Raw genomic sequence first — 71,421 nt, 5'->3', positions numbered from 1 at the left:
GTGTGTAAATGTCTTGAAAAGGGAGTGCTAGAAGGGGTCAGGGGCCAGCCCAGGTGCTGGTTCAGGCCTGCGGTGACCCAGATGCGGTCTATGTTAGAACTTGGTAATGGAAAGGCAGGTGGTTGTAGAGCTCCTACAAAGCAACATGGCAACTGGATACAGGAAACACAGACAATAAGGAAGCTAGTTGCTATCTCAGATTTGAGCTAGGTTTTCCAGGGGTCTGGAAAATGGGTGCATCTGACGGTACCGTGGGAGATTTATTAAAAACCGGATTCCCAGAGCCAACCTCAGATTCTGATTCAATGGGCCTAGAGTGGGGCCAGATGTGGCTGGCTCCCTGTGTGACCCCGGAGGGCAGCTGGAGCAGAGGATGACTCTCCTGAATGCTTGCTGCTCAAGGGTGGTCCACCACAGCGCTGGCGGCAGCTGGAAATGCAGGTTCTCGGGCCCCCAACCCCCTTCAGGCCAGCTGAATCCAAAGTTGCAACCTAAGTGATTCTTTCACCTGAGGATCTTGTCAAATGTAGTTTCTGGTTCTGTTTTAGATCTTCCTGAGTGCTAAATCTAAGATCTGCTTCTGAGCCCAGTAGGTTGTCAGTTGTCAGCTGGATGATAACTGACTTTTCTACAATGACTCAGAATTCATCGGGCACTTTCAGCGACTCTTAAAAAAATGTTAGATATTTGCCTAACTTTCATCCTCACTCTGCCCTGCGACGCAGGCCGTCTAGATACCACTGATGCCACTTTAGTGGTTCTGTTTTACAAACGGGAGGTTGAGGCTCAGAGCTGCAAAGCCCCCTCTTGCTCAAGACCCTACAGCTAGTAAGCAGTTATGTTGGGACTTGCAACTCTGAGTCTTTTAGCATCAGATACCAGACTACATTGATTAGGGTCACGAGCCTCCTATAACTCGTTGCTGGTTGAATGACAGCTTACCTCACTCTGTGATAAGGGAGATGATGATTAGCATGTGACCTGTGAGAGGAGAAAAGGGATCAGAGATTAGTGATTCTCAGCCTTGGCTGCACAATGGAATCTGCTAAGGGACCTTTAAAAATACCCAAGCCTGTGTCCTAGCCCTAGTGATTCTGATGAACTGATCTGGACGTGGCCTGTGCTTTGAGACGTTTTTAAAGCCACCCCAGTGATTCTAATGTGTAGATGAGATTGGGAACTTCTTTCTGTCTTCCCCACCATATTGGTTCAGAGTCCTGTACTCTGAACAATGACAGCCTTCTGATTGCTCAGATCCCTCCTCTCAGGCCCTGGAATCCGTCCATTGTCCCCGGGTAGCCTAGCAGCACGGGGTGCTTGCTGGGGAGCAGTGCTCTTTCAGAATTCCAACCTGCAGCCTCATTCACGGTTGCCAGATTCAGCAAATGAAAATACAGGTTGCCCAGTTAAATGTGAATTTCAGATAAATGACAAGTCATTTTTCTGTAGCGTACGTTTGTCCCATGCAATATGTGGTGCATACTTACGATACACATTTATTTGCTGTTTATGTGAAATTTCAGATTTCACTAGGTGCCCTGTATTTTATCTGGCAATCTGATTCTTATTCCTGGCAACCAGGCCTTCTAAAATGAGGATATCTAAGGCGAAGCTGTCTGGGCCAGTTTTGTCACATGAGGCCGCTATGAGGGATGGTTTTCAGGTTCCTTTATTAAAACTACCCCCAGATGGACAGACACAACACTCTCCTTGTCCTCTTGGCTGCTGAGTCGGCTTTCCATGAATATGTCTCACGTGAAACCGGTTTCTTCTCTCGCTGGCACCAGGCAGTGTATGCCAATGACACACCCCCACAAGGAGCTGGGAGCCCAGATTTGAACATGGAAAGATTTTTTTTTTTCCCCTGGAAGCAAGTTACTTGAGCCAAAGAGCTAAATATAAAATTTGGTAGAAATGTCGTAGATAGCACATTCTAAGAAAGTTGGCTGTAGGTGATCTTGACTTACAGATGCAGCTGGCACACACTGTAGGCTCGCGTGCAACTAATGCTGTCTAACAAGAATAATTGTGAGTGAAGTCAGGGTGATGGAAATTTAAACTGCAAGGGTACAAGTTAGTGTAAGCTGTCCGCTCATTCATTAATTTATTTTTAGAAATATTTCTTGTCCACCTACTATGCGCCAGGCATTGGTTGTGCAAAGATGCACCCCTGCATTCAAATTGCTCCCATTCTGTTGGAGAAGACAGAGGAATGAAGGCAATCACAATGCAATGAGATGAATGCTTTGATGAGGGTGAGGACAGGTGCTCTGAAGTCCCCTGGAGGGAACTTACTCAGAGTGGGAAGCAGGGAAGGGTCTTGGGGGAAAGATCTGAAACATAGATGTGAATTAGGGAGATAAAGGAGGACAGAGAGTCTTCCAGGCAGAGGAAGCAGCAAAGCTAGGAGAAGGGGGAAAACATGGCATCCCCAGGGAACAGCAAATTGTGGGATATGGCTGGAGGATATGAGACTGGGGAGCTGAGCAGGGCCCAGAGAGGGTGTTAGTAAGCCTGGATTTTGGAGTAAAGGCAAGTCATGGAAGTGTGTTTAAGCAGGAGAAGAAAATGACCAAATTTGTCCTGGCTATAGTATGGAGGTTGGATTAGAAGGGGGAAACCTGGGGTCAAGGAGACCAAGTTGAAGGGTGGAATTAGGCATTCGTGTGAGAGACCCCGCTTAGGGTGGAGGCAAAGGGGTAGAGAGAAGTGGGTATGCTACAGAAGCCTTCAGAGGCAGGGCCTACAGGACTCGGAGATGCCATAACGTATGAAGGGTGAGGGACCGTTGTGTCTGGTTTGGCTCCTGGGACAGGAGATGCATCTGGCTTTGTAGTTGTTCAGGTAGGAGCAACCTGGCACCTGAGCTCCAAGCTCAAAGACTCACTGACTTCTCAACCATTCGTGTGGATGACTAACAGGCTTTTCCAACTGGATGTGGCTAAGGGAGGAGAATCTTGTTCCTCTACCCTCTCAGGTTCAGTACCTGAGGTTCTGCAAATTTAACTGGCAAAGGATGGATTAGCAGGTGAAAAGGCATACAAATTTTATTTATTTTAATATTTTAATTTTGACCTGTTGACAGGGTTCTCACAGAAAAGGAATGCAATTAGGCCCGAGAACTTAAATGTCATTTTAACAAAGAGTGAAAAATTTGTGGAGAAATGATAAGACAAAGGAAAAGGGTGGCAAATTGTGGGAAGGTAAACCCGGGGGAAACTAATGGAAGATAAAGATCCTTCCATAAGGTTTGTTTATGCAGATTCAGGTCTATGCAGTCTCTAGCAATGAATCATCTCTTCTTTCTAGTATGGGAGAGGGGAGTGGGGACACCTTCACAAAGGGAAATTTGTGCCCTGCTTTTAGACAGAAAAGGAGAGGGTAAAGAGCTTTTCCTGCACCTGCTGTTTCTCAACTGCCTTCAGCTCAAAATAATCCTTACGCCAAAGGGGCATATTTTGGGGTGATATAATCTAATCCCCTTCGGGGCCAGTATAGAAGTCTTGATCTCCTCCTCCTCCCCCTACCCACTCTGGATCTCCCTCTCCTGGCCCTCTTTATTTCCTTCTTTCCTCTCCTTTAATCTCAGCTCTGCACCTGTCTGTTTGACCTTGAGTGGGTCACACAACCCCTCTGGACCTGAGTTGCAGTACAATGAAAGCACCAGTTCATTCTCTCTAGCTCGTCTCTGAGGGCTCTTCCTGTCTTAAAAGGTGAAGGTTGGGCCTTGGAGGAAGCAGAGTGCAGAGATTATGAAGGTGGACCTTCAAGTCCAACCAAGGGTTTATACTCTGGCTTTCTCATCACTAGATCTTTAATTTAGAGCAAGTCACATCAACTCTCTGAGACTCAGTTCCCCATATAAACAGAGGAGAACAATAATAATATCTACCTCTTATGGTTTTTATAAGGAGATCATCCAACTAGCATAGTGCCTGCCACATAGTAAACTCCCAATATATGTTAACTATGAAAACATAATAGATAATTGTAATATATTAATGATAGCCATTATTATTATCTATGCACTAGCAAGTGTGGTGAGCAGGAAAGTGATCATAACAGTAGGGGACATTTATCAAGCACCTACAATATGCCAGGAATGTTTCTACATTTCACACAATTTATTCTGTATAATGCCTTGAGATAGTCATTATAATTATGTCCATCTTATGTTGAAGAAGCTGAAGTACAGAGAAGCTGAGTGACTTGGCCAAGGTCACACTACTAGGAAGTAGCAGAAGTTGGGCTTTGAACCAGGAAGTGACTTTGAGGACCACTTTTAGTCCCAGTGTGGTGCACGGTCTAATCATACTTGGCATCTTTCTCTCTCTGCTGAGTCTTTTGTAATACTCTAAGAAGTTCCTCAGGAAAAATGTCAGGAAAAAATGTTGACATTTAATTACCTTAGATTATTTTCATCACCAAGAACTCCAAGACCTGTGTGACTCAAACTGTGTTCCATGGTTCACTATATCTGTAGCAATAACATGTTAATAGCAATTATGCTCTCAAAGGGTTCCAAGGCCAAGTGAGTTTGGGAAATGCTAGACTAAGCAAAATTTACCTGCTTAGTCAACTGCAGGCCTTCTCAGGGACTTTAAAATGCTATTGTACACAGTGAATCTCTGTGTGGGAAATATAAAAGCAGCGTTTCTCAAACACATTTAACCATGGAACCCTTCCCTTTTCTTTTCACAGAGCATCTCGCCGGACTCATGTTCCATGGAACGCACTTTGGGAAATACAAATCTTGGTGCACATGGTGAAGTAGAGTAATAGGGAGCTGGAGAAGAGACTCAAAAGGAATAGCAGTTAAAATTTGTAGTTTGGCAGTAAAACCCAGAAGTTTGAGCACCAGTTTAGAAAGAACAGGAATGTTACCTAACTCAGAGGTCACAGACAGAGCAAACCAAAACATAGATTTTGTTTGTCCCTCACTATTAAAAAAAAAAAAAAAAAAGAGCGGGAGGAATTTTACATAAATATCCATTTGGTATTTGTGCTTGATATCACTGGGCTCACATTCCAATGTGACAATAATTGGCTGCCCTGTTGCAATTAGGCGAAAGATCTCCAATTTGCCACAGTCCTTACCACTCCTTATTATATTATAATCAGCCCACTTCCATCGTTTATATTATCTGGAGGTGTTCCCACTTTGTGACCCCTGGGCTAACTGCATCTTGTAAACCTCACAGAAGCTGGAATAGGGGTTTATACTCTATTACTTCCACTCGGGTGCTTAGTTTTACAACTAGTTCTTTTTCTCATTGTAAAAATTACTCATGCCGATTGTAGAAAACTTAGAAATACAGAAAAGTATAAAAATAAAACAACGGCATGCATAATAATCACAATCAGAAATACATGTTAATCTTCTGATATAGTTCTTCTCAAATTTTACCTGCATCTACATATCTAAGTTTTTATCATATTTTGGATCACACCGTATATGTGGTTCTGTATCCTCTCATATTCAGAGGACATTCTATTAGCTATTAAATATGATTTAGTTTATTCTGCTATAGTGTAATAGTTGAGTTTCTAAGAAAACCATTTTGTTAAAAAATCATTTGCAATGGGACTAGAGAGATGAGGAGCTAGAGAGTTTCAGACTCTCTCACAGACGCAAAAAGTCTTTTTCCTGTCAGAATGACTATCTTAGAGTGTTTTATATAATCAGAAGGGCATAGCTCTAAAAATTAAATACTACTGAACGAGCCACCATTATATCATTCAAAAGTGACTCTAATAAAAAACTAATATCAGTATATGTAAAAGGCTTGAATATTATTTCACTAAATATGAGAATGAAAAAAGCAACTTTTTAAAACTCACGCATGACAATTTTATATAATGAATAAATGTAAAGATTTATGTAGCTGATATAATAAATTAAAGGTATAAACAGACCTTTGACTAGTTCATCTACACGCCTAAAAATTTCTATCTTCAAATTGCTCAAAACCCTTTTTCATTGGAAAATTGAAGATATTCTTCTGTGACATGGGGGCTTAAATAGTAATTGTATTCTACACTTTATTTAGAATCCTAGCATTTTATAAGTGAGAGGGCTTTGCCGGTCATCCATGTTACTGTCTCCTCGAAGCAGGAGTCCCCTCCACAAGTCACAATCAGCGAATGGGAATGAAAGAGTGATCCAGAGCTTGTTACTGAATAATTCTTTCTCACACTGAAGCAGAGCGTCTTCCACTGACTTCCGCCAAATCACCCACGTCTGCTCGCCAAGATGAAGTCTCAATCTTTTAGACTTAGACGGCCTTTTAAATTTTCAAGGAAGTTATTATTTTGCCAAGGAATTTTTTCTAAGCTAAGCATCTTTAATTTTTTCAAGTTTCTAATATATCATAGTTTCCAGATGTTTCTAGAAACTCAGGATATTAGAATTACATAAAATGAAAAACAAAGTTAAATGCAGATCGCTTTGGATCAGAACAGGGGCAAGCTAGGAAAAGGGAACCTAGCCCTTAGTAGATATCTGTCATGTCATCTCAATTCTCTTAGCTACCCAATGAAAGAGAGCGTTAGTCAAGACTCACAATTGACAAAAAACAAATTAAAAGAGAGTGTTAGTCAAGACTTACAATTGACAAAAAAACAAATGAAAAGAGAGTGTTAGTCAAGACTCACAATTGACAAAAAACAAACTCCAGCTCTAACTGGCTTAGGCAAAACAAACAGATTAATGAGAATCCAAAATTCCCAAGAGTCAATCTTGACATTCAGTATAACTTGGTCCAGGAATTCAAATAATGCCCCTAGGACTTGGTTTCTATATAACATTCAGCAATGCACAATAGTCAGCAGAAACAGTCTCTTTATTCTTGGCTGGAAATGTGGTGATTCCTTGCAACGCCAGATTTACATCCTCCCAAGTTTAAGTTTAGCAGGAAAGAGCCCCTGAAGTTCCAATAAAAGCCTCGTTGTGTGTCATTGGCTCCGATTGCGTCATGTACCTGCCTGTGAACCAATGGTTGGGCCGGGAACATGGGTGATCTTGTTACCCAGGCCTGAGACCTCCCCCTTCCTCTGAAACTAAAGGTGGAGGCACCATCTCAACTCTACAATCGTGGAGGAGTAGTTCCCCAGAAAGAAATTTGGATGCTGTTACCTGTCAGGGCGAGGAGAGAATTCTCCCCTACACTTTTTTTAGTTCTTTTGGCTGGACTAATAGTAAACTAATAAAATTGACACAAGACTAGAAAAAACAATTTAATATGTACACACGAGAGAGTCATAATATGATGCCCAGATCATAAAACGAGGCTCAAAGAAATGATGGAACCAGGCACCTTTTGAACTATTTAGGCAAAGTAACAATAATTTTGTGAGAGATTGGCAGAACGAAGAAAGTTAGCGCTCATTAGAAAGGAATCTATGCAACGTTTTGGTTTAGGTAGTAAATCCATAAAGATAATACAAGGTTTGTTTATACACGTTTCTCCACTCAGCATTTTTGTATCTCTCGTGATAAGGTTGTTTCTCAGCCCTCAGGAGCAGGGAGGATGCCTATCATGAAGGGTGATTTTTATTGCATTTAGAGACTGGAGCATCAGAGGACACCCCGTCCCTAACCCCGCTTCTTAAGTGATTTTAATTTGAAATATCCTGGGGCAGCCTGTCCTGGGCCGTGACATACCCGAAGAAGTGGGAACGAAGCACTAACTCATCCATGGACACTTATTATTATTTTAATCTCCTATTTAGAGACAAAGGAATCAAAGCTTAGAGAAAGAAAGCTGTTAATCCAAGGTCACACATGTAGAAAGTGGCGGGACCAGAGAGGATTTGTGTGTCCTGGATTGCAAAGCCACTCTGTCCCCTCTCCACGACAGCGTCCGGCGGAATTCTGCTGACCGGAACTGAACCATAGCAAATGCATCTCCATTTTTTATGATTCACTACTTTGGTTGCAAAGTAACTAATTTTAAGCTCTGGTATTTCATAAAGTCCTGAAGGGTTTGAGCTAAACTATAGGTTTTATCCAGAATTCGTGGCAAAGATGTTGAAATTCTTTCATGATTGTCAGTGAATTCATCAGCATCTTTCCAGAATCTGGGGGGCATGGCTACTGGAGCTGCAGAAGCCAGCCAGTCTCCCACTTCATCCTGATGTTCATTTCTTGCTAGCAGGTCTGATGCTGTCTGTTCTGGGTTTGTCTGTCATGGGCAGACTCAGTGCTCTATCTCGGGCACAGCAGAGTAGAACCCCATGGTGATCCTACTCTAGAGATGAGATTTGCTCGACTTTTGTGCTGTTTTAAGGTGTAAATGTGAATGCTTTAGTCACCGTGAGCACTAGTCCTTGTTATCAGTAGAGTGTCCCCATATTTCTCTAATATGTTCTGCAGACATTTGAAATGCCACCCCAGATAGACTTGAGAAAGTTAAATTATGTCCTTTATCAACAGCAGAATAAACTGTGATGGAATCAGGCATGAAATATGTTGATACATGGAATACCATCTAGCTGTTAAAAAGAAAATGAAGTATCAGCAAATATCAGTGTCGGCAAACCCCAGAAACGTAATGTTGAGCAAAAAAAAGTGGTAGAAACCTGCGCAAAATCAGGCTGTATTTATATTAGAAGTAAAAATATAAACACATGCAGAAGCATTCCATGGGGAGGTTTCTTGGAATAAGAAGGAAGGGGCTTCGACTGATGAACGGGAAACAATTTTACTTGTAATGTTTTATTTCTTGAGCTGGGTGGTGGATACAGGAATGTTTGTCACATTATTCTCTATGCTTAAAAAAAAAAAACAAATTTGATAATGAGACAAGTTCCCCCTCAGTCATGGTCAAGTTTCCACCTCTCAGAAGCTGTATTGCTCAGGATTCAACAGCAGAGACATAATCTACTCTAGCCCCTTAAGTAGTTTAGGCTGAAAGAGATTTAATAGTGTTTACAGAATTATTCAGGAGGCTAAAGGTACCACACTGAGCTTTCAGGAATAGCTTTGGGAGCCATGTCACAAGACGAGGGGGCACCAAGGGCTCCGCTGTCCTATAGGATCAGGACACTATCAGCCGGATCGGGAAAAACCCCATGGAAAGGCCAGACTCCAAGGCAATGGTGCTCGCCTGGAGAAACGGTGGACGCGGCGAAGTGTGGCTTCACTCTCACTGCCTCCTTCTGGCTGGTGGAACCTCGCGTGCCTCTGGGAAGCCTAGTCCTTCACTTCCCAGCCTCTGCTGTGGAGGAACGCACCTGAGAAGGTAGGAAAGGTTGATCCGCCAGATCACAGAAGCCTCGTTTCCATCAGATAATCCCTTCCTGCCCCTAGTCCAGCTGGGCCCAGCCCTTAACTCTCACCTTCACTCCCACTCTGAACTGCTACTCCCAGGTTTCCTAATCCATCGGGGATTGGCAGAGGACTCCAGTGGAAAAAAAAAAAAACGAGATAAAAAATCTGCAACCGCTGTTATAATATGGCAAGTCAATGCATCTAGAACACAGGTGCTGGATTGAAAAAATGCATTAGACCTATAAAAAAAAAAAAGAATCCGGGTCACAAGACCACAGTCTGCTAGGTGGTGCCAAGGGCAAGGTGGTAGTGCTTAGCGGTGAAGGAGCTGGGCTCTGGACTTAGATCATCTCGGGCCATTTTTAATGGCCTTGCCACTTACTAAAGGTGACTGAGGGCAAGTTCTTTAATCTTTCTGCCCTTCGGTTTTCTTATCAGCAAAATGGAGACGATGAGGACGATAATAAAATCTCCCTCACCTGGCTGTTGTAAAGATTAAATGATACGAAACTAACCATAACAGCAAACGCAAACTGCTTACCAGGCACTGGGCTGAGCATAGCACATACTTTAACTCGTTTAGCTTCGCGACAATACTGGAGGTGGGTATTTTCGTTGTTCACGTCTCGCAGATGTGGAAACTAAGGTTCAAACCCGATAGCCTGGCTCTGTGCTCAAGTTCGCTCTGTGAAGCTGCTCTTAGGACACATGAAGGGCTCAGGACAGACCGAGCACTGTGTGACCGAGGTAATCCTTAGTCATTATTACCTGGGAGGGCAGATAGACAGGTGCACGTGATAACCAATCACGTTACTGGATGAGGTCAAGTGGCAAAACTCCCACCTGTGGTCCAGGGCGAGGGCACGGCCAGGCTGCGTGTCCCTCAGACAGGTGTGTTATCTGTCACTGCAAATCCCCATCTCAGGGCCAGCGAAAGGAGGAAGAGACCACAGCAAATGTCGTCGAGATCTTTATAGCTCTTTATAGATCTTTATAGCCTCTCTTTTTCAAGAAGCAGCAGCACACCCCCCCTGACTCGATTGAACGGGAATCTGTCAGAGATCTGTGGGAGCGCTCACAGCTAGCGCGTGCCCAAAGGTGCTGGCTGGGAAGACAGGCAGGAGCTGAGGAGGAACCGTGGAAGGACAGCCAGTGTCCTCTGTTTCTGCTGAAATCCACTGCCATGCCTGCCCCGGGAGAGCTTCACACCACCCACTCATCTCCTGGCTGGGAGCATCCCAAGTTATGTATTAGGTGTGCCTGGAATTCCCACCAGATATTCCTGCTTGGGGAAGTTTCCGAGCCTGTGGCCTCTTTTCTATTGTTGACAAAGGGAACATGGCAAGTGTTACGAGTTAAAGACAGGCTAGAACCCACTTGAGACTTTCTCTCGTACAAACTATGCATAATGGTAAAATGCCCCTTCATATTAAGGAACTCTTTCAAATAGATGTCTATTTTCTTAAATTCATCAATGATGACATAGCTCTGAAAAATAGCAGTGGACAGACACGTAAACAGTATTCACTCAGCCTTCAGATAATGAATGCTTGATAAATATCGACAGGGACTTGGTCACTGTATTGTTCCCAGGAGGTGAAAAGAAGGAGGATCTGAGCCCCCAGTCTACATGACTTCCATGCCCACCAAGCAGACCCCCTACGTAATTTGCAAGGCTAAGTGCAAAACAAAAACCAAAAAACAAAAAACGGTGGGGATCTTCATTAAAAAATTAAGCATTTCGACATAGTGAAGGTAGAACATTAAACCGCGTGTGGGGGCCCTCTCAGTGTGGGGTCCCGTGCACAGGCCCCATGCACATGAAGCTGGCCCTGGGTTCTCCCAGGAGCTGAGCAGTGGCCCATCCACCAGAATCCCCTTTTTTCATTCTAACAACTTAGCCGAGAAAGGGAGACACATGACTTCTGAGGGTGTCACAACACGTGAAGCTCAGAGAGCTCCCCATCGCCCCTCGTCCCTTCCTTCAAGCATTTAGTGAGTATTTTCTCAGTGTCTGGAGCACTGGGAGACCTGGTTCCAACCTTCAAAGGATGATTACGGTCTAGTGAAGGAGATAGTTTTAGAAGCAAACTATTAAAAGACGGTGCCATTCTGTCAATGTAAGAAACGTCCAAACCTGTAGAGAATTTTTGTGTTTGTTTGAGCCAAACTGACGACAGTTCCCAGGAAGTGCGATCACAAATGCTCCATAGAAGAGGATGGTAGTTTTGCCATTTCTTTTATGCATTTGGAATTAGGTGCTCTAATTTAGATGCACAGAAACAATGGACAGGGGGCTTGCTTAAGGCAAAGATAAACCTTTTACTAAAGAAGTTATATGCCTGGGGTATGACACCACCCACTGTGCAGTTAGGAATTTATGATCAGATCACCCTGTGAGGTTTCTTTCTGTAGAATCACCGCCCCCCCCACCCCGCCCACCGTCATTCACAATCCTTTACAAGGGAGGTTGCAAAAGGACATTTTGGAGAAGGGCCACTGGTCAGCCTGGGGGAGGCACGAAAGGATCCTTGGGCCCCTCCATGGGCCCTTCCAAAGGACTTTGCAGACCTGGGGACCCAGAGTTCCAACTGTGTTTCGGAAAGTCGCACTGACACAGCCTGGAGGCTAGATTAGTGGAAAGCCAAGCCGGTAGTAGGAAGCCTGGTCACGGGACTGCTTGCTGCCCTGACGAGACATAACCAGGTCCTGAAGGCAGCAGTGGCCCCTGGCACTCCTCCTGGAGAGAGGGGGTGGGTTCAAGAGTTAGTTCAGGGGTGGAATCAGCGGGGGTTGGCGACTGATTGGAGGAGGTGGATGGGTTTTAAAGTTGAAAGAAAATCCTAGGACGATTAACTGTCTTCTCACTTTAGGCAGATGGACGCAGGAACACAGAAAGAAAGCCAGTTTGGAAGAAAAGATTATGTGTATTAGTAGTCAATTTGCAAATCGGTACAGATATCAGGAGAGCTACATGTCACTAAATGCTTTTTCGATTTTTGACTCCTTTTTCTCCAGCACGACCCTTCCCCACAAAAATCATTACCTAAAAACACGAAAGAATCACCAATGTCTTTAGGAGAAATATGCAGAGTTGGAAAACTAAGAAGTGGAAGGAAATGAATAGACTGGTTGTTTATTCTCTCTCAGAGGCAATGAAAACAAGACAACTTGGGAAAAGAAAATTTGGGGTTTATAATTGTTTCTAATTCTGTAATCAAGGACGATCATCCTAATGCAAATATGTTATTTAAAAATAGAAACAATTTCCCTGGCTTTCATTACCAGACTATCGAGAAACTTACTTATTTACACATTTAACAGACTCTAATAGATGAACTCAGATACTTAAGTGACATGGTGGGGGGAGGAAAGGAAAGAGAATCCTTCTCAAGTTCAGCCAAACCTTTAAATTAAAAAAATACCCTTAATAAGTTAATTTCTTAAGCGTCACCTTGTGTGTACAGCACGGATCCTTGAAATGATTAACAGAGAAAAAGATTGGTGGCAGCCTATAACATTCCCCTTATTTAGAAAGCATTTGGGGCAGACTCTATAATCCAGTCTTAAAATAGTCACCAGATTCTGACTTCAGGAGCTTAAGAATATGGAAGCCACAGCCACATCACTTGAACGGTAATTAGCATTAAGTTACATCAAGTTCGTTTCTCATTTCACACTATAGAGACCCCTGAGTTCTACCTCAGCAGTAATGGAGGGAAACTATTCAGGTATTCATATATGCCAAATCACACCAGGTACTCTCAGGGGAAAAATATTCCTTTGATAGAACTTAGCAAATAAGTTCTTGTCTGTTGAAATCCATATCAGTTTTCAAGTTACCCAGTGTTGGTCTTAAAGCCAGTCCTTTTCTTCTCTTCCGTGTTGTGATGGGGACACCTTGGGTGGCCTGTCTAAAGCCATGTGCTTTTCTTGGCGTATTTGTGGGAGACAGCCATGGGAATTACAATGACTGAGACACCTCATTCTCAGAGCTCCTGCTTCTCGGCTTTCTTTCATAGCTTACGTTGGAGGGTGCTGCTTCTGTTGGCAGTTGGCAGGGGGAGATCGAGAGAGAGAGTCTTCTTCTACTGACCTGTTAAGTAACTTTTTATGTAAGTAATTGCTCAGTGAATTTGGTCTTTAAGTACTTCTACCTGCAAGGCTGAGCAGCTGGGGAGGCTAATTATACAGTGAGGCCAAATGATAAAACTCCTCCCTTCTCTCTGCCTTGCACATGGTGGCTTCACTCAGAAGCCAGGTGTCTGGTGGCACATGTGTCCCCTTCGGCCAAAGGGCCTGAGCTGGCCTGAGAGACTTCATATGTTGGAACTGTGTTATTATTTCTTACAGGAACCCATCTCGGTGTGGTTTGAACCCGCCAAACCAGACTTCCCTTCGGGATAATATTTGATCAGGGAAATTTTCATCTCATGATGGGCTGTGCTCTAGGGATTGAAGAATGACCAAATTTACTTAAGTTATGAAAACTTAATCAAGCATCTTCCCAAATGGGATTATTCACATTCCTGAGGCGTGTGATGCAAAATTAGAATCTGCTCCAACGTTTTCACTGGAAGCAGGTGGCAGTTTTGTAACCAGCCTTTAGGGGGAAGATGCCAGATGTCCAGATGGACAAGGAAGTAAGTAAGCTTCCCGGGAAGGCTGGCAGTTGAAGGGCATGAATGGAATTGCAGATCGTACTTTGGAGCCAGAGTGAGGCGGTTGCTCTGGAGGAATCATTGAGAGGCTGCTTATCACACAGCTTTGTGTTCAAGTGTCAGGCCGTGAAAAGTCCGGGCCCTAAGTCTTTCTGGATGACTGAGTGTAGAGTTCATCAAGGCTGAACCAGCTTCAAACCTGCTGCTGAATTAGGGACAGCCATTGTTCGGTTATCACCTCCTGGGTGTGTGGGGGCAGGGGCTTGATTGCTAAACCAGGGGGATTAAAACAGTCTTCCCCACTGAGAGCTGTTGATTGTGCTGACATATTTTCTGGGTACCATTAAATACAAGTAACCCTGAAAATATATATAATGGGAAAAATAAAATAGCAAAATTATTCAGTTCTATCTAGATATTTCTGCTTGGGGAAGGTTCTGAGCCTGAGGCCTTAGACAAGGGAGCTTAGCAAGTATTAGAGATGTGTTAAAGACAAGCTGATACTCAACTGAGACTTTATCTAATACAAAATATATGCAATGACAAAATGCCACTTAGTATTAAGGAACTCATTCAATGAGCGTGGATTTTATTAAACTCGACAACGACTACATAGCTTTGAAATATAGTGGTAGATAGATATGTAAAATGTACTCTCTCGACCCTCAGAAAATGAATGCTTGGTGAATATATGCGTTGTCAAACAGGGGCTTGGTCTTGTTTACAGTTGTCTGTTAGATTTCTAGGGCTGCCAAAGTACCACAGACTGCAGTGGCTTAAGCAACAGACATTTATTTCTCACAATCCTGGAGGCTAGAAGTCTGAGATCAAGGTTTCAGCAAGTTGATTTCTTCTGAGGCTTCTCGGCTTGGCTTGTAGATGGTCGTCTGCTTCCTGTGTCTTTACATGTTCGGCCCCCTATGCATGTCTAATCTCCTCTATATAAGGACACCAGATATATTGGGTTAGGGCCAACCTTCATGGCCTCATTTTAACTGAATTTCCTCTTTTAAAACTTTATCTCCAAATACAATCACATTCTCAGGGTTAGAATTTCAACATAGGAATTTTGGGTGGACACAATTTAGCTCCAAGCAAGCTATATCCTTCCTAGTTTCTAGAAGAGTGCTTTACACATAGTAGGTGCTCAATAAATGCATATTGACCGAGTGAATGGGAGAGTGAGTGGATGACCCTTCAGCCACTGGGAGGGTCTATGTTATCAAAAATTTCTACTGATTTAATATTGTTTAATCTTTTCAAGAATTGTTTTCATCATTGCCTATGACTACGTACTAGCTTGATTATTCATAAATTTTTTCCCAGTGAACTCATAGTATAAAGGATCTGATCTTGCCCATTGTAGACTCCTTCCTTTATCCATCCACCACCCACCCATCCACCCACCCATCAATTCCATCCATCCAACCATCCATCCATCATCATCCATCCATCCATCCATCCATCCATCCATCCATCTATCCAATAAGTGTATAACTAGGAGCTATGGTTAGTTGGTCCTGGCTTCTTTCTCTGTCTTCATTTTCTTGGTTTCACCTATAATTATGTCATAAGTCTTGGTCTGCATATACAATACCCAGGAATCTTTACCAGATTATCAACACATCTGCAGACCTGGATCTGGCCAAGGCCTTTTAAATTTCAGAAGGCTCCACACCTTCCCAGCCTTAGCTACCTGGGAAGCTTTTAAAAACTTCCATTGCCCAAGCCTCAATCTGGACTGATTGAATTGAAGTCTCTGGGGGAGAGGTCTGGGCATCTGTATTTTGTCAACCTCCCCCCATGATTCCACTGTATAGCAAGTACTGAGACCCAAGGAACTCCATGCCCTCTGGAGAATAATCAGATTACGTAATTATAAATTCCAGAGTGCCTCCGTCTCCTAAAGATGCTTCCTCCCTGCTTTGACCATCCTTACCAACTCTCATTTTCCAGCATGGAGACACACTTGTCCATCTGTTCAGACTCATTGAGTACTAAATGTGGGAGCTATTGGGAGAAAATGTAAACATAACGTGGTCTTTCTTGTTTTGTTTTGTTTTGTTTAAAGAAAGAAAGCTTACAGTCATGTAGGAAAACCAGAAGTATGTATATTTGCTGAACATAATGCTATTTATTCACGTATTTATTCATTCATCAGCTATTTATTGAGCAGCTATTATATATATATATATATATCAGGCTTGGAGGTGAGCAAGAGACAGTGCCCATCCCTATGGATTGGCAGCTTGGCAGGAAAGAGAGAGTTTAAACAGTAATAAGGTGTGGTGTATATTATGGCAGAGAAGAACAGGGTAATCTAAGGACAAAGACCAAGGGATTTAACCTGGTTTAGGGGGCAGAGAGCATTCCCTTCAGGAACTGATATATAAGCTGAGATCTCAAAGATGAAACAGTCAACCAGCTCAGTGTAGACCTCATGAGAGCAGAGATCATGTTTGTCTTATTATACTCCCAGTGCCTGGCTCACCGAGGGGCTCCATAAATTTTTGTTGAATGAATAATGAAAACCTAGGGGAATGTTTAGCATGTCTGAAGCAGAGAGTGTCAGAGGGGAAAATCTCAAGGTTTGCAACTGGAGGGTAGGCAGAATCTAGATCAGGGAGTCTTAAAAGCTATAAAAATGAATTTGGACTTCATCTCGGTGTCAAGGGGAAGCCTCTGGAAATTAGGCAGAGCAGCAACTGGTCAGATTTGTACTTTAGAAGAGTCACTTTGGCTGCGATGTGGCGTTGGAGTGGAGGGGTGTGAGAGATTAGAGACCAAGGGTTATGGGATGGAGCTTGGGCGATGGTTGATGGTCGGCTCTAGGGAATGGAGAGAGGAGGGTTATCCAGGCAGAGTAGATTAGGTTTAGTGGCAGATCAATTAGATTTGGGGTGAGAGAGGAAGTGAGGTGACCCCTGGCAGCTGGTTTAAGAAACTTATAGGATGATGATGCTATTCACCAGAGCAGGAAGCTCTGGAGCAGGGCAGGCTTGGGATACAGATGCAGTGTTTATCTCAAGCCATGCTGAGTCTGGGGTGCCCAGGGGCCATTCGAGCAGAAATGTCCACCAGGCAGTTGAGTGGATGGGCTAGTTGCTCAGGAGAGAGGCCTGAGCTGGAGGCGGAGTTGTGGGTTGACTGTGCATAGAGGGATGGTGGAAGCCATGGGAGTGGTGAGGTCTCTGGGACGATCCTACAAAGAAAGTGAAAGAGACTGAGTGAGTTCACATTTTGCAACTACCTTCCACAGCTAATTAGCTATTGTTCTGGTGGAGGCCTGAACGACCCCTCCTTCTCAAGTGGAATGTTACCTAAATCATAACAAGACTTTTGGGGCTTGTGAAATCCTTTAACGAGAACACTTAATAGCTTCCATTTACTGAAGAACAAAACATGTATGAGGCACGCTGGCTTTTGTTAGCTGTGTGGCTTTGGGGAAATTACTTCCCTCTCTGTTTCTCAGTTTCCTAAGCCTTAAAATGAGGCTAAGAGCACTTCCTTCCCAGGATTGCTGTGCGGGTTGAATGTAGGCTCTTGGAGCATTTCAAGGAGGCTGTTAAGCACTAACATTTGTTCTTATCACCTTTATCATTGTTATTGCATTCTATCCTTCCATTTTTTCTGCACAGTAGGAATCAGTAACATCCTTTTCAGGATGAGGAAACCGAGACTCAGAGAGGCAAAATAACTTGTCCAGGGCCCACCCCTAACCTGTAAGGACTCTCGGTCATAAGAAATGGAAATCCCCTCGCGCTCACTTAAGGGGGTGTATGTGGGCTGGCTGTCTTGTGGAACCCAAGCAGATGCTGGAACTGTGAATATCTGTCAGGACCTCGTAGTTGCAAACAAGAGAAACCAACTCTGGTTGTGCTAAAACAAAGGGAATTTATTTATTTCATTTTTTACACCTACAGCACCTGGTCTTCCTAGGTGGTCTCCCATCCAAGTAGTAACCAGGCCGGACCCTGCTTAGCTTCCGAGATCAGACAGGATCGGGCTTGTTCAGGATAACATGGCCATAGACTTAAAAACAAAAGAAATTTAAGAAAGACTGCTGGGGCACATAGAGCTTGTGGCTAACTACAGATGGTACAGGCCCCAAGGCAGTCAGCAGCTCCAGCAGGGACTGCCTGGGCAGGCAGCCACCACTTTAGTCACTGGAGTGAATGACCCCCATGAGTCTGTCACCCAGCTTCACATCCTGGGAGTGGCAAGCCATTGTGTTCATCCAGCTTAGGACGTGCTTCTCTATGTGAGGCCTCTGGGATGGGCAGAAGGGTCTGGCTGCCCCCTAACATAGTGAGGCGGGGCCCTGGGATGACTAGTCCCTGCAAGGGGACTCACAGTGGAGAAAAGTCACTCCCCAAAAGAAATAGGGACATGTTTTGGAAGGCGATGAGTGCTGGACAGCCCAAAACACACAAACCTGCACTTCACCAGCTCTTGACCACAAACCGATCAGGGACAGGAATGTCCACGGGGCTGTCTCCAAGTGTCGTTTTGAGCCCTCTTTACATTTCTGCATCATTCATCTCTCTCTTTCCCTGAAAACTGACTTTTTCTGCATCCTGACTAGAAAATGGCTGTCTGCAGCCTCAGGATTCCTTGACTGGTGCAGTCGAAATGGTGCTGAATCTCTTAGCACAATTTCAGCTTTCCAGGTGAGGGCCTATGGGTCCAGCTTGGGTTGGGTGTCAACTTCTGGTCCAGTCATTTGAGGCCAGGGGGATGGAGACAACCTGAACACTCTGCTGCCGTGGATTGGGGAGAGGGAGCACTCTGCAGGACACGCTCTGGGACGTACAGGATATGAGCCCCAGTCTGAGGGGTTTGTAAGTCCCCGATTGTGTTAAACTGCCTCTCAGTCTCTAGCCTGGGGTCACCCCCGTATCAACAGTTTTCAGAGATGCTAGCAGCTCAGCAGGACGAAGATGACAACAAGACACTTTTCACTATGAGTCCAGAGGCAAAAGCGAACATGAACTGAGGCAGCCTGGGGATGCTGAACGGGGAGCGAAGGATGAGAGGGAAACAGCTCATGCAGAAATGGGGACTCTGCGTTCTGGGGGAAGAGGTTCGAAAGGAGCGACGGCCCTGCCCCTGCTTTGGGAGTGGCGCTCCTGCACACTGCCAGTTATCTGGGACCCTCGCTTCTGGGGTCCAGGACTGTAAAGGAGGGGAGAGGAGAGAGTCGGAGGACAAGTCCGGAATCGAGATATCAGTACTCAGAAGGGTCCCCTCAGTCCAACTCTGCCGTTTCACAGTTTCGGAGGTTCAGAGACATAGAGCTTGACCCAAACGCCCTGGGTCGGTGACAGAGCTGGTTTCTGAATTCTTCGTCGAGGCCACTCCTCACTCCATGACACCCTCTCCCTTGTTTCATTTTTCAGTCAATGCTTTATTGTGAGCTTTGTCGCCCAACCAGAAGGAAGGAAGTGAGCTTCCCTCACAATGGCTGTGGGTTTGGTGTCACTTTCTATCCCACGGTTAATCCCGAATATGAGCTATTGGCTGTGATATTTCTTTTTCGCCTCCAATGAGCCGAGCAAGTAGTCAGGCCGGTTATAACTCCTCCGCCTTCTCTGGAACTTGTCCTGTGAAGTTTGTTCTTGAGTTCAGATTATTTGGGGCCCCGAGGAAATACTTCTGGGCCTACTGTAGTTCCAGGCTTATTTGAGATTAGTGAAAAGCCGTATGTCTAGGGAATCTAGAATTTGGAACCATGGAGTGAGTTAACCCCGTAGAGGCTGGCTCTCTTGCCAGCCAGGGAAGATCATTCTGGGGGACCCACCAAGAGTCTGCTGAAACTGAACGCATTTAGGGGCTAATCAACTCCAGGGTTCTCTTGAAGGTAATTCGTAAGTCTCTTTTCTTTTTTTAATTTTTGAACATTAATGCTAGCATTTGTTTCTGATATATATTCTGATAGTTAATAATATATATTCAGGTGGCTCACTGTTCAAAAGTGCAAAAGGGTGTGCAGTCAAGAGTCCCTCTGTCACCTCATGGTTCCCGGGCAGCCAACCCCATCACGTGGAAGCAGCCAGTGACAACTGGTAATTTTCTGCCAAGCTTCCTCTTGGGGAGAACCTGCCCAATGAATACAAGTGGTTGTTGATGCAAGGAAGCTTCTGCATGATACACTTAGCTGGAGTTTATTTTTTCCAAATCTAAGCTACACCAGGCATCTTCCAGAGTTGCCAAGAGGCAATGAGCAAGAAGATCAGCCCTGAGGGCCACTGTGGCCCTTGTGGGATCCCAGGAGAGTCCTGGCCTTGCACTGAGCGGCCTCATCTGCAAAGTGGGGGAGGAGGGAAATAATCTCCTTTATAAGTGGCTCGAGAGGGTTGCATGAGAGCACACACATCACTGTCCCACGCTCAGGCACATGTGTTGCATGATAGTTTTTTTTTTTAATCGTTATTATTATTATTTATGCTTACAGCACCTGGTCTTCCTAGATGGTCTCTCATCCAAGTACTAGGCAGGCCCGACCTTGCTTAGCTTCTGAGATCAGACATCGGGCTTGTTCAGAGTGGCATGGTCGTCGACCATGGACCGTGGCTCCACTGGGGTGCGAACCCAGGACCTTCTGCATGTAAAGCACATGTGCTAACAGCTACACTATGGAACCACGTCTTGCACAATAGTTCTTGACATGCCCTGTTCTCGGTCTGACTTCCCCACTAGAACACAAACTCCTCAAGGGCAAGTCTGGGTCTGAGGCTAGCACTTGTCAGTTAATAAATCAGCATCACAGCTAATGTTTTAAAGCACTTGCTATGTGCCAGGCACTGTACCAAGCTCAGTGCAGACGAACTCAAAACAGCTGCCTGAGGTAGTTGTTCCCATTCTTACTGCATACATGGGAGATGGAGGCACAGAGAGCTGTCCCCAGCCACAGAGCAGCAATGCCAGGACTTCGTGTCCGGCAGTCAGGCTTTAGTGCTCAGGGCAGGAGAACCGTCTGTCTGGTCCACCATAGCACTGACACTGTAGTCAAGGGGAAAGGTCGAACTGGGAGAAAGGGATCAAATGCCGAGAACGTTCAGAAGGAAGACGAGCTAGGGCTTTGTGGCAGTTTAGAAGTTTGTGGCAAAGGGGAAGGAAATGTCCCACCAATTACCTAATTGTATTGATTTCTAATAGAATCAATTAGAAATGAGCAATAGAAGTGGGCAATTGCAGAAACCAATAGAAATGGAAAATTCAATAGAAAGAGCAATAGAATTAAATAAGAGCTTGGATGTTTTTGACAAAGGGGAGGGCACGTGAACGCTGAGAGTCTGGGTTGCTGGGTGGAGGGAGGGAATCTCTATGAGAGGGACCTGTTTCGGAGGGTCACTCCCATAAAAATGGGAGCTGGTGGGACATCAGATGATGTTCCACAGCAGCCACTAAGACTGGTGGGGCTGGAGAGAGATGTTCAAGTCATTCTTGCCATAGGAGGAGGTTCTTACATTTCTTTGGCTAACATACTCAGAAAAACTTGCATTCAAGATGAACTCGATTGTCCAGTGGGCATGTTTTTTGTTTGTTTGTTTGTTTTGTTTTGTTTGTGTGTGTACCCTTGAGACTGGCTTTTCTTTATGGAAAAGATTATTCCAAAAGTACTTCAGTTTTTAAAATATCATTTTAAATTTGTTCAAGTTCCAATTTTTTTAAACCTCTACTTCTCTCATGATCTTCTTAAATTCGGTTTACAAATATCTTTGTACTATTTATATATCTACCAAAGTTTAAATAACCAATTATAAAAACACATTATTTACATTTTAAACTTTATTTATGCTTTTAATATATTTGGTTTCTTTAAATTATTGCAATTGTCAAATATAACAAACTTTCCAAGATAGATAAATAATGTGTATAAATTAACAGATTAAACATTAAAATGATGGATTTTAAGTTCTCTCGAGTATTCCAATATAGTTTACAAATTTAATAAAATTTCAGTTTAAATTCAGAAGTCTAAATCAATTACGCAATTACCCTTTTCAAATTAAAATTACTGAGTTAGCCTATAATAAATAGTAACATGTTAAACTTCCTTTAACATTTCAAAAAGTTTAAATAACAGATATGCACAAATTACTTCTAAGTTTAGCACAAAAAAATGTGGATAGTTCAGGTTTGGTTGACTTTGTGGCTCTTCTTAATTCCCCTCCTTACCCAACAACGGGAAAAAAGTACCTCCAGAACTAAGCCTTCTTTTCATAGACATTATATCAAGGGCTCCAAAACTCTTGAAGGAAACACTCCCAAATCTAGTTACAGAAGTCTACATCATCATTCAGAGTGCTACGTTATCAGATTACATTTTTAAAAATTAGATTTGATTTTGCGGGCTTTTGTTTGTTTTTTGTTGTTCTTCTTGGGATATTTAAGTGTCTTTTCTGTCTAATCCTGAAGATCTTGAACTTGATGAACTACTTTCTTTCTTTATGTTGTTCACATGTGGTGACACCCACAGCTCACAGAGAGTACAATAATGTCTGACGAGATCTCTCAAGGCTTTGCCCGAGTCACGTACAACTCGAGCCATGCCCGTGACAGCAGCGAGGCTGCAAGAGGCCCACGGACCCCAGGTTATGACCTTGGGTGGTGGTAACAGTTGAATTTAGAGAAAGCAGAGGAGGGAACTTGTTCAAAGCGGGTCGGGGTCCCTCCATCAGTGGCAGCACGAATCCCAGAGGCTGGCAGGGAACCAGAACAATGCAGTCATAAGAAAGGATTTATTAAAAATGCCAAAACTACAGAAGGTTGAGATGGATGAGGGCATCAGAACGACCAGAAATCACTTAGATTACAAGAGCTTGGTTCCTGAACCTGACTGCTAGCTGAGCTTCTCTGATATCAGGTTGCTAAGTCCCACAATCTTTTGGGGAGTGTTCCCTTTTTCTAAAAGGGGTTAGAATTTCTAGGTCCCCCACACAATATCAGAATCAAAGAGGGAGCTGTATCTTTTCACACAGGTTCCATTGTCGTACTGGTATTTCAAATTTCTGTCAAACTCCCTTAATCTGTTATTCTAGGGCCTGGAAGAAAAACTCAACCATCTGACGTTCCTTCAGGTCACTTCCGTGTGTCTCTTGAAGAGAGGAATTAATTAATTTCCACACTGTGAGCCTCCTAAGCAGTAATGAGAGCAATACCACCCAGTAGACAGGACACGGGTTTAGGGCACACGCTGCAAAGTGACAGCATCTATTGGTTTTGAAGACAACAGAAAAACACACTAGCTCAGGAGTTCTCAGCCTTGGCACTAATGACGTTTTGACTGGATCATTCTTTGTGGTGGGGGGCTGTCTTGTGCCATGAAGGATGTTGGCAGCATCTTTGGCCTCTGTCCACTAGATGCCAGTAGTTATTTTAAGCAGAGAGGCGATTAATTCGAGGAATGAGGAGTTTTCAGAACCACATTGGAAGGCTTTGGTTCTGCGGCAGTGGCAGAAAGAACAGGCCGCAAATCCTTGGTTCTGTCTGTCATGAGCTGGGTGCTCTCAGACAGGTTATCGAATTTCTTTGAACTCTTGTTTCCCCATCTCAGAAACAGTGAATAATAGCAACTTGGACTAGTTTCTTAATGCTCTGTCTCCTCAAAGTAGGAATACCAGGAGTACCAAGGTCACAGGGCCATTGTGAGGATTAAATGGTAACTAAGAGTGCTGGCAGCTGGGCCTGGTGCTGTAGGGCCTCGACCTGTATTAACTATTTTTAATATTGTCAAGATTGAATAATAGCAAATATGCAAAGACTGACTACAGCAAGGCACACAGTGGGTGAATGATTAACGATGCTGTCATCAGTAGTAGTATTATGTCTAATCCGCAATAGCAAAGGATGTCTAGGAAGAGAATTTTAAAGACAATGTCCGGCCATGGGCCACATCTGGACCTCCTCTCAATTTCATCCAGATTGCAGGGCAGGTATGAGAGAAGTGCGCTTATCATTCGGATATCAAGATATGGAATTTTGGTCGTGCCGATTCTTGACGTCTTTTTTCTCTTTTTCTCTCTGCAAAATGAAATTTAATGCCTTTCACTCCTCAGACGTAGCATTGTCTCCACGGAAGGTAAAGAAAAGAGAAGTTATAAAGAACCCCAAGTGTTTTCAACTTTAAAAAGGAACGATTATGTTATTATGTCTAAAATTTGATAGCAACTACCCACTCCCAGTTGTTTTTAATCTGGAGGGTTATATTTTTTTGGAAAAGTCACATTTATAGATAAGATAGGTGAATCGACTCTTTCCTGCTTCGCTTTCTTCTGATCTCCATCCTTGCAGCCCATTCGTCTGCCCACGTCTGAGCGGCTCCATCCCTGTATCCGTCTGACCTGTCTATGTCGCCCCTGCTTTTCGAGTTGGTCTTGCTCCCTTGGGAAGCCTGGATGGCTTTCTCTGCTTGCAACCTCCTCTCTGCCTGTTTCCATCTCTTAGCATCTCAATCCCTTTTTTCCTTCTCCCGTTGTCTTTTGTTCTCCTTGCCATCGTTTTTCTTCGTGTGCCTTTTCTTTAACTGCTGAAGTACATTGATCAAATAAAAGATTTTATGGTGTGTCCTTTTAAAAACATCGAATCGCAGAACGAAACTCTATCGAAGAAACTTTGGAAAACTAAGAAACATTCAAAAAGCTCCCTTTGTTAAACAAACTCAAGAAGAGGCCTGGAGGCTTTGCTAGAAATGAATGATAAAGATTTATTCAAGGGTCTTAGGGCTTGCTGACCAGAAACACAATAGGCAATGCCCAGAGTGTTCCGTAGGAGAAAGAAAAGCTCAGGGCTCTGGAGAGGACAGACTGTTCCGTGACGTGACCGCTGTGGGCCGGCGAGCTGGACCCAACCAGAATGGAGATTGCTTCTTGTAACCCCCTTAGAGATTGTCTGGTTGTAATTGATGTTCTGTCTGACATAAATCAACATCCTTCCCCTACCTCCCGCTATGTGCTGAGTCCTGGAACAGGTTATTGTCCCGATCTGGTCAAGCATGTAAACCAATTTCCACACCTGGTGGCATTCACGTACTAGTACCTGGGACTATTCTCCCACCCCATCCTGCCCTTAACCCCGTATAGTTCTCTGACTCCTGCCAAGCAGTGCAGAGAATATCGACTTTGTCTTGCACCCCCACCCCCACCCCCGCACTCGTCCTGGGGTGTGCCTCCTATATACGTTTCCTTAATAAACTCTGTTACTTGCCAGGCTTGCGTGCCCTGCTTCTTTCTTCCGTCTTTCCCTGCCCTACGCTTATGGAGGTAGATTTTCAGGCTCTGGGCTTTACCCTGGATCAGTGTGTGTTAACAGTTTCTTAGAGTAAAAGGCCATTCTTGAGAAGTATCAGTCCTGCACTCTTAGCCTCTGGGATGTTCACCCTCTACGTAGTCTGGGCACTGGATGTCAGGCAGTCTGACATTGAGGGGGTAAACAGAGACTTATCTGGAGGTTCGATGTACTTACATCTGGGCATTGACACAGGATTTGAAAGTTCAAAAGTTTAAGTTCTCAGTTTAGTTAAAACAAGAACAGAATGGTTTTCTCATGCCTAAACCTGCTTGATTTTAGTAATTTAGCAGCTTGATTGTAGCGACTCTATGTTATTTCTTCACTCTGCTCCTCACCTTTAATCCTACCCCCACTCACACAACCATTCTTAGAAATCTGGATGCAGTTCATCTGTTTTGCTTAGCTGGTTTCTTCCTCTTTATTCTTAACTACCTATTTCTGTTTTGAATCAGCATTTCTTTGTTATACTGTATCATAAACACTGGCTACATTGTTTTCCTACATGCTATTTTTTAGAGTTGTCACAAATAGTCTTATTTACCTAGTGAAAGTATAATTTACTTGTCATGTTCTCATCTTGGACATGTAGAATGCTTCTTTCTTTATTCTTTATACTGTGATGAAAGTAGTCATACATAAATTTTGGATCTTTTCCTAATGTGGGTCTCTGTGAGTATAATTACTAGGTCAAAGGGTAAAAATAATGTTATGTTTCTTAACACAAGTTTCCAACCTTTTCCAAAAGCGATATCCACTTTAATTACCGGCCATACAGGAGAATATCTTGTATTCCATTGCTCATCACCATAGGATATAAATCTTTCAAACATATGTTGCTAGAAAGGAGAAGTGTCTTTGAATAGTCTTAAGATATATTTCAAAAGATTATTGACATTCTTCAGTTAGTAAATTAGAAGCCACGTTTCCAGCCAGAGATCTGCAGCAGGAATGACGTGGCCAGCAGCCCTCTAAGATCACAGCTCTAGTAGGATTGGGGTGTGGGGGGATGGGGGATAGTTAGAGGTGGGATGGAAGTTGGGGGGGAAGGGGCGACAATACTGGTTGCCTAAGGCCAATGAGCGGCTTTTTTGTTCTTTGTCAAAATTCTCATAAAAAATTCTCATCAAAAATCACATAGATTAATAGATCTATGTCTTTCCTGGTGGATTTTTCTGCTTACTCCTTTCATTTATGGAAGTCTTAGTCTGTGACTTACTAACATGAATAACCTTTAAAAATACAAAAGATAGCAACTCCATGTTTATTCTTGAGTGAGGATATTTTTTATCACTGTATTTGCTTAATTATATATCTGTACATCAAATCTATAGCTCTTTTGTCTATTTCACTCATCTTTTTTTTCTGGGGTCTGAGTTTTAAAGTCCGTTTCTATGGAATTAATTTTGATATACGATATGAATTGTGTCCTAGTTGACGGTTTTTTTTTTTTTCAATTTGCTAATCAGTACACTAGAAAATTTATCAATTATCTTTGACTTTAAGGTTGATTTGTGATGCCTTCTTTATCAAATTTTAACAGGGGACTGCTTCTGGACTGTTTTATTCAATTAATCCATCTTGTTGCTTTGAGGCTATTACCACGCTGTTTTGATAACTGAGGGCTTTTAGTGTCTTTTGGTATCTTACAGGGCCTGTTGCATCCCATTTATTTTCTTCTGAACTTTCTTCTATTCTTGCCTTTTCTATTTTTCCAGATGGGTTTTAGAATTGTCTTGCCAATGTCCTCACCTTGTCCCCTAGTGGGGGACATCCCAATGGGCTGGCCCAAGTGGCCCATTGAGGGTCTCTAATGCCCTCATAGCGCTTGTCTGTGAGCCAGAGATCCCTGCTCAGACTGAACAGGGGCCCCAGTGAGTATGGCACACCCTAGGAACAAGCCCCAAGGCTGGGTTTCTAAGCCGGACAAAAGAGGATAAAATCAGCCCTAGAGAGGAGACTGCAAAGATCAGGTTTAGGGAGGGAGTTGGCATGGGCGGGGCTGTCCTACCTAAGGTGGGAGCTGGGTGGAGTAGATTTAAGGATGCTGCAGGCACCACAGCCTAGGTTACATCTCAGCTCATCCTGCATAAGGCCTAGTGTCTTCTTTCTCAGACAGCAACAGTATTGCATCCTTCCAGGTAAAAAGACTGCTGTGGGGTCAGAGGGACCTAGAGCCTAGCGCTGGTCTCTGGGAAGGTGGTGAAGGGTGGTGTGTCAGACGGTCCCGCTTGGCAAGGAGTGACGAAGGACGTCAGAATGACTCACGTGTTGGGAGTACAGCTAGGTGGTGGGTCCCTGTGCCCAGTGTAATGGTGTTCTTATGTGTCCTTGAGCTGCCCACTGGGGAACATCTGTTAGAGACCTCGGGTTTCCTTAGAGATGGGTGCACGAATCCATGCTTAAGCCTGTGAGAGGCTGTGCAGAGTAGTGCTTAATCTGGGTTTGAATTCTGATCAGACCAGAAACTAACCCTGTAACTTTTGAGCAAAACATCAGAAGCCTTTCTTGAGCCCAAGCTTCTTATCTATAAAATGGAGATTAAGCGAGCAGATTACCTAAGATTGTTAGAATTAAACAATGAGTCTTGTGGCTTGCTGCAAGTTTAGAGGTGAAAAGCAGTGCGTTTTGATATCCTGGGTTCTCTGCGCTTTGTCACTTATTAGCTGTATAATTTAGGTAATGGGCAAAAAATGTGGATAATAAACCCAAACTGGTAGAAGTTTAACTCAGCTGTCATATATAACTTCGAGTAAATACAGTGACCTCCAAAGCCCTGATAGTATTCCAGTTACAGTGGAGAGGTTCCTACCCACTTCCCCTCAGGCAAAGAGGTGGGTAGTTGGGGCCTGAGGGTGCTCCTGGGATGTATAATTTACAAGTATAATTTACTTGTCATGTTCTCATCTTGGACATGTGGTATGCTTCCAAGCTAAATTATGTGGACTTTCCCCTGCCCCTCCTTAGGTCCGGGGACTTAGGACAAGGGGAAGGATAGCCTCCCTGAATGTGGGTGGGGGTACTGCACCCCTAGGGAGGTATAAGACCCTATTAATGGCAGAGGGAACCCCCTGGTGTCCGTAAACCTTCCCTGGATGCGGAGCAGTCCGGGGCGGGGGTGGGGGAGAAGAGGGTGGAGGGAGGGCAAAGTTGCCCACCCATTTCTCAGTAGGGGATCGAGAAGAGGCATTTATAAGTTGTGGAGTCAATACCTTCAAAGAATTAAATGACAAAAATGCTCACATTAATAATGGGGGGAACAGGGAAATCAAAGCTTATGTACAGAATGATAGCAATTGCATTAACATCTCCTTAGGCCATCTCAGAAGAGGTCTTTAAAATCTAGAAAACAAGCAAAATTTGGCCAGACTTACCATAAAGGGGAAGGGACTATGTGACTTGTACAGTGACCCCAAATCGGGAGAGGCCCACTTCCTGAAATCAGGTCGTGTTTGCTCCATTCTGGCTGGCCGCTGCATTTTTCTGCGAGACACATTCCAGTTCCAGGGGAGAGATCAGAAAGAATAAGTAACAGTTAAAGGCAGCAATTAAAAACCAAACCTCCCTGCTTTTTCTCAGGGGTTATAAAGCCTCTAGCAAGGGAGGGAAAAGATCTGTTTTACTGAATTCTTTTAAGGACAAAAACTTGTATTGTTCCTGGTAACCAACAGCGGTGCCCAGCACAATCCTCTGGACACCTGCCCAGTGTAAACAAACACAGGGGCAGGGAACCCCTCCTTGCCTTCTGCATTGTGATAGGAGAGAGCCAAAGCGGCCGCCACATCGTCGTTAATGGCGGGAAGGCACTGGGTGCGGTGAGCGTGATGCCTGCAGTCAGATGGGCTCCTGGGGGCCTTTCCGAGATGAGCCAGGTTCCGACAAAGACACCGGCACAGAGACGCGTCGTGATGTCGAGGGCATAGGACTTTCCTGTGTCATTTATTCCGCAAATATCAACTGAGCACTACTCTTGAGTCAGGCACCCCTCTAGTTTTGGGGGGCCCAGAAGTAAGAGACCAATCCCTGCCTTCATGCAGCGTGTATTCTATTGTCATCAAGAACTAAGTTCCAGGAAGAGCTAAGCAGTGATGCTGGGCAGAAGCAGTGATGTTAGCGAGTGGCCCGTGAGCTGCATTTGGTCTGAGGTGTATTTTGTTTGGCTCCTACAGTTGGGTTTTGGAGTTTATTTAAAAAAAATTTTGAGCCAACATCAAAATTTCTGAAATTTTACCGTAAGGTCTTAATTTCTGAAATGTGGGGGGATCGCGGCACTGACCCTCATTCCCAAGAGCAGCCATCGGCTGACGCTGGGTCACAGCTGCTTCTCAGGAGGAAGTGGGTTACTTCACTATTCTGAGACTTTCTGCTACACTTGGCCCTTTTCAGTAAGCCCTACCTGGCCGCTGCGGTGGCACTTGCCTCAGTCTTACTTCCGTACATTTCTCTTTGCCTCTTCTTTCTCATTTATTTTTGAATCAATTTTCCTTTGTCTATGTAAGCTGCCTTAAATCCTTTTTGGAGCAGCATATAAAAATAGACAATAAAGTCACCTATTCCCACCACCAGAGATAACCACTATGAACATTTTCGTGTGTTGCTTTCCGGTATTTTTCTCTGCATATTTAAGCAGAGTTTAAAACAGCTTTAATTATGGCAGCCTTTGTTCCGTTTCCTTAGCAGTTCTCCGTTTAAACTTGTGCTTCCTCACACCAAGTAACACCTTATCTGACATTTCCTGACTTCTGGCTACCTCGAGGGCCTGATTGAACAGCTCTAGAATTACCAACAGTGTCGTAGGGCTCTGAAGAAGCTCCTGAGGAATGCCAAAGTTCGAAGTGGTTTTGTTCAGCTGTTATTTTTGGAGCCACTTTTTCAGGCGTCTATGGTACGCTCCGCTTTATACCCTTTGCTTTGCAGCAGCTGCAGTCAGAGCACCAAGCTGCTTGCCCACTGGCCTTCAGGGTAGCGGGTGGATGCCCGAGCTCCAGGCTCAGCCTTGACAGGCAGGTTGGTCTTGGTCTTGTCTTCAGTCACTGGCAGCTCTTGCTGCTGGGGAGTTTATAGGAACAGGACGAGGCTGGAGATTTTGTCATCAGTCGGAGCCCCTTGGTTTGTCTCGGCCTCTGGTGACTCAGGATGGGGCACTGAGCCAAAAGCCTGAACTCTTGGGTGCCCCTCTCAGAGCACAGCCATCTTCCAGGGAAGAATGCCATCCTCTCGTGTCTGGACCCCCTCTCTGCCTCCTACTTTGTGAAGAACCGAGTGGATTAGGAGAGTGGCAGGAAGAAGCTCCAGGAGGCCTAGAGAACAAGCCATGTAATACCTGAATATATTCTGGCATCAGGATGAAAAATGCTAATCCACAGACCTGCTTAGTTTGGCCTGCTCAGTATTATTATTAAGTGGTAAATTTCACATTTAAAAAAGCTGGCTATCTGGTTTCTCCAGAAAATTCCAAAGGTCTGGTGACATCGGTCCATGTCTTTTTATGCACAATCTGGACAGGGCATTTACTCTGTGGACTAACACGGACCGCACGAGTCTTCCATGTGCCTGGCGCCCCGGGTGTGTCCCCTGCCTGGAACTCCTGCCCCCACTCTTTGCTCAGGCACTTCATTTTCTTGTCAGCTAAGCAGGATGGATGGTGAGCTCTCTCCAAGCAACCGCACTGTTCAGATACTTCCTTCTGCCCCTGGAAGGAATTGCCCTTCCAAAGGCAGGAACAATGGGGGTAGGGATGGAGTAAGGTGGAAGGTAGGCATGTTTGGGGAAGCCCTCTCGGTAGGCTGGATTTCCAAGAAACAGATATTTAAAGAACAGTGTGAGAGGGCACTCTTTAAAGTCTTCCTGTTCACTGGTGTAAGGTGTGAGGATGGATAACAGCCATCCTGGTGCAGGCCAGGCCTCTCCTTAACCAGCCCAGCCTTGCTGGTTATGCACATGAAAGCAGGTCCCCAAGAGGGTGTTTTAAATTCACTATGCATTTCAGCAGCTTTTCAGGTAAGCAAACGGACACATAACTGACAAAAATGTTTTAAAAGCAATTCTCATCCTTGTCAGTGGAGAAATACACATTCAATAGAAGTTATTGGGAGTGTGAATGGACTATCCTGTTTTTCTACATATTTAACAACGTGTGTATCATATATAGTATGTTGATATAGTCCAACTATCATACATTTGTGTAACTTTTTACAGTTACAAAAGCCCTTTCCTTATGCTATCTTACCAAATTTTCATCTGAGTTAGGTAAGGGAGGTCTAAATGTTGCCCCCATTTAACAGGTAAGAAAACTGAGGCTCAGTTTAGGTGGCTTGTCCATGCCAATGAGTGACAGCTAAATGAATGGGTGGATAAAAATGTAAATTTTTAATTTCGAAATTAGTATGTATGGATATATTAATAACAATAAAATATTACCCTCAGATTATCCCTGTGGAGGTCGGTGTTTATTGCTAATCTTATTTCTACCTATAGCTATTCTCTGCTTCTCCGGTGGTACCCCACTGGCTCATGGCTGCTTAATGTGAGAGTTTTGTTATGTATGAAACAGTAAATACATTGTTAGCCTACATTACAGCATTATATATCTCAATGCGGAAAAGGCTGTGGAATTTGAAGTTGTGATATCAGTTGTTTGCCGCCATACACATCGCCTTTAAAAACATCTAAACACAAAATACTTTGGGATGGGGTTGGGGGTCATGAGGAAGTCCAGGCCCTAAAGTAGAGTTGAAGGCTATTTTTAAGCACTATTGTCACACTGCCAACATTGTCTCCTGAGAATACACACACATCTCTTTCCCCCCATAGCTCCACCCACATTGGGTTCTGTATTCCGTAACTTAAACCTTTTTTTGGTAGTTGCACCTGATGGGAATATGAGATGCCCTAAAGGGCTTCTTGGGATCTTTCGGTGCAGACAGGGTACTTGGGAATCACTCACATGGCTTCCTTTACCATCTCCAACAGGACTGTTGGATCCAGACTCCGCGAACGGAAGGGAGATTCAAGCCTCCGGGATGGCGTTCAGAGAGGTGAGTTCCTCCTTAACTTTAAACGATCTTATCTTTTGGAATTTAATTAAGTAATTAAGAGGTAATTTTAAATAATGTGATCAAAAGTTGTAATAATTTTAAAGCCCCTTATTCGTTAAAAATATTTTAGCTGAAAGTGAAATATTTAGGGAGCCGTTTGGACCCATAATCCCAATCCTTTGACTCAGGAAGAAACCATTTTTTTGGAGGTCTGTTGTTCGAAAAGTCATACGACAATCTACGAAGGAAATAAAGGTAGGATGACAATGGTTGCGGGCAAGGGAAAGGCTCAGTGAGGGTCTCTGAGACCTGAATGAGGAAGAGTGTCTATGTGAAAATAAATCAAGGAGACTGTTTATAGGCAGAGGAGGGGAACGAGCAACAAAGGCCCTGGGATGGGGTGAGGGATGGAAGCAGAAAGAAGACCCGAATGGCAGGGAAGTCACATCTTTCTCCACACAGAACTCCTGGCCACCACCCAGGCTGAGGCCCAGAGTGACAATCTGGTCCATACTGATTATCCCGGGACCTGTATGGCACCAACTTGTCAGTCTTACTCCTAATGTGGTATGTCTTTGTCAAGTGGGAGTTTAGTGCCAAAGGCCTCCTTTACTTAGAACCTAGCCCAGTACTATGTAGTAAAATTCTCTACTTATCCAAAGTAAATATAAGTCTAGGCAGTAAAAGATGCCCAGAAATGGAACCACAGACCTTTCGGGCTTACGTTACTCTTGCTTTACACACGGTTTTAATGATTGTCAGCTGAATGGATGAATGAACGAGGTAAACTGTTTTCTTAGTCCACACAGGTTAGAAATAGCAGTATAATGGTTGGTGATGGTAAAGCAGGGAGGTCACTGCTGCATATGGTTACAGTGATAACTCCAAGTTTCTGTAAATGGCCCTACTGCTAACACTTAGGCAGTAAAGGAAGCTTACTTGCATAGTAACATCCGGGACAGAGTAAGCCATAGATAAGTGCTAGCTATGCTGACAATTATGGTAAACATTTATGTGACAGAGCCAGTAAGTGGTTCAAACTTATTGACTTCAAAAGAATTCAAACTCAGTGATGTAACCCAGAGCTTACCCTCTTCCCCATACCCATTCCCAATACTACTAATATTTTAACGTATTAATTGTGAGATATTCATAGGAAAATACGTTAGAATTAGTGCTGTACAACTCAAGGATTCATCACAAAGCAAAGTACCACAATCAAGGATGACACTTGACAACACCTCAGAAATCCTGTCATCCGTTCCCTCGATCTTACTCCTTCCCAACAAAGGGACCCCCACTTCTAGGCAAGTGCTTCTTTTCTTCACGGTTTTACTATTTAAGCATGCATTCCTGAACACTTAAGATTTAGTTTTGGCTGGTTTGGGAATTTTATACCAGTGGAATCAAACAGTAGGAACCCTTTTGTCTGGCTTCTAGAACTCAGCGTTGTTTGTGAAACGAGACTTATCCATTTCATTCCATCTTACAATAAATTGTTTTCATTGCATATTAAGTGACCACTTTCGACTCCAAAAATGGCAACTTAATAATAGTAGTTTATTGTACGAGTGTTTTACAGTTAATATTTCATACTATTAATGGAAATGGACATCTGCATTATGGGCTGTGCTGCTGTGGTCATTTGTGTATATCTTTTGGTGATTATATGGGCAGATTTCTCTTAGGCATTTGCATGGGAGTGAACTGGGTTTGAAAATAACGCTGGGTTTAAATCTCATTGCGGTTTAATGTGCATTTCCTTCAATAGTGATGTTGACCACCTTTTAACATGTTCATTGACTATCATTTGTGAATTGTTTATTCTAGTCTTAACCGATTTGTAATTGGATTTTTCTCCCCTATTAATATAGCTATTCGTTACATGTTCTAGAATAAGCTCTTCATCAGTTATGTGTGTTCCAGATCCTTCCCTCATTCTGGGCTGCCATTTCACTCCCTTAACTGTCTTTTTTTTTTTTTTTTTTTTACGGTTAATGCATCTTATATTCTGTTTAAGAAGTCTTTCCCTACCCTGAGTTTATGAATATTTGTCTATATTGTCTTCTAGAAATCCTATTTTGCCTTTTACATTTAGATGTGTGTGTGTGTGTATGGTATGAGGTAGAGGGTCAAGTTTCATTTGTTGCCATTAGATATCCATTTATCGAAGGTTATCTTTACCCAACTGTTCTGCAGTGATATTGTTATAAATCAAGTGTCCATACGTTTCTAGCTTCACTATTCTATTTCATGCCTCTCATACAAGTCCTCGGTGGCAACCAAATACCTCTAACGAAGAGGAGAGAAGACAGTGGAGAAAAACTTTACTGGTTATGTGGGTGAAACTGGTAACTGGGTTAACATCTTAACTCTGCCACTTATGAGTCTTGTTACACTGGGATAAGTTCAATTTCTCTAGGGCCCTGTTTCTTGGCCTTTACATCTGGCTTGTAGTATAAGGATTAATGACTTAATATAGCTAAAGTGTTTAAAACAAACCCTCAATAAATAACAGTTATGATCTCTAATCTGCAATTTATAAACTCATGTAATGCTAAACCCTAAGCTGAAATGACATAGAAAATCAAATTTATTTTACTTAGTATCAATATTTGTATATTTTTATAGCAAAAATATCAATGGGTTTGATTACAGAGTGCTGTCTAGGTCCCATTTGGAGTGTCTTGCATCTTTCTAAACATGGAAAGTTCTAATTTGTGAAGCACATCTGGCCTTGCGCCCACTAAGGGATGTGGGCCTATATTACCTCAGTTTTGTAGCCTGGGACAAGACAGCGGCCTCTGGATGGGCCTCAAGTTAATTCTATCAATTCTACCTTATAGCACAACAGTAGGAATAAAAAAGTATGCTGAATGCAGCAAACTAAAGAGAAAGTCTAGAGTCAGACACACACACACACACACGAGTCTACCATTCCTCTACACTTTGTACAAAAATATAAACTACAATTCAAAACAAGAATCAGATATCAGCCCTCATCTATCACCAAGATCCATACACATTAAAAACGGTCTCCTGATTGAACCAGCATTTTGTCTTTTCAATTGAAACATAAAAGGAAAACCTTTATTTTTCCAAGTTTTTTGAAATTCCGATCCATCCATTAGCTCCTTGTTAAAAGTGATATGGATGATGCAAGGCAGTTAGGTCTGTGCCCTACGCCGAATCTCAATTACTGTGGGGAGGCCTGTCTGAATGTCCAGTTAAGTCCTGCCTCGTGAGCCCCTGAGGTGGCCTCTGCAGACCGCTTGCCCAGGGCTGGAGGTGGAGCTGAGCTCAGTGAACACCAGTGTCAACAAATGCCAGTGGCTGATCACTGTCTTGAGGGCTGGCTTTTAAGTCTAGCATCCACTAGCAAAACCATCATCCCTCTGAGAAGAGCCCAGGCTGATTCGATTTCTAATCCCCACTGTTCAAGCATCCGAAGAGTGGGGCCTTTGGGCCAATGTGACCAGCATCTGAGACTGAAGGAATAACCTCAGAGTCCCAAGGTTCTAGACGAGTCTAGTATCAAACCTTTACGTTCATCTTCTCCCAACACCAGAGGTTCCTGGTGAAAATTATAGTGGTTAAAATGTACTGAACGCTCATCATGTGCCCGGTACTGTTTTTTTGTACTATAAGAATTTTAGCTCATTTTACTGTAACTGACAGGGACCATTATTCCCATTTTATACGTGAGCAAATGAAGGCAGGGGAAGTGGGGTGGGGGGGAGGTGGCGCAGAACAAGAAACTGATCTCAGGCAGCGTGACCCCTGAGTTATAGCATGCGTGACCACCCTCCGCTTAGCCCCAGGCAGAGCCCTGCTCTCGGGGTTTCTGGAAGAAGCACTCCCGACTTCCTCCCCTGGTGGCAGAGAGAGCTCTTGGTTTTTGGAACGAAACCAGCCTCGTTCCATTCGGTCACTTCCACTACGTGTTAGTTGTGGGCAGCTGGGCGACTTGTCTGCTGCCAAGGCTCACTTCCCTCAGCTGTAGAACCAGGATCCTGCCCCAGAGGGAATTAAGACCTGGGTTTTGGAATAAGATGAAAGTTTGATCCTCGCTCAGCAAATCCTGAGTAATCCTATGTCACGCTCCCCAGCCCCTCAAAACCTCAACTAGAAAGGGAACTACTCTTAGCCCAGCGAGGGCGTCGATGTGGGCATTGGAGAAATTTCTGCTGGCACATAACCGGGTTGCTGTTACGATAAGCATGGTGATGGGCTCTGCCTAGGGCAGGCCTTCTCACGGTCGGGATGGAGCGCGGGGAACACAGAGGGCAGAGCAGAAGGGGAAATAAGGGCTGTGGTTTGCCAAAGCAGGGACAAGCTGCTGGGGAGCGGATCTCCTGGTGAGAGCACCCCCACCCTTCCTCAGCCTGGCTTGGCCAGCGCGGCTCGGTATCCCGTCACAGACCCGGGGCTGCTCCAGCTGGCCAAGTGACTAACTGCTGAGTCCAGGCCACTAAAACAGATAAGGCTGAACAATCCTGGCTTTGTTTTGGAGGGTTTTGCCCCTGAGTTTCCAGTTGGCTTTTATCTGACTTCTTCAGCCCCAGGGGAGCTACACTAGAAGCTTCGGGTTCTTGGGGAGGAGGAAGGTTGGAGACCGGGAGCCCCACTCGCCTCCGCGTGTGCTGGGATCTCTCTCGCCGCCCGCCTTGGGGCCGAGGAGGGCACGCCAGCCGTCATTCGGACGCCCAGGGGAACTGCCGAGCTTTCTCCCCACAACCTGGCCTCCTTTCTCTCCTTGGCGCAGCGGGCGAGGTCGTGATGGGCTCATTAAGCCGGCAGGTAGGCAGTGCTCTGGCGGCGGCAGGCGGTCCTGGAATGCGCGAGGGGCGTGATGCTAGCAGCTGCTGCCGGCCTCTTTGCGCAACACCTTGGCTATATATACCCCGGCGCCGCGCTTCACCTGGGTGTTTCCTTCAGTCCATTACCTGCGCAGGGAGCGCTGGTGAGTACTCCCGCTGGGGCAAGGGCGCTTCCTGCTCCCTTCTCGCTCTTCAAAGAAGCTTGATTGACTTTTAATTAATTTACTTAATTCTTTTAGATATCCCTTGATGCTGACCTCAAGGAACTGGCTGGCTTTGGGCTGCAGAAGAGACAAAATAATAAATTTTCAGATTTTTCCCCCCTTAATGTTACTGCTATTGCTGTTATTACAAGTCCTATGATTCCACTATTGCTACTGGCAGTGTTATTAACGAGCCACACATGGGGGAGTCTAAAATGACAGGTGTTTCAGGGTCCGTGGTTTGAGGAGGAAAAACAGGAATGCAGGTGCCAGTAGGAATGAGGAGGCCTGGGCTCTTTTTAGTCACTAACTAGCTGTGACTAAAGACAGGTCTCTGTGAGCTCCTGGGCCTTAGCTTCTCTGTACAAGAACAAAACCATCTCAGTTTTTCCTGAGCTAAAAAGCCTAGGTCTGTGTGGCCGCCCAGGGCTGCACACCCTCCACCCCAGCGTGACTTCCACGTGCTGTTCCTGTTCATAGAGGTCTTTATCTAAAGTGACTGCAAGATACAATCCTAATTTGCTCATCCCATCAAGGCAGGTGGCTGTCAGCAATGGGCTGGCCTGTCCTTCAGCTTCTCTTGGTAGAATAGAGCCCACAGTTTTCCGGTGTTTCGAGGGTACCGGTCCAGCTCGCTGAGGAAATGGCTCACAAGGAGATGTGCACAGGTGCAGCTTTGATAGGGGTAGGAGGGCCTGAGCATCTGCAGGCCAGAAAGAGAGGTGGGATGGAGTTAATTCAGTTTTCGGATCCCCCGGGGCGGAGGCCTGCCATGGGTAGCTGGCACTGAAGTGAAGGAAGTTAGAATCTGTTTTCCGTAGCAAGGAGGCAGCTTTCTGAAACATGTGGATTTCATGGAGGCAGCTCGTGGATTTCATTGCTTGGAATCCGTCTCCCCGTTGAGATTCACCAGGAGATTTCTGTGTTGGCGGCCTGCTCAAGCCCTGTCTGTCCCTCCTCCCCTGCCCGGTGCTGGAGTTCTTTAACCTGTTCTTTGTTGGGTATTCTTGAAAAAGTTGTGCCTCGACAGGAGTGGCCATTGTTTCAGATTGTTAAGAGTGCTTGAATCTCTGTGCCAGCTGACCACCTGATAATGATCTCTTCTTTATTATTATTATTATTTTTGTAACTTTGGGAACTGGTGGCAAGAAGGGAAGGCTTTGTAAAAGGTTTGGATGTTGAAACAAATTCCTCCTGCAAAATCCACCCAAATCACTCAACCATCTCACTGAAAGAAGTCTCCAGCAGTGGGAAGATAGACAGACGTCTGGATTACTGCTATTAGACACAAAGCTGACAAAAATAGCCTGAGTTCAATTTAATGAAGAAAGGCTTCTTGGGATTAGTGATTTGGAATAAACTTAATATCACTTCCAGCCACTTTCCACCCCACCTTCCTCACCCTCATCCTCTCACCTCCACTTTGGGGACAGAATGGCAGTGTCAAGCAGGGTACTAGTAGTCAGGACATCTCGGGGAATTAATTCATCCCAGTGAATCAAAAAAAATGCAAAATAGGGCTGCAAAAAGATTGCAGTGTTTATTTTTATAAATTAGCCTTTTTAGCCCCCCCAACTATAATGTACAATAATTGATATGTTAATTACAGGACTCATTTAAAATATTATAAATACCAAGTGCACTGAAGGCGCGGTTTGGCAATGGGGCCCTAGTGTAAAGAGAAGGTAAATGTCTTCTAAAATCCTGTTAGTGCATATCAAAAGTCTAAACTAAGCCATTCATCAGCAAAAACTGGGCCAGTCAATGCCCTGTCTGCTGTCCCACACACCTCCCTCCCAGCATCGCCATGTTTTGGGGATTATATTGCCTTATGGTGGCTAAAGGAAGCCTAAGAACTCTTTGAAGTCTTGGTGATTTTTTCAAAGTATTAGAAGTCTTGGTCATTTTTTCAAAGTAATACTTGAGCAGCTATGAACGTTGGAATCAGACTGAGTCTGAATTGTCGCTGAAGGCACAATGTGCAGTCAGGTCCTTTGTGCCTTGGTGGCCTCCCGTAGCATGGAGATGACATTGGTACTAAAGTATAAATACCTTACAGAAATACGTAAATTTGCAGAACTATGTAAAGTGCATGTGAGATTCAATGAGGTAATTTGTGTACAAGGCTTACAGCAATGCCCGCCGCAAAGTGCTCAAGCATTTGTCTGGCTGCTAAGTGCCAACGCTGCCCTGCATGCGGGGACTCCAGAGGTCACCCTCCTGTGTTCTTGGAGGCCACTGCCTAGCGGGAGAGTGTGTGTCTCGGCCATCGGCAGGACACTGCCCCGTGCCGCCACCTCTCCACTTCTTCGATAGCCCTGGGCTGCTGGCCTTCTGAGAGCACAGGTGACTGCAGAGCAGATCCTGGTTGGAGAGGCCAAACGATGTGGAGCGCAGGGGTTAGGCAACTGCCAGGTGCCCCACATTTCCCTGGTACCCAGGTCTCAGAGAAGCCAAGAAGTTTCCTGTCCTTAGCCTGCAAGAGTTCCTCTTGGCATTGGGTGCACAGGTCGATGCAGGAAGTTGAGCCAAAGGGCTGTCTCCACAGCCAGCTCAATAGGAGGGACAGTGGTGGGGAGCAAGGGAGCAGATGTGTGAGCATAACCTGACTTCCTGCCTAGGCTTTAAGAACACCTACCTGGGTATTAGAACTAAACTTCTCCAATGGATGTCTTCTCTGCTTCTCTGGCAGGCAGCAGCTGTGTGTAGGAGCGTGGCCTTGGGGGAAGGCGGGTAGAAGGAACAGTTGGATCACGGGTGTGGGATTGGGAGAAAGCCTTAGGAGGGGCCCTGCTTTAAGGTCCTTAGAGCTCCTCCCTAGGGAAGCAGGTTCCAGACATGCCAATGTCTGCCACACCCCTGGGAGTAGTGGCCTCAGATGCTGGCTCCGTCCTTTGTCTGGCCCATTCAGTGTCTCCTCTCTTGCTCAGTCGGGACTCTTAAAGGCTTGGCGTATGCTGAATCCAGGTCTCTGGTATGCCAGAGGCTTTGTGGGAACTCAGCAGCAGCCTGTCATTAGAGCATTCTTGGCTGGCATTTCTGGCCATCCGAATGCAGGAGTGCACTCAACCGTCTGAGGCAGGAGTGACCCCTGCAGAGAGGCAAGCTCTCCCAGAAGCCCTCAGTGCCCTCCCTGAGCCCGGGATCTGAGGCTCCTGGGTGCCCTGCTGTTTTGAGGTCCCAAAGCTTTCTCCTCCCTGTGTCTTAGCCCCTGGCCATGAAGTCTATGGAAAGACCCCCAACTTTGGAACCAGCAGTCCCTATATTCAAATCCTGACTTCTCATCCATAGGTAGTGGTGGGACTTATTTCTCTGTGCCTTATTATAACACTTAATGAGGTCACGGATTACATAGGACACTCCTGACCCGAAACAAAAGGTAGCTTCTTTCTCATCTCACATGCTTTGGGTTCACTTATGACACAGATATTTACTGAGAGTCCACCGTGCTGAGCACTGAGATGAAGGGCTTATGGTCCAGGGCAAATCAGAGTTCAGGCCATTCATTGTTCATGAGGCAATTCATTTCGCAGAGTTCTGAGTGTTGACTCTGCCAGGTGCTGTGCTCAGGGCCTCACCTACACTCACGAATCTATTAGTCTTACGACAATGAGGGAAATGTGGCCCATTGTTGAGATGATGAAACTCAGGCTTGCTTGGAGAGGCTCAGGGTCACACACAGGGAGCAGTAGGACTCCACAGAGCTGGCCCTCACCCACGGCGTGGTTCTCTCCTAAGCTGTGTGCCAGGCACTGTGATATTGGCAAAGGTGGCAACTCCGGGGGCCAAGGCTCAGGGCTGGTTGTGGGGAGTTTGCCCCAGGTCCTGCCTTTACTCCAGATCTGTAGGGTCAGCCTGCTCAGAAAGCTGAGATTTTGATGGCCGTTGACCTGGAGGGCTGAATGAATGGGGCCTGTGGTTGGCTGCCAGGGGCGCTCCGTTTGCTCACTTCCCAGGTCCGGAGAGGAGCAGCTCTTGGGGGTGGAGGGAGCCAGGAGGGGAGTGGCCAGCAGGTCCAGAGGGCTCTGGGCTGGGTCAGGTGGCTCTCCCCACTGCCTACACCTTAGGCAGTGCTTAGGTGTGTGGATCGTGCCTCCTTTCCTTACCTCAAGGTACAGTGAACACCCGAGAAATGTTGGAGTTAGATGAATGCACCGAAAAATGAAGTGCTGTGTGAGGGGAAATGATTACTTCATCAGGGAAGTGTTTGTAAAGAGGAAATGGCCTTAAAACAAATGATTGAACTCAGATTAGGGAAAACAGGATTTCCAAGAAAGAGTAGAGACATTCAGTAGAAATTTGCCTTGGCTTTTTGGGGAGTAAATGAGGATCTCGCAGTGAATGAAGCAGCTCAGGCCTCTCACAGTAAGTATATATGCAAGACCCTCACATCCCTTCCCGCTCCCTCTCCATTGGGAACCTGCCCATTCTGTTGCTTGTACTATTATAAACCACTTGGAAACTGGACCAGGAAAAAGTATTTCTGTATTCACTAGACACTTTGTGTTCAATCCTTGACAGAAAATGATTCAGAGAAATTCAGTCACTAAAACGTAATTTAAATAATAGGCAAATAATCATCCTTCTTACACCTTACTGCTTTCTCAAATGCGCTCTCCACAAGGACAAGACATCCCAGACCAAACAGGTGTCAGTACACTCAGGTCCAAAGGTCCATCCTTTCTCCCATTACATCACTGGAATAAAGTCCCCTGAGCAGATGCCCAGGCTGGAGTCACCTGAATGGGACAGGTGACAGGGCAGGCCCTGCCAGGAGGTGACATCCAAGTTGCAGTTTCTTGATTTGCTCTCTCCATCAGACCTTGGCCAAACCAACTTGGATATAGTGAGAAGGGTCAGCCACCCACCGGTAAGATTCAGGCTTGATTTTGTTTCCTAGTCTTGATCAACACAGATCGAGTGCATTCCTTCAGCAAACCCTCTGTGTTGACGTCTCCATTCACACATGTAAAGTGCCTACTATGTACCAAAAAAGCATGACAGATGGTTCCTGCCCTCTACAGCTTAAATTCTAGTAGAGAAGGCAGTATAAATGTGCATAAGAGATAGAATAATTCTAGGGTAAATTAAGATTATAAGAGAAAGGTGAAACAATTTCAAATTATTTCTTTAAGAGCAGAGATCCAGGTATATGAACCCCTGGAGGTCTGTGAGTAGCCTAGACTAGCCTGTTGCAAACTCAAATAACTTTCTGTCCTGTTTAATTTATATAAACCTTGCATTCTATACTATAATATCTATGCTTGTTTTAGTATGAAGCTGATAATCACATAAAGTTTATGATGTGTCAGGCACTGTTCTGAGAACTTAAAACATAACACACTTAACCATCGCAATAACCCTTCATAGGTATTGTTATCCTCATTCAACATCTGGGGAGACAGAGAGGCAAAGCAACTAGCCCAAAGTCACACGATAAATGGCAAAACTGAGACTTGAACCCAAGACAGTTGGGATCTAAATTCCAGTCTCTTAACTTCTAGATCATTAGTTCTCAACCTCCAAGGGACATTTGGCAATGTCTGGAGATACCGTTAGTTGTGAAAACAAAGGGAGAGGAAGTACTGGCATCTGGGAGTGCTTCCTGGGCAAGAGCAGAGGCGAGGCATCCATGAGGTCACTGCTGCATATCAGAATTAACCAGTGGAGAGATGCTGGGGCCCAAAACAGGTAAACAGCCTGCCTCATTGGTCCAGGCAGGAGGTGCTGAGGCCCAGCCTGGGGAGGTGACACCGGGAACCAGAGACCAAAACCAAGATGCTCCCAGATACAATCGGCAGGTCCTGTTGCTGGCTGAATGTGGTGCTGTAGGAGAGGACTTCGAGATTCTGGGAGGATGACAGCAGGAATCACACCAATGGGAAAGTTCTGCAGCAGTAGAGAGGAAGGTTTGGGTGCAGATAGGAGGCCTATAGATTCAAATGCAAGTTGGACGCTTTTGTACAAATATCGGGGGTGGGAGGTGCCTAGAGACCAAAATCACTTCCCCGGATTCTATATACAGTGAGGGGGAGACTGACTTGCTTCCTCCACCGAACATTGAAGCGTCTTCTCCCTTTGCCTAGTACTGGGCCTTTATCAGATACATCTCACTTTTGATGCTAATAATGCATGACTCACTCCTTTGAGTGTCCCAGGTCATGTAGTAATGGAGAGGCAAGCACAGATTCTGGAGTCAGAAATTCTCATTGTGCCAATAGCCTTGGGCCAAGTGGCTTCACCCCTGGTACTTCGGTTTCCTCGTCGATGAAATGGGAATAGCCCTAACCCCTCAGAGCCGCTAAGGGGTGGCACTAACCAATTCATTGAACTGTTCTAAGTACTGTACAGAAATAAACTCGTCAAGGCTGCCTGATAACCCAGTGGGTCATAAACAGCATAAACCCCATTCTTTTGTAGTAGTGCTTATATTCTGGTAAGCAAAATGAGATCCGTTTAAAGAAATGCGAAGGACTCAGACCCGGGTTCTGGGAAATGCTTTCCAAAGAGGTGAGCGGAGCAAGGCAGGTATTTTTGATTTTCTGTGAAAAATATTCCTAGGTTTCCAGTTCCTAGAAATGAAATAACTGGGTCGGAGATGTATGGAGCATGTGCGCCAGCTGTTTCCCACAGCTTCCTGTCCTGCTCATTTCACTGCATCTTCTCCAGCATGGCATGTTCTACCTAAAATGTATTTGCTAATTTAATAATTGAAACTTATCTGCATATCTTTGGTTCCTAATGAGGCCAAACTTTATTTGGTACCTATTTTATGGTAACTTTCTCTTCTGCGAACTGTTTGCTCATCGTTTGCGCCTGTCCTTTGGACCGTGTCATTTAATGTGTGTCCAAGGACAAGGACTGCAAGGCGTGGACTTTCCGTTGGTGTCAAGAGCTACACTTCCTCTCCACGTCACTGAGAGACTTTGCAGAGAAAACGACTTCTGAGGAAGTCTCTATCGAAGCCTGTAAAGAACTAGATTCTGACAAAGGGCCATTAATCCAGGCAGCATGGCATAGTAATAATTGCGACTCTTTGTTGGATGCCTGCTGGGTGAGAGGCACTTTCATAAGCATCACCATTAATCTCATAACCCTACGAACTATGAAGAATTATCTCCATTGTATACGTGGCATAAAGGGACTTGCCTGAACACATACCCATTGATAATGGCGCCTCTGCGATTTGAACCAGGTCCAGTGTGTCATGCTACTCACCGAAGGGGCCGTGGTAGGGAGAGCAGACGGAATGTACACCCGCATATATATTAAGACTACTGGGAGCCCCTTCGAGGATTGTGAGGACTTGGCATACCATGAGTTGATAAAGATGGATGAGTCTGCATTCGCTTTCTGACAGAGGGGGAGATAGAAGTTAGAGAAATCATAGGTGGTGCAACTGATAATGTAGATGAGAGACTAGGCTGGAAGAACACTGACAGGTGGTTTGATTTAGTGACAGCCAGGGAGTGGTCGACGGAGGCCTGCACAGGCGTGTAATATGGTGCTTAGCGTCTATGCTCAGAAGGTGCACACCAGTCTCCCACTCTCCCCTCCACCTCTCCAAATCTTTGCAACTACTGGTTCTCCCTGTCATGGCAACTGAGTGCACCTCCTTCAGCGTCTGCTTCTTTAAGCTCTGTTTTCCCATCCACAGACCATGGCTCCTTGGCCTGAGCTGGAAAATGCCCAGCATAACCCCGATAAATACATCGAAGGGGCCACTAGTCAACAGTCAACCACGGCTACGAAAGAAAAAGAGACCGACAAAAGTAAGTGCCGTTCATTTAGCCCCCGACTAGCCTTGCGCGGGGACCCCAGGAGGCTTGGTTCCTCATTCCTCCTGGCCTTTGCTGTTTGTTTGTGCAGATGACACCGAGACCTCTGTAACCAAGATTGGACTTCTGCCATCCCGCTCCACCGTGGCACTGATAGAGGAGCCCAAGGCGGAGCCCACAGAGGTGGAAGACCCCTGGGATCTACCTGAGCTTAAGAAAAAGGGGATCAAGTGGTCAGGTAAAAATGAGGCCAACTGGAGCAGGCAGAAGGGACTGAGTTCACCATCTTTACCGTACGACTGCAGAACTTTTCATTGTTCCGATGCCCTCTGAATGAAGACCCTGGCTAGGGTTGTCACCCAGTACTCTTGGAGGCTTAGAATCAAAGCATGGAGTGATTGGGGAAAAGTTCGATTTTTTTTTTTTCATTCAACAAATGTGCCAGCACTGAAGTTATGACCAAGCCCAACTCCTGCTGGTCTTTATAATCCAATGTGTGCCAATCCTGGGTACTGTGAAGGTTGTGGCTACAGCAGAAAACAGACAAGGCCCCTGCTCTGAGAGCTGGGTGGGTATGGGGTGGGGGGGTCCCCTCACCTAAACAGGAGCATCAGAAAAGGCTTCCGGAGGACAGAGACTGCATGACCAGAATAACTGGGGTGTAAGCAAATGTTGCATTTGTCCAGGGCCAGGTTCTGGCTGCAGATCACACAGCTGGGAGGGAGGAGGTGAGAACCACTTTAAAAGCAAGTGGTTTTCTAAATGGAGGCTGTGATTGCTACCTTGCAGCACTTTCTAGAAAATAAGTCTGTGCTGTTCTCAAGGTGCTTAGGAGAGCCATTATCTCTGACCCCACACTTGAGCAGGTGGTAAGTGCCCTTCACTGCCTCACTCAGTGACACTGGCTCGGCTAAGCATGGAGCCTAGTTTGCCTGTCTCCAGACCACACTGAGCCCCTCCTCCCAAATGCAAAGCCACAGGTTTCAACTAAATGGACTATTGTGGTAATTGCTTTGAAACAGCAGCCATGGCTGCCTACCACCTCTGGGCCTTGCTTACAGCTCTCTGGCTGGGAAGGAGGGTGTGGGGGAGTTCTGAGCTCATTGCCGAACTTCTCAGTGTTTCAGACACTAAAAGCCTCCCTTCCTTTCCCTCTCCCACAGAGAGAGACACCAAAGGGAAGCTTCTGTGTGTTTTCCAAGGGATTGGGAAGTTCATTCTGCTTCTGGGATTCCTCTACTTGTTCGTATGCTCCTTGGATATTCTCAGCAGTGCCTTCCAGCTGGTTGGAGGTATGAATGAAAGGGTCAAAGGTCAGGAGGCAGGGGCGGTTCTCATTTGGTCCAGACCTTTTCACCCTCACAACTCAGCAAGCCCTCTTCAGCTGCATTTTAGGACTGGAAGCCACTCAGATCATGGGAAGTCATGTGCCCCATTTTACAGAGGAAAGAACTGAGGGCCTGTAAAAGGGCTGTGTCTGGCTGAGGTGGCTAAGGCCAGGGCTGGAGCCAGTTCCAAGCTGTGAGCCTCTCTTTTGTCCACAAAGCCTGGACATTTATCTAAGAGATCCCACTTTTCTTTGGACCTCTCCATCAAAGGGGAGTATTGGATAAGAATATTCCCTTAGACCAGAGGAACTGTAGAAATCAAAGCTGGGCCTTTGCTGGAGAACCAGGGTCCCCAGCCTGGGGGAATCTGCATCCAGAGCAGGAAATGTCTAAACATCTCCCAGGACTGAGTATAGCTGCGCAGAGCGAGAAGGACCCAGAAGTGAAATCACCATGTGCTTGGTCTCCTTTGTACCCAAAATGCGTGACAACACTGATCGCTAACACTTCGAGTGCCTCCTGGGTACAGGCATTTCTAGTGACATTGTCCTTTTAAAGCCCTTCCCATTTATAGAGAGGAGCTGGGCTCAGATTGGGCCTGAGGTTCACAGCCTGTAATTGGCATAGTGAGATTCAAACTCAGGTCCGTGTGATACAGAGGACTGGATTTTTACACCCATTGGTGCCTCTCTTGTGAGCTCATCTTTGTGACCTGGGAGAATTTGGGAGGGGAGCACTTGTGGGAGAGCATGAGGGGCGTACTGACTCTCTGGATGCCACTTCTGCTTCCTCTGGTCCAAGGCAGAATCAGCAAGAGGCTTTGCTCTCTGAGTATGTCAGACAGGTCACTCTCTGGACCTCAGTCATCTCTATAAAATGGAGCAGGGAATGGATAGGTGGTCCCAGAGGTATACTCTCAAAAATGACAACCCCAGCATTCAATGACAGGCTGAGGCTGGGGCTGAGAATTCAGGGCGGAGGTGGAGGGTGAACTGAGAAGATCCACTCCTGGAAGATAAATCCTAGGAATCGGGAATACATCCCAGATAGGAACTAGGACATCAGGAGATTCACTGGCACCCACTGGGCTAAGCACACAGTTGAGGCCAGGTTCATGATCAGAAAAGGCTGGAGGAGGGCTTGCGGATGGAGTGGTTGAAGCGGGGTGCACAGTGAAGGGACAAAATGAACGAGGCTCTGGGGAGTGGGGCAGGGCATGTCTCCAAGCATCAGGGCAGTGCTGAGAAGATGCACAAGGAAGCAAGATGCCATAGGTGCCAGCAAGGCTGGAGGCCGGGCTCTCCAACCCACAGCCAGCATTGGCCCTGGCTGGAGACTTGAGCACTCTGTGTGCCCACCTAACCTGTGACGTGACCATGTTTCTTTTATCCAGGAAAAGTGGCCGGGCAGTTCTTCAGCAACAACTCTATTATGTCCAACCCCGTGGCAGGGCTGATGATTGGGGTGCTGGTGACCGTCCTGGTGCAGAGCTCTAGCACCTCCACATCCATTGTCGTCAGCATGGTGGCCTCCTCACGTGAGTCCAGGCACCCACAAGCCCAGACGTTCCTTCCCTTTGCAGCTGGGGAGCCTGGGAATTACTGTGAACATGGCCAGGACTGTCACCATTATTCTCCTTTGTTGTCCAACTATGACATGTTCCACTCCGGGTCACAGACGGCCTCCTCTTTCCATTTTTATAGCTGAATCTGAAAATAAGCCCCGATGGTTGAAGACTCTGAATTATGTAGAACTGTACTGTCCAGTCCAGCTGCCACTAGCATACGTGGCTATTTAATTTTATTTAATCTTGATTTTAGTTTAAAATATAAAATCCAGTTGCTCAGTTGAGCTAGCTATATTTCAAGGGGTCCGTGGTCACAGGTGGCTAGTGGCTGCCCTATTGGGCAGCACAGATACAGGACATTTCTGTCACTGCTCTCAGTGGCAAGAATAAAGGCATCTAATCACATCACACGTTAGCTTTGGTACAACTGAGCTTGGGGAGCTGGCATTCCAAACTCGAACCTGCCTGATATTTGCTCTGGCTTAGTTAAGACAGACTCCGTAAATTCACCAGTTTGAACAGGTGAATTTTCAGCCCAAGCCAGCATTTTAGCCACAGTTAACTAGAGCCTTTTCTGGGCCAAATTAGGAAAAGGTATTACTTTAAAATACTTTCATGTGTCAACACGTTGTGTCAATAAACGAATTTTGTTAGAAAAAGAAATTATACTGCCAGGAATTTGCCATAATAAATAGCACAAGTCCTTAAACACTATCTTCTGGTCTCCTTTAAGGTGGCCTTGCATCTAAGAATTCAGAAAGGCACTTCGAAACTAGGGCTCATAGAAGGGCTTCATAGGGTCTAAGGATTCCCTGAAATTTTGCGCTAAAATTTTTTTGGTCCCCGTGCCTTTCTATGGTGAACTGCCATAGCTTTCCTCAGATTTACTGCAGAACCCAAAGAAGTTAAGAGCTGCCGTTGTAGGGAGTTACCGATGAGTTCAGTCTGCCTTGGGGCACATCAGGAGCACAACCGAGCTGCCTTCCAAAACTTGCTAACTTGCTAATGTACTGTTTTCTACACTCCAGTGCTGACCGTGAAAGCTGCCATCCCCATTATCATGGGAGCTAACATTGGGACCTCGATCACCAACACTCTTGTGGCACTCATGCAGGCGGGAGACCGGAATGTGTTCAGAAGGTAGGAAGCTCAGAACCAGCGTTTGCTACCGTCAGGCTCATCGGTTTGGGCCAGGTTGTCCTAACAATCTTTATCCAATGAGAACATGCTTGTCACCCTGGAGCGCTTAGAGTTGGCCACGGTGGAGTGCAGCTGGGGGAAGGGATCACATCCTACGCAGCCCCCTGATCTGCATAGCGGGGAGAACACCACTGTATTGCCTAACGCAGTAAACACAATCATACAGGTGAATGCTTAGCAAGGCGCCTGGCACAGTCAGGGCTCCCTCAATGCAGGCGCAAGCTGGGAGCCTACCTACAGCGTGGTAGAGTTAAAACAAGGCCAGCTGGGTTAGGATTTACTGTCCTGCTTAGTCAGAAATAATTAGACCCTGAAGCTTCCATTTTCGGCCAGCTGAACCCATGCCACTTTTTCTTTGTTCTTCACTTGCCAGAAAAAGGCAAAATGTAGCTACTGCGGATGCGTAAGATGTGAAAATGGGGCAGGCTGGATCCAGACAAAGGGAATCCTTTTTCCAAAATGTTATGTGGAAGTTAAGCACATTTCCTAGCCCCTCTTCTAACAGGTGACAGACTTTTTTCCTTATTAAAATAGAAGAGCAATGTCAGCTTGTCTACACAATGCACATACCATGTGGTTCAGGCACATGGCCTTCAACAGGCTGTGGGGCCAGCCAACGTCCCCACTCTTTCTTGTGTCCCTGAAGAAATGTGCTGAGGGTCAAAACAATACACATTATCCATGGCGTTCGCTAATCTGATCTTCACAAGCAGACTAGGCCTTTCTATGCCTCATTTTATCAACATAGAAACGAGGTATGAGGTAAAGTGATTTCACTGAAACATGGCTGGGACTCAAGGCTTCCTTATTCAGATTTTGTGTTCTTTTTACTGTTACATAAATTTTTGCCTCTGGAGAACTTATGAAATAGAAACATGCAATCTATGAAGATACCAGCACCTAGGAATATTACTGACCTTGCCCATGCCCTGTTTGGAATATTTAAAATAGATCGCTTTCAGTAACATCTTTGGGGATTTTCTTTCTTGGTGGTTTGGATTATGTCCTTAGATAGATCCCTAGAAAAATTACTATATAAAAAACCTGTAAGACTCTGAAAGCATTTTGCCAAACTACTAAGAAATATTTATCACTTTATATCAGCAGCTTATGAAAATGTCTTAAGTCACCTTCTTAAAGGAAAATTTTTTCACTGAGGACAAGATAAATGAAAATTTTGCTATATATTAGCCTTATTTCCTGTAGAGACTGTTCAAATGCTACATCAGAGTCTCAAGATCTTAAAAAAAAAAATTTTAAGAATTCACTTGGATATGGAGGGCTTTGGCGTTTACCCTCGTGCTGGTCCCCAACCTCCCAGAAAGGTCGTTATCAATATGCATGGTTCACAAGTGGTGTTGATGCTGAGCATGGTTCACAAGTGGTGTTGATGGTTCACAAGTGGTGTTGCTGCTGTAACACGTCTAGCTCCCTTTATCCCAGTGGAGAAAACTGCTGTCTGATCCGATGCGAAAGGCCCTGCCTAGCAGTAGAAGACAAAGGTCCAGGGCAGTGCCCGTGCAGTAGCCGTCGCATTCCCTATGCCAGCCCCGTTTCCTCCTCCGTCAAATGGAAATAGTAATAACACCCACTTTTGGGATTGCTGTGAGAATGAAAATCAGATTGTGCACATCTGTGTACACAGATAGCTGACACCTGGCAGACAACGCAAGTAATGGCCTGTCTAGACTGGTGCCCACTCACTCATTGACTCATGGGGCCGATGGCATGGTGGGGTTTCCTTCTGTAGGGCTTTCGCGGGGGCCACTGTCCATGACTTCTTCAACTGGCTCTCCGTGCTGGTGCTCCTGCCTGTGGAAGCTGCCACTGGTTACCTGGAAATCCTGACCAACCTGATACTGGAGTCCTTCCATTTCAAGAGCGGAGAAGATGCCCCGGCATTTCTGAAAGTCATCACGGATCCTGTCACAAAGCAGATTATCCAGGTAACCTGGCTTCCTTGTGAGAGAATGGGGCTCACTCCCTCCCCCTCCCTCTCCCCCTCCTCCCACGCAGCTGAGGAAGGACAGGGGTCTATAAACACTGCCGTTTGGCTGCCCCTACAAAAGGCAAAGAAGAACAGAACCAGGGACACTTGGTCCAGTAATTGGCCTTTTTTGTTTCCTTGACTTCAACATGTATGTCATCTTTATTGCAATGGGAGTGGAGGGTGGTGAGTGCTTCTCAAGACTCAAGGAATGTCTATTGGACACTCAGGGACACTTTGTCCCAACTACTGACCTCAGCGCCAGTGGTCTCGCTGATAAGGTATTATTCTACTTCTAGCCAAACGGGAAGGTTACTGCCCTTCCCTTCCACCTCACCCCTCTGCTCACTAGGGTCTGTCCATATTATTAAAATGAAAGAAGGCTTTGTGGACATTGTTGGGGGGAGAAAGGGCCAGCTTGGACCTTGCTTCTTCATTGTACCTTCTGGTTTTCTGTCATTCAGTCATCCAGTGATTATCTACATGCATTCTAGATACCAGTCCACTGTTACTACAATTTATCAAGTACTTGCTAGTCTTCCCCCTGGGAGTGCAGATAGAGTGAGTGCCCCTCACTTCTGCAGGGGCTCAGTCTGTTCCCATCCTCTGAGCCCCTCTTTATAGCAGCCCCTGTGTGTTCTTCTTACATCCGTTCTGAGATTGTGCTGACTCCCTTCTGTGTATTGCCTTCCTCAGCTAGATAAAGAAGTTATCAACCAAATTGCAATGAATGATCCAACAGCCCAAAACAAGAGTCTAATCAAGATTTGGTGCAAAACTCTAACCAACGTGGTAAGTTTCTAAGAACATAGCTGGGCAAGTGAACCCTTGCATCTGTACTTTAAGCAAATCCCTTCCTTCAAAGTGGGCGGATAAAAGGTTAAGGAGAAGAAACATTGGGGATGTCTGAAAAATTAAAACTGGCTGGTGAGAATCCTTTGGGAAACAAGTCCTTGAATTCTGGACAGACAGACAGACTACAATAAGTAGAATAGACTGCCTTGTGCCCCATTCTGCACCACACATACACTATTCCTGGCTTGTCACTATTTTCACGTCCTTTAGCTTGTCTCTGGCCACCTCTGTTCCCATTTATGGATGGACCCCTGGAAACGGTGTGTCCACTTACAAATACACACATCGATGTGTGTCTCCCTCTAACCCCCATCCAAAATGAGTGTTAGGGATGATGCACACCATTTCTCATGTTTGCCACCCAGACTCAGGTGAATGTGACCGTCCCCTCGACTGAGAACTGCACTTCCCCTTCCTCCTGCTGGACAGATGGTTTCCACACCTGGACCATCAAGAACGTGACCTACCAGGAGAACATTGCCAAATGTGAGTAAACACAGCACCAGCCACTGGGACACACTGTCTGCGGTGCTGACGGCCGACCACCAAGATCCTGTCACTATGAGACGGAAGGAATAAACTGGGGAAGAAACAACAATCTGTGGCCCTGGGGGACTCCGTAACCCCCTAACGAGGACTTTCCACGGTCTCCTCAGGCCAGCACATCTTTGTGAATTCCACCCTCCCGGATCTTTTCGTCGGCATCATCCTGCTGGTAACTTCCCTGTTTGTGCTCTGTGGCTGTCTGATCCTGATCGTCAAGATCCTGGGCTCTGTGCTCGAGGGACAAGTAGCTACTATCATCAAGAAGACCATCAACACCGGTAGGTGCATCGTCCCCCGGTCTGGGCTTTCTAGGGGTTGGCATCACTGTCACCACCTCAGGGGGCTCCTTTAGATCCTTACCTAACAATGGCCTCTGCTGGAGTTTTCCTCTTATATACGGAAAGCTATGGAAGTTTAGACACTATTCGCCCCTGAAACCTACCTTCTTTGGTCTTGGGTGGGGCACAGGGAGCAAGCATGAGCTTCCGTTGCACATTTGCAAGGTCCTGAGAAGAAGCCAGAGAGCTATGAAAGAGGCCTTCTTTCCTGGGAGGTCTCCTATGTGCCCAGGCTTCCTTAGGAAAAGTCTAACATATGCCCACTCTGGTACCCACTTCCCTTCAACTCTTGGGAAGAAAACGTGGTTCTGTGCAAACATCAGCATTTCGAAGCAGACTACAAGTGTAGTCTGGCCAATGAGAGCGTGCCAAGCCAAGGACACGACCACCCTGTGAAACCTAAGTGAAACGGGGCTAAGAATACCTCCCAGGGTTGTCATAAGGTTGTCGTGAGGGTGAGCTAAGTGACTTTGGGTACCTGCTGGGCATGCAGGGCTGATCCTGTGCCGAAGGTGCCGATGTCTTTGTCGGTAGGCTTTCAAAGCTGCTGCATTTCCTTGATGCTCCTTTTCTTAGGTAGAAACACTTGGAGGGTATGCAGTGCTGGGAGACTAGGACAGAGGACCAAGTGCTCAGAGCTTTGCAGGAGGAATATGGTGATTTGGGTGGTGTCTTAGTCAATTCAGCTGCTATAACAAATTACCATAGACAGAGGGGCTTAAACAATGAAAATTTATTTCTCACAGTCCTAGAGGCTGTGGAGGTCTAAGATCAGGGTGCCAGCAGGGCCAGGTTCTGGTGAGGACACACTTCCTGATCTACAGATGGCCACGTCCGCTGTGTCCTCACATGGGGGAAACAATGGAGAGGAAGCGGGCTCTCCCTTCTATAAGGGCACTAATCCACTCATGAGGACTCCACCCTCATGACCTAATTACCTCCTAAAGGCCACACTTAATACAATCACACTGCGGGGGAAGGGTTTCAACCTGAATTTGGTGGAGGGGACACAAACATTCAGTCCATAACATGTGGGTTCAGCATTTATAACCTCTGACCTCCAGTGAATGTGTTTTTGTCTTCATAACATACCCACATCCTTGGTTTCGCCATCTGAATATGCTGAGGGAAAGGATTTTTTTAATTTGCTATTTTAGACTATGGTATGGGGCATTAAACTAGCTCATGCCCCACCCCAACTTTTATGGAGGTGCCAGCTAGGCCTACAACCTGAGCCTTCCTAGAAGGATTGTGACAAATCTTTTCTGTCTCCCAGATTTCCCTTTTCCTTTTGCCTGGCTGACTGGCTACCTGGCCATCCTCGTGGGGGCAGTCATGACTTTCATTGTGCAAAGCAGCTCAGTGTTCACGTCTACGATGACCCCACTGATCGGTGAGTTTCTCCCTGGCTCCTCCCTCTGGCCACCATTACCATCTCCTGTCATCCCCCTGGGGCTGATGTTAATAGCTTTGTATTTCCCTGTAGGCATCGGTGTGATAAGCATTGAGAGGGCGTATCCACTCACGCTGGGTGCCAACATTGGCACCACCACCACCGCCATTATGGCCGCTTTGGCCAGTCCTGGCAACACTCTGAAGAGCTCACTCCAGGTCAGGAAATATTGCATGGGGCAGGGGCTCTGTGGAGGCGGGGAAATGCAACCCCATCCATGGTCTTGCAAGCAGATAGCTTCTAACAAGAGCCAGGCTTTTCTCTGTTACCTCCAAAACTGTGATGTGGAGAAGCAACAGGGAGGCTTAACAGCAAAGCCATCTCCTCCTCAGAGAGGTAGTGAGACTCCCAGCACCGGCCGTTATTGAAACAAAGGTGGGGTGGCCAATTAATAGAAGTGGAAAGAGAATTCAGAAAGCAGAGACCACCACGCTTGCATCTCTGCCCCTTTCTTGGGGAACTCTTCCTGGACATTGGGAGGTCACCTGTGGCCTTGGCTTGGCAGTAAGAAGAATCAGGGCCACCTTTCCTTCCTGGATCAACTATGTGACCTTTGGCAAGAAGACCTTTGCCATTTGAATCCTTGTCTCACCGTGTACACACTAAGAGACCTTAGACAGGTCACCTAACATTTGAGCATCATCTTTCATCTGAAAAATAGGAACCATAATCCCTATCTCATTCGGGTTATTATAAAGATCTAATTATAAAGCCATGCCGTCCAATAGAAATACATGTGGGCATAGAATATAAATGAGTTGTCACCCACGTAATTCGAAGCTTTTTAGTATCCACAATTTTTAAAAAGTAAAATGGAACAAGGAAAATCGATTTTAATAATGTATTTAACTCATTATCATTTCAACACGTAATTGATATAAAAAAAATCAGTGAGTATTTTACATTCTCTTTTGAACTAAGTCTTTGAAATCCAGTGTGTATTTTACACTTATATTCACCTGTCCAACATCTTGTTTCAGATTGCCCTGTGCCACTTTTTCTTCAACATCACAGGCATCTTACTGTGGTACCCAATCCCGTTCACTCGCCTGCCCATCCGCCTGGCCAAGGGGCTGGGTAACATCTCAGCTAAGTACCGCTGGTTTGCCATCTTCTACCTGGTCCACCTCTTCCTCCTACTCCCACTGACAGTGTTTGGCCTCTCGTTGGCTGGGTGGCCAGTGCTGGTGGGTGTGGGGGTGCCCATCGTTTTAGTGCTCCTTCTGGTGTTGGTCCTCAAGCTCCTGCAGTCCCGCTGCCCGGGCATCCTGCCCAAGAAGCTCCAGACTTGGAACTTCCTGCCCTTGTGCATGCGCTCGCTGAAGCCCTGGGACCGCATGGTCTCCCTGTGGTCCAGCTACTGCGAGAGACGCTGCTGCTGCTGCTGCCGCGTCTGCTGCCGTCTCTGCTGCCGCGTCTGCTGCCTGCTGTGCTGCCCATGCTGCCGCTGTAGCAAGTGCTGCCGGGAACTGGAGGAGGTGCAGGACACCCACATCAAGGCCCCCGAGGCCTTTAATAATGACATCGCCATAGTCAGAGAGGCCCAGGATGGGGCTCCCAAGTCCCCAGTGGATGCCCTGGACACAAGCACCACCTCTAGCAGCACGGCCTTGTAGGGGCCGCCCGGTGACCGGCCAAGGGGCCCGCATCTCACATGCTCCTGCGCCCTCCTGGTTCTGCGCGTCTTTCTCCATCTTACTGAGAAATGTCACCGTCGTCAGTTCTGACTCTCATTCCCCTTTGCACAGTGCGTCAACCTGCACTGTAGTTTTATACCCACCGCTTCTCCCTGGGTCTTCCACTCCCACGAGGGTGCAGAATGATACTGAAAAGAGAATTAGACAATGAAACTCAACTAGAGAGATGAGCACACCCACCCACCCCTGCACACACTGGGTTGGTCAATAGGACTTATTTTCATATGTAACCATCCTCTGAAGTCCCAAAGGAGTAATTTATGGGAGTTTCTTAAAGGCGTACACACATGCTTTTCTAACTGACAAAACTCGGACATCTCTCCTTTACTGAAGACTGGCTTCAACCAAAGGCAGCTGCTCCCGTGTCCTTGCCCCAGAACAACCCGGTTCCGGGGAAATAATGTAATCGTCTGGAGACCCAAAGGAGACCACAGGCATGGGCCTTTCTCTTCCCAGTGCTCCTTAAGCCCCCTGTCAGGCTTTCCTCATCTGGGCATGTGTGGCTAGTCCAGTTCACCTGCTGTGTCCTTGAGTGTCTGGGATGGGAGCCACATTAAAGCTACAGAGAGATCAGGATGCACGTTAGCTCACCTGTCGCTCTATCTTCCTGAGAGGACAGTGGCCTGTTCCCGAGCTGGGCAGGTGGAGGATGAGAGCGAGGCAGGGGAGAAGGGCTGGGGGAGGAGGATGGGGAGGGGATGGTTTATGCGCTAAAACGGCCTGGGGTTCTTAATTTGGCTATTTTGGAAGCCAAATTGACTGTAGCTAAAGCCTAGTGCTACTCTTGGACTCAGGTTCTCTTGAGTCCCAGGAAACACTTGAGCACAGGACAGTTTTACACTTCTGTCTCCTTGCTCTGTGTGCAAGATGACTGGGTCAGATTTTGGTAAGCTTCCATCCAACCACTTATCCATCCATCTAAGCCAGATGTGCTTTGGAGTTTTGAAACTCTTCCAAACATTCTGCCATATTCCCATATAGATGAACTTTAATTTCTTGCCTTCTCTCCGTGCCTGCAAAGCTCCAGACTTTTCTCTGAGGGTGGAAACTGGAGGCTGGCTGGTCTCCCACAGAACTGTGATCATCAGGTAGCAGTGGGGTTCTTGTGCGTCTGTACATCCAAGGGGTATGGTCCTCCTTGTTCCAGATGCCTTCTAGAGCCCTCTGTTGTATTTACGCCCCCTCCCTCCACTGCTCCTCGCCCCCAACAACTCAATCCTCCCTGGAGAGAGTGAGCTTCGACCTAGTCTGGGGAAGGAGGGGTTGGTGGCACCTTACTCCCTGACCCTGCCCTTTCCCATCCTAACTTACCCTTAACAGGTCAGGGCACCAAACTGAGCCCGTCCCTGACCTTCCCTCCGTGTAGATACCGATTCCATAACAGCCATTTATATGCCATATTTATAGCCACGCACCTGTACAGCATTTTTCATAACTTATATAGTAAATAGTAGTGCAATGTGTTTTGTAGGGCTCTCATTTGGAAATGAGGCTGGGTTCTATCAGATGGAAAGACCACTTTTGTATTTTTTTGATAATCTACCTTTTCAAAGTGCCTGTTAGCCACGCCCATGCCTCACTCTAAATATTGTAAGCTAAACCTGGGCGGGGCTGTGGCCCTCTTTGCACTCTGATTTTTAAAAATTGGATCCTTGTACCTGTGTTGATTGTATTTTTTTACTGGTTGTGGGAAGGGGAAAATAAAGATAATCAAACCCAAAAGGAGTGTGTCGCTTTCTATTATATGGAAATAAGGACCTCCTGGGTCTATTAGCTAATAATGTTAGGCCATTTCCCTTACTTAATGTCATTATTCATGACCAGGGCCAGTGACATAATTTGTGAGGCCCCTTGTTCCAAAAGCAGGGGGAAAGGCCATTAGAGGTATTAACAATATAAAGCTTTCCTTTCTTCCATGATCTCTCTCTCATCTAAAAATTTTGCTATTTGCAGATGCTCTTCGACTTATGAGGTTATGTCCCTATAAAGTCAATTATAAATTGAAAATATTAAGTCAAATTGAAAATATTAGGTCAAAAATGCATTTAATAACCTACTGAACATCATAGCCTAGCCTACTTTAAGCATGCCAAAGGCAATTTCCAAATAACACTGGCAACATAGTGCACTGTAGGGTGTCGGTTGTTTACCCTTGAAATTGGGTGGCTGACTGGGAGCTGTGGTTCGCTGACATTGCCCAGGACCCAGCATTTTGCTGGCCCATAAAAAATATTAAAACTCAGCCTTCAAAGTATGGTTTCTACTGAAGGCATATCATTTTTGCACTATCATAAAGTCAAAAAATCGTTAAGTCATACCCTTGTGAGTTGGGGAACATTGTAATACTATCTTAAGTAAAATTTAAATTATTAGCATGGATTTTACTGTTCACATTGTGTAATGTCAGTTTTAAATGTGGAATGGCTGAAATTATACCGGTCATATTTTGTAACTTATATATGTATTTCCTGCTAGAACAGCAGGAACAGTGCACAAAACTAAATTGTTTTTATTTCATTTTTTGGTGTGTGCGCATTGTACCAATACTCTCTCTTACTGATCAGTAAAGAAGTAAAAATGAGGCAGGGTATAATAAAGTTCCTTAGTTTCTTTTGTTTCAAAGTTCTAGTTTGAATGGAAAGCGTGGCCTTTCGGGGGGCTGTCAGTGCCCCAGCTTACTCAGTTGCAGACATGACAATCACCTTGTACTTGGCTTTGAGTCTTGCTGCACTTCTATGCACATGAGTCTACAGGGATTCTGTATTCCTGGGACATTATAAGTTGTGTGTGGATAGAGTAACAAGGAACTGTGGGCGCATATTGCCCATTCTCTTCTGCTCACGTGCATGCTCCATTGTCTTATGAACTTCACTTGCAGAATACAAGTTAAAAGATAAAACTAGTAAGAATTTCAGGGCCCTGACAGTAGAGCATTTTAGTCAAAGATAAGACCCTTCTGAGTGTGGGGTCCTGTGTGACTGACTGCACACCCAAGAAACTGGCCCTGCTTGCCACCCCATGCCATCTTTCTCAATGTTCCTTTCCTCCTCTGGAATATGGGACAGTAACACATGGCTTCTTCTGATTATTAAAACAAGGTTATGCATGCAAACATTTAGCCCAAGATTGGTTTACTAAGTGCTTAACGTATAGCCATGTCTTAAATTATAGGAGACTAACATGCATGGCAGTTATTTAAGATACACTCCCCATGCTTGTTTGCATTTTTCTTTCTCTGAGTATTTCCAAAGTAAAACACCAAAGCCAAGTACAACCTAAGCCTCAGAGGCCAGAACCGGCCTTGGAGTCATTATTAGGATGAACTGGACAAGTCATGTGACTCATTTCCAAATGGATCTGTGGGTCAGTCTGAGGACCGGGTTACAAAACAGCCCAAGGACAAAACACAAAGAACTCTTAGCATTTTGGGAAACAAACTTGTGCTGTCCTCTCATGAAAGATTCACTTTCTAGTCCCATTGTTTTAAAAAGGTTTTTACATGATTTTTGTCAAGGGTAAAAATTCAATAGTTCTAGAGACTTAAAAGAGTTGACACTGTCATTTGCTCTATCCCTCCCCATTGCCCTATTTTTTATTTTCTACATTTCAGGAGCCAAGCTCAGAGAAGTTGAAGGGACTTATCTACGCTCATCACAGAAGTATAGTTGACCTCGAACAACACAGGGTCAAGGGCACCGACCCCCAAGCAGTCGAAAATCTGAGTATAACTTTTGACTTCTCAGAAACTTAACTATAGTCAGCTCTTCGAATCAGCAGATTCAACTAACTACGGGTCTCAGAAACAATATTTTCAGTCCATAATTGGGAATACAAAAATACCGTTTTTGATCCACGGTAGGTTGAATCCACAGACATCAAAGCAGCCGATACGAAGGTCCAACTGTATTTATTTAAAAAAATTTGTGCAGTTCAAACCCCTACTGTCCAAGGGCAGGTTGTAGTAAATCGGGGATTTGAACCCAGGTCCCCTGGACCTTAGGCCCTGAGTTTTAAATCTCTATACACACTGAGTAGTGGATAAAATTACAGATTCAGAAACTTTAAAATTCTGGGTTCAACCCAGTGCTATAATATATTTGAAAAATCTTTACGAAGGGTATAATTCTTGAGTAAAATGTAAATTATCAAACTGGAATCAAGAAATAGATAACCTAATCAAAGCAATAAGCAAAGCAATAAAAATGGAAGAAAATTTGATTGACTCTGTGAAATGCTGGACTGAGATTATAAGAGAACAGTTATTTTAAAAATACCTTGGAGGAATAGATAATTCCCATTGATAAAGAAATTGTTCCAAGACAAGGGACAGAGGAAACTATGGATTGTGTCACAATTCAGTTTATAAAGCTATTCAGACACAAATTTAAGAAGTACAGATAATGTTCACCTATATAAACAGAAACAAAAACTTTGAACAAAATTCCAGCAAATAAGCCTAGCAACATATAAAACACTGTTACGTCAGAAATGTAAGGATGGTTTGATATAAACAAAACCTACTCAAAATTTAAATCAGTATCTGTCTTCTTCATAGGTTTTTTTTGAAAAAAAAAAAAATTGATAAAATCCAATACCTGTTTCCGCTTTATTTTTAAAGAGTACACTTCGATTTTAAAAAACAGACTTTCTTTTTTCATTAGTATTTTTAATTTTTCAATTATAGTTGACATTCAATGTTACATTAGTTTCAGGTGTACGGCACAGTGCTTAGACATTTACATAGCTAACAAAGTGATCTTCCTGATAAATCTAGTACCCATGTAACATCGTACATAGTTATTACATTATTATTGACTATATTCCCTGTGCTGCACTTCACATGCCCATGACTGCTTTGTAACCTCCAATTTGTACTTCTTAATCCCTTTGCCTTTTCAACAACAGTCTTCCTTTTCATGATAAAGAACATCTATCTCAACGTCCAATAACTAACTGATATTGATAAGAATCAACATCATCCTTAAAAGCAAAACACCAAAAGCATTCCAGTAAAAGTCAGGAATAAAACCAAGATTCAGGTTACCATCAGTTTTTTTACCATCGTTCTGGCACCTTTAGCCATTACTAAATAAAATGCAAAGAAATAGAATTCACAGTAGCAAGAATGCTACTAGCTACTCAGGAATAAACATAGTAGAAATGTGGGGGAAAAAAAGTCAAAATTATGTATAATATATATACAATATAATCTTTACTAAATCAAAAAAATGCATAGACAATAAGCAACTGTGGTTGAAATAAGGAGTTCTATGGAAAGTAACCTCACAAGATGATCTGATCATAAATTCCTACTGGACAGGTCATGGTGGTTAGTCATACCCCAGGCCTATGATGTCTTTAGTGAAATGTTTTAAGCCAGCCCTGTCCATTTTTAAAATTATTATTATTAGTTTCAAGTACATAGTACATTGGTTAGACATTTATATAGTTTATAAAACGATCAGTCCTGTCCATTCTTGTGCACCTAGGTTAAGACATCTTTAAACACCAGAAGTAATACCCCTCTAAGGCGTATCAACCCTCAAGAGAGCACATATGCTTATTAACTATCCAGTAATCCACTCCCTGCCTTGCTTCCCCCAATCCTCCTTCTGTCCCCTCCTAAATTTCAAATGCATAAAAGAAGCTGCAAAACTGTTATTCTCTGGAGCATTTGAGCTCTTGCTCCTTTGCATGTGTCATCAGTGTGGCTCAAATAAACTCTTATGAAAATTCTCTACAGATGCGGACGTTTCTTACATCGGTATAGCTTTTTAAAAATCTCTCGAAACTTTCAATTTAGCATAAGCATAAATTTTATGATCAGAAAAAATAAACAGTAACAACGAAGAAAGGAAAAGTTCCAGAGTCGGAGTCAAAAAAATGTGGGGAGAGTACAGAGAGGTGAAGCTGGGAACGGGGTCGGCCGGGAACCGGAGTGCACACCCTCCTCTCCCAATGACTTTTTAGGCAACCCTACTTCCTGGATTTGTCTCTGCTCATCCAGAGCTGAATGAGACTGTCTCTTAGGACAGTGGAGTTCAAACTTCTTCATGAGCTAAGCTAAAACCTGCAGCAACGAGATGGCTATAAAAGATACCAGGAGGCAAGCAGGTTGTGTGATAAAGTTTTTCCAATGGGTTAAAGTCCTCAAGCCCAGACACCCTACAGGTTGAGCTTCTGGGGCCCTCCGTCTTCTCTTGGCCTGACCTTTGCCAAACAGTGCAAGGTCCTAGCCCAAGGCAGGAATGAGTCTTTGCTGGCCAACTTTGTTTTTCAGTACCACTTTCCTAGGATCCACCTGGAGAGGGAGGGAAAGAGCTGAGGGGTTTCTCTGTGTGAGTGTGTGAATACGCGAATGTCACTAGAATCTCCAGATATTTCCTCAAAAATTCACCCTCTGGGTAAGTTAACGAGAATTCTGTTTTGCTTCACCCTGTTAACCTCTGAGGGTTTCCAGAAGTACCTGCACCTTCTGGTTCTGACTTCACCTTTCACTCCAAATTGTACCTTCTGTCTCTTGTTCCTTAATGATGAGGCGCTATGGGCATTTAGTGCCACTTGACTCATTTAGTGCCACTTTACTCTTTCCTTCATGCCCCCAAAGCACCAGGATCGAGCCCTTTAAAGTCACAGGCTTATCTAAAAACTTGAAAATGTCATAGAGTGGATTACACAAGAAGGAAAACTTAAATCTTAACTCATTCTGTTGGCCACATGTGGTCACCTAGAGTTCCTTCCTGTCTGGCTTTCTCCTTGGCCTAACTCCCTGGTGCTCAGCCAGCTTCTTCCTCTCAGATCTCAGCCTCTCTTCAATTTCCCCTCTGCCAAGGTCCAGAGATCTCCAAGTGTGTTCATAGAGAAAGCCTCAAATCTGTGAGCATCCCAGCAGGCCCAGGTGGCACACTGACCCTTTACTAGGCAGAAAGGCAGAGCTCTTTCTTCAAAGTTGCAGATGTCCAGGACAGGTCTTGGCATAAGCATTAAAGAGGCTTTTCTCTGCAAAAGGCAGCCCTCTCCATCCCCCATCTGCAGGATGACCTCTGTGGGCCACTTGTCCCAGGGCCGTTCTCGACTTTTGGGAACCTGTTAAGACACTGAACCCCAGACCCCATTCTTGACAGTGCATTTCAGTAGGTTGAGGGCCAGGAATCTGCATTTTTAGAAAAGAACCCAAATGATTCTGTTGCAGATGATCATTAAATCGTGCTTTATAAAAACTCTGCCCCGGCAAAGGGTAGAAATTAAGCCTGTTGAGACAGTCTGCCAGGCCCTCTCGCTCTCCCTCCCTCCCTCTTTCCCTCACTCTTCCTCCCACTTCTTACCCTCCTTTCTACTTTTTTTTCCCCTACGCGCACACACACAATGCTAATAGTCATTTCTGGGTGGTAAAACATATTTATAAAAGTTTTATATATATTACATTTATTTATATTATATTATATATTTATAATTTATATTCATATGTGTGTTAACCTCAAAATAAAAAAAAGCCAAAGCGAGAGGCAACAAGCGTTTATTTGAGCAATAGCTATTTGGGAAGCAGTGATTCAGGCAGAAACCCAAACAGTAATCCAATTAGGGGGTGAAGGCAAGGAGTATTTATGAGAAAGAGAAGGGGGATAATTACGGGATAGAAGCAATGAATTTCTAGGGCTGTTAAGAAGCTAAGGGAGGAATTTCCTCAGGTGCAGATAAGCTAACACGAAGATGGGAATTTTAAAGGCTGTCTTTATCAGTCCCGTCTTGTTTTGGAACACAACGCTGCTTTAGCCCCAGACCAAAGGTCGTTCTGCCCAATACCAACATTCCAGAGTATGAGGAGTGGGGTGCGCGAGGCGTTTTCTCTGGGATGGCAGCTCTCGTTCCGTTTTGAAGCAGCTCTGTTTATATTACTTCTTCTTTGTACATGAATGTATAAGAAAAATAAACTTATTTTCCTGCTCTCCTCCTAATAGTTCAACCATAAACTTACATTATTTTGTCATGAGTAAAAAATGTAATAAAGGAAAAAAAAAAAAACTTCGAATGAATCCCAGGAGGTGTGTCAATAAAGAAACTGGATTTGACCCAGGAGTCTTCTCTCGTCAAATTATCTTATCTCAGTCATCAGGGTGTTGTTCTCCTGACTCCACAGAAACCTCTGGATTGACTGGTGTGCTCACCAAGGACAGGAAGTTACTTTGGCCTTGGTGGGCTGAGCTCTGAGCTTGGAAGGGGAAAAGGTGCTTAAGGTCAAAGGTCATCTTCCTCCTGTACCAACTGATCATTTCTTTTCCCTCTACCTTCCGCCTCCAGCCCTACCTTAAAGTCCTGGAGCCTCTGTGGCACCCTGGCGAGTCTGATCCCACCCTTAGCCCGAAGGCAAGACTGATGTCAGCGCTCTGCTCCATGAAGCAGGCACGAAGACTAACAATCCTTTCTTCAGACCAGTGTTGGGAGCATAAATGAAAATACTGTGAAAGTGCTTTGCAGACTGGGCGCTGGGCGTCGTTCTTGCAGCCATCATTCTTCCCACAGGACCCTGGTAGATACCCCCTGTGTCTCAGGAAGTGCTCTGCCCTGGGGGGCGTACAGGCAAGGAAGGCATGGTCCGCTTCCAGGACCTTCCACTGTCCAGAGAGAGGCAGACAGACAAAGCCAGTGTGAGTTTCATCATGTGGGAAAAAGTCAAACCCCCAGAGAGCAAATCCTATCCCTTTCTTAAGAGTTCTGTGACCTGAGGCAAGTAATTTAACCTCTGTGACCTGCAGGCTTCTAATCTCAGAAACAAGAAGATATCTTTTTCACAGAGTTGTTGTCTGGATTAAACGAGATTTCCCCAAATCTCAGGTGTTAGCGTCTCTCCTTCAAAATGTTTGCTCTGTCTCCCTGCAACCTCTACAATTGTAGCTGACCCTTGAACAGTGGAAGTGGGCAGTGGGTTGGGGCGCTGACCTCTATGAAGTGGAAAATGCATCTATAACGGAAGTTGGCCCTCCACATGCAGTTATCAACCTCGGACCCCAAATACAGTGGACCTGGGAACAGTGGACCTGCGAACAGCATGGATTTGAACTGCCCGGGTCCGCTCTACTCGGAGGTCACCCCCGTGTTGTTCAAGAGTCAACTGTAGTTCATTAACATCGCCACCCACTTTGCTTCATCCTAAGCAGCAGTATTTGTGAAATGATGTGTTTGATATGAGTCCTGCTTTTTTCTGCTTCTTTCCCCCTAACAATTGTTAAAGCAAATGCATAGCTATTAAAATTTTTCACGTTCCTTCAGGTCTACCTAGAACCATTTCATGTGCCCCTAGGGATATAAGTGCTACACTTACAGACATACTGAGATTCTTAATGAAAGCACCTTGCACATTGTTTGGTGTGTGATAAGGCTTACATATAAATTTTGGTAACTCTCAGAAGTAAGCACAGAGAAGGTGAGAAGACCCAATTCCTTGGAAAGGGGAGATAGGAAGAAAGGCTTCCCAGAGGGGTGATGCCCGAACACAGCACTGAAGCCTGAGCGGTCATCAAAGGGAGGTCATCAAAGGGAGGTGCTTTCCAAGAAAAAGCCCCAGAGGCAGGGAAAACTGGACCTCAGAACACTCAAGGAATTTACCTGTAGGGCAGCCAGGAAGCAGCATAAGGGGATGCATTTGAGATGATCCTGGAGCAATAGATAAACTGACTCAGATAAAGACAAAAGCGCATACATGCTCTCGAGGAGTCTGAATTTGATCCTGACGGATATGGTGAAACTTTGAGAAGCCCCATGTTTCTATTTATGGCCTAAGAAGACCTCCAAATTATTTAGAGTGGCTCAAGGTTGAAAGTCTACAAGGCTAATAAATCTGGAACAACACCTCTCACGCTTTAAGTCCTCACCCTTTCCCTTGCTAACTGGGACCAAGCATTTAGCAGCCCATAAGGAACTATTAATTCATTTCGACAGAAGCGAGCACTTTGTTTCTGATGTAAGGGCTATGGCTGTTACAGTCGCCATTCATCCACCTGGTGCTGAAAGCTAGAGACCTGGGTGCTGTCTTCCATTCCTTCCTCTGCCCCACCCTCCTCTGCCAGGGTCAGCAGCCTGGCAATTTCCCCTTTTCACTAAAGATTGAATCCTGTCCTTCCCCTGCATTCCGCTGTGCCTTCAGTTCATACCCTTTTGTCTCTTGCTCAGTGCTTTGTAATCGTCTCCCAACTAGTCTCCCTGCTGGTTACATCTGGAGTCTTAGACCGTAGGTAGCTACAGGATCCTAAGCAAATCCCTTAATCTCACTAAGTCCCAGTTTCCTCAAATGTCAAATAGGGATAATGTGTTCATATATCTGTCTCCTAGGATTGTTGTGGGGATTATGTGAGATACTGAGTATAAAGCACTACCATACTGCATAGCATGTAGAAGTTCAATAAGGATTTGGTATTTTTAGTACAGCCCTCCCCGCATTCTGTAATCTAAACTGGCCTAAAACGTTGCAAGTGAATAAAGCCGGCCTTCTGGTGTTAGTCACCAGCCTCCTGGACGGGGTCCGTGAGAGCCTGCCTGGAGAGTCAAGTGTGCCTCTGTGTGCAGACTGCTGAGCAGTGTGGCTGGGGATCAACCGGGAGGAGAAAAGAGTGAGGCGAAAGAGGTACCCGAGGAACAAAATTTAGGGAGACTTTCACGCTTGGGGTCAGACAAGTGCTTCCTTAAATTCTGCGCCCTCGTTCCAAAGGTAGGATTACAATCTATTTTTTTTTCCTCTAGCTGAGTGGTCTTTTGCCCTGAGAACCAGATTCTCCAGCCCTTAGTAAAGCGCAGGCAAGCTCCTCCACCACCTGCCAGGTACCCTAAGACCTAAGGGGGAATTGAGGAGAGCCCAAGGGAGGTTTAGGTTACAGTGACGCCACGTGGAAGGAGTCTTGGGGAAGAGAGTATCAGTGTCCCAGGCACCCAGACTGTCTCGGGACAGGTACCTGCCATCAACCCTGAAGAGACACACAGGTTGGCTGATAATATTTTTAGTATTAAAGTGCTATACTTTAGTATTAACGTGTCTATACTTTCTCCGATCTCTAGCTTAACGTTCCAGCAAGGGAAAAAGTCCCGCTTCTCGCCTCTTGGTTGGCTCTGGCCTTAAGCTGCTAAAGCGTATGTTGATTAGCTGAAGTCATTCTTCCAGGCTCCGACCGGCTTTACATTGAGGATGAGACAGGCAACTCTGGATTCAGATGCGGGTTTGCGGGTAGTAGAGGGCAGGGCAAGGCATCATCCTATGGGGGTGATCTGGGCAGACATCTCCGTCTTGAAGACATTTCACACCCAGCTGGAGTAGAGGCTTCTCTTCCATTTCTGGGCGATGCAGTGTGTGGTAGGGTAGGGGTGAGGTGGGAGTAGGGGACAGAGATTTCCCAGGCATCTGTCCTGGCCAAATACATGCGCTGGCCAAATACACGCGTGAGCGCTGGCCAAATACACGCGTGAGCGCTGGCCAAATACATGCGCGAGCATGCACACACACACACACACACACACATTTTTTTAAATTAAATTTATTGGGGTGACCCTGGTTAATAAAATTATATAGGTTTTAAGTGTGTTTTAGAACTCCTTTTGAATCAGTTGGTTAACAGCAAGGCCACATCCGGCAGGTCCCAGTCTGATGCTCGGGATTAAGGTGCCGTGAGAGGGTTCAAGGATGTGGCCCACGCCAGTCAGGATGTCAGCGGGGTCAGGAGTCCCAGCGGCAGGGTTTGCATACCCCCACAGAGCTTTTCCTTTCTCCTGCGAGTCTTCCATGGGCTGGGCCCATGGAAGTGGCTTTGAGCAAGGAAAGCAATGCTGCGAACTAGGAAGCTTATGAGAGTTGGCAAATGCCAGGCCCGGTCTGAATTCTGGACCTACCACTGACCAAACCGTTCATGAGATCTTGGTCAGTTTATTTAACCTCTTTGAGCCTCTGTTTCTCCAGTTGCAAAATGTGGGAAGTACACCTACCCAGGAGATGCAGGTACCGCTGATTCCATTGATACTAGTTACACTCAGGTTGGTTCTGTCCCACCTTTTTTTCGCAAATGACAGGCTGTTGATTTTTTAAAATCTTCATGGGAATAAAGGAGGAAGCGGTTTGCGTAAGGACTTATCGAGGAAATTTCTAGTGGGTTCCTTGGGCAAGAATTAATAATAAAGACGATAGACAACATGCAGGGAGCATTCACCATGTGCACGTCCCTGGAGTAAGCGTGTTGCGTGGACTGACTCATCCATTCCTCCACGAGCTCTGTGCGGCCGGAACTACTGTCATTCTGATTTTTCAGATGAGGAGAAATGCCCACATCCCTTGGAGAGCATGCTCACCTCTTTATTCCTGCTAGATTGTTTGTTGGTTCATAAAAGAATGATTTAGGCCCTCTTGTGATTTAACAAAATAATAATTTATTGAGGCAAAATTCCTATGATATAACATTGAGCATTTTAAAGTAAACAATTCAGCGTCATTTTGTGCAGTCACGATGTTGTGTTACGATCACCTCAATCAAGTTTCAAATCATTTCCATTGCCCTGAAGTCAAACAAACCATTTACCCATTGAGAAATTTCTCCTCATTGTACCCATCCCCGTGGCAACCATCTATCCGTGTCCTCTCTTTATAAATTGATCTATTCTGGATATTTCATATAAATGGAATAATATAATGTGTAACTTTTAATTTCTGGCATTTTTTATTTAGCATAATGTTTTCAAGGTTCATCCACATTGTAACATGTACCAGTACCTTTCTATGGCTGAATAATACTCCGTTGTATGTATATGCCAAATTTGTTTATCCATTCATCCGTTGGTGAACATTTGGACTGTTTCCACCTCTTAGGTATTGTAGGCCCTGCTGCTATGAACATACCTGTACATTGACTGGTCCCAGTCATTGTTTTCAATTGTTTGGGGTATATACCAAGGAGTAGAATTATGGGGTCATATGGTAATTCTATGTTTAACTTTTTGAGGAAATACCAAACTGTTTTCTACTGTAGCTGAACCTTTTTATATTCCACAAAAAAAATGTGAGGTTTCCAATTTCTCCGCATCCTGATCAATGTTTGTTATTTTCCTTTCAAAAAAAATTTTTTTTTATTATATTTTATTTGCATCCTACTGGGTATGAAGTAGCAACTCATCATGGTTTTGATTCGCATTTCTTTAATGAATAAGGATGTTGACATCTTTTTATGTACTTGTTGGCTTATTTGTATATCTTCTTCAGAAAAATGTCTATTCAAGTCCTTTGCCCATTTAACAAGTGGATTTTTTTTTTTTTTATTGAGTTGTTAAGAGTATTTTATATATTCTGGATACTAGACCTTTGTCAGACACATAATTTGCAAATATTTCCTTCTATTCATAGGCTGTCTTTTCACTTTCCTGATAATGTCCTTGCATGCACAAAAGTTTTTAATTTGGATTGTCCAATTATTTAGTTTTTCTTTTGGTGTTTGTTCTTTGGTGCCACATCTAAGAATTCACTGTCAAATTCAAAGTCATGAAGATTTACTCCAGTTTTCTGCTCAGAGTTTTACTCTTTTAGCTGTTATAATTAGGTTATTGATCCATTTGAGTTAATGTTTATATATAATGTGAGGTAGGAGTTGAACTTAATTCTTTTGCATGTGGAAATTCAGTTGTTTCAACCCCACCTGTAGAAGAGACTATTCTTTCTCTGTTAAAGGGTCTTACCTTGCGATTTTGATCTCTGTGGAATAGTCACGAAGACAGTGAAAGAACAGCCAGGCACCCCAAGCTCTGGTCCGGGAACAAGGGGGGTTATCAGAACAGATTGCTCTGCGATGTCAAAAAAAATGACAAGTAAGAAAATTTCTAGAGCCATGGGCCTGTATGTCAGTGGGGGCACTGCTCCCTCTTCGTGATTTTATCAAACATAAGTTGAGTGATCCTTTCAATTGATTTATAAAATGCAATGAGAAGAATGAATAAAGCGAACCATTGTGGTCATATTCAATTCCCAAATCAGAGCTCAGGGCATATGACACACCAACAAGCAAGACTAACCTTTGCGTAAGGGAGGCGATGTGATTTACATCATTCGAATAATTGACTTCTTGGCTCTGTCTGCTTTTCTGATATTTCTGAATGTGAAGAGGTTTATCTAAGCTGGTGATTATAGAATAGTATTTTACAGTTTTCAAAACCTATTCATATTCTATTGCGGGACATGCTTAACTGAAATAAGACCTCACTCTAATTCAAAATAGTCAATGAACTTGAGATTGTAAACACACACTTGGGAAGAACGCCATGTTTATAATATATACACCACACCAGATTTGTTGCCAAACTACAAGAAGAGGAAAAGAGGATTAAGTTTTTCTAAGTATTTACTCTATGCTGGCCACTCAGACAGGTGCACAGTTTTTGTTTTCTCATTAATCCTTGCAACGGCCTATGAAATAGATATTTTAATTCTCATTTTACAGGTGTGAAAACTGAGGCACAAAAAGTTAAGTCTCTTGCTCAAGGCAGGTATCTAAAAAGTATAGAAGCCAGGATTTTGGCCCAGATCATGTGATTTCAAAGTCCACGCTCTCTCTTTTAAATAGTGGGAACAAAGTGTAGTTCAATCAATTATAACAAAAAATAAAAACAAGCCCAAAATGACCCAGTTAATTCAAACTGGAGCTTCTCGTGCCTGTGTACATTTAACAAATAGAACTGGAATATCACATGGCCTCCAATAAACTAGAAACCATATTTCATAGACTGCCAGTGTCTATTTGAGAATCATCTGCCTCCTTTATTTAAAATCAATGATTTCAAGAAGCAACTTAATCTTTCTTCTTCCCTCAAACAGGTCCCCAAGAGATTTTCAGAGCTGCTTTTAACTTGGAGCTGTCAGTTCTCACTCTGGGTTCTAGAACTTCTAGATTCTAGCTAGTTCTAGGTCCAGAACCTCTAGAGTTCATAGGATCCCAGAAAAAGCAGCCTTTTCCCTTATGACTGCTTCTGCTTTTAATCCTTCAGGGGACAGCAATAGGTGGAGAAGTGTCTGATTATCGAGGGACCCAAAGCAGCAGGCCAGCAGTGAGACGCCAGCTGCTGAGTTCCTGAATGTAGCTTTGCCCCTGGAGGCCAGAGTTGCTGGGGATCCTGTTGGAAATCCAAGCATCTGAAGCTGAATGGTCACATCAGCCCCAGCCTGAGGCAATGCACACATACGGCAAATCTGAAACTGTACATTCTCATTCTTCTGACAATCCTACTTCTGTGAATTTATCCCAAGGGAATTAATATGGAAACTAAGTTTGTCTAGAAAGATTCTTGTCTCAGAATTTATTGTAATAACCAAATAGCAGAGATAACATAAACATCCCACATGAGGGGATTGAATAAACCAAATACAATATATCGATGA

General features: G+C 44.9%; 1 protein-coding gene, 1 long non-coding RNA gene and 1 pseudogene across 3 annotated transcripts; 1 reads left to right on the top strand and 2 right to left on the bottom strand.

The window, feature by feature from the left end:
• Window positions 1-8,801: 8,801 nt before the first annotated feature.
• Window positions 8,802-10,011, bottom strand: LOC120582768 (uncharacterized). Its single transcript, XR_005647636.1, has 3 exons — window positions 9,813-10,011; window positions 9,340-9,401; window positions 8,802-9,234 (listed from the first exon to the last, which is right to left on the bottom strand). It is a non-coding gene; the product is annotated as an uncharacterized LOC120582768 (long non-coding RNA).
• A 7,835-nt stretch (window positions 10,012-17,846) lies between these two features.
• Window positions 17,847-17,965, bottom strand: LOC120582953 (uncharacterized; annotated as a pseudogene).
• A 14,239-nt stretch (window positions 17,966-32,204) lies between these two features.
• Window positions 32,205-56,717, top strand: SLC34A2 (solute carrier family 34 member 2). Of its 2 annotated transcripts, none has more exons than XM_039838055.1 (13): window positions 32,205-32,258; window positions 44,939-45,053; window positions 45,151-45,297; window positions 46,223-46,351; window positions 47,781-47,924; window positions 48,983-49,094; window positions 50,905-51,100; window positions 51,838-51,933; window positions 52,362-52,482; window positions 52,653-52,820; window positions 54,157-54,273; window positions 54,367-54,491; window positions 55,314-56,717. In XM_039838055.1, exons 1-13 carry the CDS (start codon window positions 32,244-32,246, stop codon window positions 55,947-55,949), a joined length of 2,121 nt encoding a protein of 706 aa, XP_039693989.1. In that variant the 5' UTR covers window positions 32,205-32,243; the 3' UTR covers window positions 55,950-56,717. The 2 variants fall into 2 exon arrangements, with proteins under 2 accessions (XP_039693989.1, XP_039693988.1); XM_039838054.1 differs by lacking the exon at window positions 32,205-32,258 and adding an exon at window positions 37,070-37,221.
• Window positions 56,718-71,421: the final 14,704 nt, after the last annotated feature.

The sequence above is a fragment of the Pteropus medius genome, unplaced genomic scaffold, assembly GCF_902729225.1.
Source record: "Pteropus medius unplaced genomic scaffold, Ma_sr-lr_union100, whole genome shotgun sequence".
Taxonomy (NCBI): Eukaryota; Metazoa; Chordata; class Mammalia; order Chiroptera; family Pteropodidae; genus Pteropus; species Pteropus medius.
This window is presented reverse-complemented; position numbering and strand designations above follow the sequence as displayed.

Excerpts from the sequence above, each read along its gene's own strand:
- SLC34A2 (XM_039838054.1), top strand. The coding sequence starts at position 37,111 with ATGCTAGCAGCTGCTGCCGGCCTCTTTGCGCAACACCTTGGCTATATA. Across the intron at positions 54,274-54,366 it reads TACGATGACCCCACTGATCG|GCATCGGTGTGATAAGCATT; the intron begins GTGAGTTTCTCC and ends ATTTCCCTGTAG. Across the intron at positions 54,492-55,313 it reads CTCTGAAGAGCTCACTCCAG|ATTGCCCTGTGCCACTTTTT; the intron begins GTCAGGAAATAT and ends ATCTTGTTTCAG.